Source organism: Phyllostomus discolor, chromosome 5 (genome assembly GCF_004126475.2).
Source record: "Phyllostomus discolor isolate MPI-MPIP mPhyDis1 chromosome 5, mPhyDis1.pri.v3, whole genome shotgun sequence".
NCBI lineage: Eukaryota > Metazoa > Chordata > Mammalia > Chiroptera > Phyllostomidae > Phyllostomus > Phyllostomus discolor.
Window position 1 is genome coordinate 157,556,370 of NC_040907.2, and position 72,089 is coordinate 157,628,458.

Consider the following 72,089-nt stretch of genomic DNA (forward strand, 5'->3'; position numbering starts at 1 on the left):
CTGACCCCATCAACAATTACTGAGAGATGAATGTGATGTTGGGCAAAGTGGACCTGAGGCATGCAAGGGAAGGACTTTGCCAAGTGCTTGTCATATCTCTTGGACCAAATCTAAATGCTGATATAGCAGTAGTGGACACTTCCATGCTGACAGCACCTCCAGCCTCAATGCATGCCAGGTGACCCTGCTTTTCTGCTTCCGGGCCTTCACCAAGGTCATGGGATTCCACTCAGCCCAAGTAAAAATGTAGCAGAGACACGAGAGAATCAATGTTCTTGGGAGATACCTTCCGCCAGTGGGGGATAGGAGACAAGGCACAATTCTGGAGGCTCTGGCCATGCTTCTCAGTGATCCTGGAAGCTCAAGCCCTATGGCCTACAGCAGCCGCTACAGTAACACACTTTTATAGCATTTGCTCCTCCTTTTCTGTCTCCTGTTCCTTTCTCCCTCATTCTGGCTTTCTGGGATGACTTCCCAAACACACGCTTGGAAACATATCTTGTCTCAGACTTCTTAGATGGGGAGCCAATCTGATAAATGCATCATCTGAGAATAGAGCCCACAAAATTCAAAATCAGCAGTGTATAATCTCAAGCATGTGGGTATATGTATACACACACACACACACACACACACACATTTTATTGAACTCTACAATAATGAAATTATTTCAAATTTGCCTCCATCTATTGGAACTGGGGAAATAGGAGTTGATGGGAAAATTGAACCATAGTCATTTTAGAGTTCTGCTACTGTTATTGCAAGTTCATGGAAGAGATACATAGTGCTAAGACATTGGAAAATGGAAGTTTCAACTTTTCTAGTCATTGGTCTTTACAGACTGACAATATCTTCATTGGCAATACTTCTTTTCATGGTACTATAATGTCTACTGGTTCTCTCTAATGTTTCCCTGCCAATGTTGGATTCATAGGATTATCTCTACTGCTACTCCATTTCCAAGGATGTAGGAATCTCTGGTAACTGCTTTGCTGTGGTCCTGTATATCCTATATCACTGGACACATTTTGCAAGGGCTGTATTATCTAAGAAAAGGAAAGAGCTCCTTTTTCTTCAATACACCAACATATTTTCTTTCATTACTTCTCTCTATCTGCCTGAAAGGCTGAGGAAACCCGTTTCTTCTCTAAGATGACAAGACTAATTTATGATGTTTCTCCCATTTTACTGAGGTTCTGAAGGCTCTGTGTTTCCGCAAGGGTTTGGTTTACGGAAACCAAAGCCAAGAGAGCTCTGTACACTTTCTAACTCCCTTCCCTCTTCTGAGGCAATAGATACACAATCGTAGGAATGTGGGAAATGAAAGGCAGAGAAATTCTAAGACAGGAAAAGTACATACAAACATAGATTATAGATTAAATCTTAAATAATCTATATGAAAGGCTCATTGGTTTTATTTGTTGTGTTCTCATTGGGGCCTAATCATAGAGAAAATGACAATGTAATTGTTATTTCCCCAAACTCTTTAAGACACTCTTCTAAATACAAATTATATTCTGGTTATGAAAGAGCTGTGGTGTGTGTGTGTATGTGTGTGTATGTGTGTAGCAACAACTCTGTGTCTTTGTTGGGAGGAAATGAGGCAGGCATGCCTTTCACTTATAATTTACTATAGCTAGGTCCATATAATCCTGGAGCAACCTGTTCATTTAGAAAGGCAATCAAGCAATTTTGTGTTCGACGTGATAATTGTTCTATAACACCCAGCCACCTTTATTGTTACTTTTCAAACTTCCTTTATAATGATGTAAAGATTCTGTCCCCTATTTCTAGCTTCTGTGTACCACCTATTTTCTTCCCTGCCCCAGTTTCTCTGCACATGACAAATTGATATTCATCACAGGATGAATCCTGCCAGATGCTTGGAAAATAATCCCACCTCATGTGCAGAACTCCAGGATTCTCCGTGCTTCTTTTTTCTGGGAATGTAGAATGATTTGCAATGATTTTCTCCATCTTCAGATTCATCTCTATATGTCTTTGAGGTGGTTGAACTCACCACTTACTCATCTGACTTAGGACATTGTGACAATATCTATCTATATCTATATCTTAGGACATTGTGTCCTATATATAGATAGATATCTATCTATATCTATCTATCTATATATATATCTATATGACATTTTCAATATGTTTTGGTGAGAAAATAAATGACACAAATCTTAAAACTTATCTGAAGGAAAGAAGTCCCCAAGAGGAAATTTCACTTCACTATACACCCATATTCCTTTACTGAAACCCAATTAAGAGTGCAGAAAAGAAAAAAATAATACACAATAAATGTTAACACAAATATTTCATTACTCACAGGACCCTAACAGCCAGAATTGCAAAAGACTATGAGAAAGATCCATGTAATTATGATTAACTACAAAATGTTTTAAAACATTACTGCACCCTGAGAAGTACTGATAAAATTACATGAAAACCAGTAGTGATTTGATATGCCAATTAACACCTATTTCAACCTTAGGCAGTAGGTGTTCACAGCATGCGATGTTTCTGGTTTTTGCATTTGGGGCTTTTTTTTTTCCTAAATGGAAGCAGTTTGTTGCACAGAAGAGAAAATGACAGTATTTGAATTGCAAATTTCTGATGCAGCTATTTGTTTCCCCTAATATTTTCTAGGGTAACTTAAAATTTGGGCTATTTAAGCATTTCCAGGTGAAATGCATTGCCCTTTGTCATAAGCACCTTGAAACAGTTAACAAGATCATTATCCCTGCCTGATAGTGGAAGTAACCACACGTGAACAAAACACTAGAAAATGATGGCTAGGTTTTACTACTGAGTGCTCTTTTATCACTGTCTTCCATGTCTCTGCTTAATATCTGTTTGTTTAGATATAGAGAGAATCTGACAATTTTCCCTGATGCTGTTCCTGCTAAGCTGGAATCTCTGAAGCAGAACAGGACCCAGCGTCCATAGTAAGTCTGGCATTTTCACGAACACATTTTGCAAAAGGCAATGCATTCTTTTTATTAAATGAACAAAGGTAGACAGGCTGTATCAATTTTATCCATATGATAAACCATTTACTATGTTACTCAATTTAAGTGTTTGGCCATCAGAATCAGCAAACTTTTCTTTTGTCTGAAATAGTGAAACAGAAATAAAGTGGAAATGAATTGAAACCCAATGAATGGTTAATGAAAGCAACCTGCATCCACTTACTCTGAAGTTATCCATCAGTGGTCTGACCCACTCTATGAAATATTGGACTTCCTTTAATTATTAAAAGAATTTCCCTCATACTCTGAGAAAAGCAGCTGCTTGAGTAAAGAATGAACTGCTTTTTAATTACATGGTAATTTAATAGAGCTCCCAGGTACACACTCAGTAAATACATTGTAGCTGTACATTCCTGCTGACAGAAATGGCCTGCTCTCTAATGGCATGGCATTCTGTATGTTGGATGGGTAGCACGGAGCATATTGAACAGAGTGTCAAAGAACATGTTCATTTATATACAGCCACTCGGGGAAATCTATTGACTTCTGTAATAATATAACATGCAACGCACAAATGTGTCAGTTTCCCTACACTGACTTTGCTGTTTCAAAGGAGAGTTTTCTCTTTGTGGATGGTAGGAGGGAAAGGGCACCGCTATGTTTTGCAAAATGGTCCGAATTCTAGAATACCTCCCCAGTAACTTGGATATTTTCATTTCTAATAATAAGGATGGTAATCACTGATAGCTTTCTTTTCAGCTGGACATTTCGAAAACCACTCACAGACACTGTCCCATTCTTGCAGCCTGACTGTCAGGGGTAAGGGACCAGGAGGAGCATGCCACCTGCACAGCCGCTATATGGCGAGTAGCCTGGGGTAGGACACAATAGGCCAGACCTTGACAGACACAGCCTTTTCACCATTACTGAATCAACCAGGTGGTGTAGGATTTTTTTAATGCTTATTTTTGGATCAGCATTTCAGTAACTCCATTCAAGTCACTGAAAACAGAATAATAAAACATCCGTCCAACCTGACATGGAATTTTATTTGTATGGGAGTCACAAAGAACCCTGGTGCTGCCAGCGTGCACTCAAGACACTTGAGAAGCATGTAAGTGTTTTTGGAAAAACACTTATTTATCAAGGTGTTTGAAAATAAAATATTAATAAAAAATAAAATAAAATCCTCTCCATTGTGACAGACAAAAGAACTTGCTCTTAGGGTTTCTAAGCAGCTTGGGAAAAATAGCAAAATGGAAAGGAGTCAAAAGAAAAAGTTTTTCAGTGACAGAAAATGAGATGTTTTTGGAGAAGTGGTGATTTATTGACAATTTTGTATACTTTTCAACATGACCTATGTTAATTTGATAGAGCCAAGACTGTCCAGTTCCTACCAGATGGGATAATCACATTCAGCATTTGAAAGTAATAGATGCTCCCGGCTGGCGTAGCTCAGTGGATTGAGCACAGGCTGGGAACCAAAGTGTCCCAGGTTCGATTCCCAGCCAGGGTACATGCCTGGGTTGCAGGCCATAACCCCCAGCAACTGCACATTGAAGTGTCTCTCTCTCTCTATCTCCCTCCCTTCCCTCTCTAAAAATAAATAAGTAAAATCTTTAAAAAATTAGTTAGAAAAAAGAAAGTAATAGATGCTAAAACACTATATCCATGCTAAAGAAATTACAGTCCCCAATATGATGCTAAGACCTCATGCAAAAGGAGCCACCTAGAAAATAGCTATTGTTTCCACCATGCTTCGCTGCAAGTATTGTATCCTCTGTGTGCAAATTAAGCAATATAGACATACTCATTATGAAAATTGTGTGGTAAACAATCAAGAGCCTGGATGTAAATAGCCATGAAAGTAATAACAGATATTAGGGTCATTTAAAAGGCATGCAATTAATTAATTAATTAAAAAATGTGGTTTCCACTGTCATGGTTCATTGGTCATTGGCTCCATTTTACTGCATCAAGTAAAGTGTTGGCTGGCTTTTCTATTTTATACCACATTACTGATAGACTTTCTACTGTTTCCGCTAAGAACACACAATTTGTAGGCACCGAGTTGATCAATAAGATAGTATGGCAAACTTATTAAAACTCAGCCTGCTGGTGGACCTAAATCTTCCATTCTTATCTACTTATTTGTTCCACCATATCTTCACTTTTAATTATCTCATTTTTAATTCAAACTTTCTTCTCTCAGATTAACACTTTTATTTATCTATGCAGGTCAGCCCTGGACAGTCTTTGTTCAAGTTTCTTAATCCCTTAGTATTTAAAATGCATATACAATCATAGAAAATGAGAAAATGTAGCCTCTTTCCACATGCACACATAGAGAGACTTTTGTTAGGTCTTAAAGACCTTCCGCCATGCACTTGTTTAACTGGAATTTGTTGGACTTTTCTATTACATAAATATCTATGGCATTTTAGATTCAGGAGGAAGGCATTTGGATGAAGTTTGAAATAATATTCCCCAGGCTTCCAGTACTGAAAATTGGATAAAGGAGTTGTGAATGCCCATGTCATTGGAATTTTATTCATCCTTTTTGGACACTAGTACATCAACTTAGATAAATTCTATCTAATGATTAGAAATAGATGGCAGTGAACAGAGATACCCTAACAGTTTTTCAAGAACTTAGGATCTACTGGGGCATTGACTAAGCCCTAAGTGTGGCAGAAGAGGCCACCTATCATGCCCCAGCTCCTTTCCTCAGCTATGACAACTGTAAAAGGCCAGTTACAATACATGCCAGTGGTCCTTATAATTATTGACTTTAGAAGTCCTATATAATGGTGAGATACCAACATAGGTCTCTCTGTCCAAAGGCAGAGATATGGAAATCTAGGGAACTAAGAAAGGGCGTAAGAATCCAAATACTTAAAGAGAATCTAAGACATGAGGAGTCAAGAAAAAGAATGTGAAGCATGCGAGAGATCAAATACAGTGCCCATCCATTTCTCGGAACTGTGTGAGGGTTGAAAGGTGCATAAGGTTACTTAATATGATTCATATAAAAAAGTAAAAGTGAGATTTAAAAAATAAAGTATGGGTGGTGGGAGAGGGAGATTTTGGAATACCAGCCTAGACTGCACAAGAACTGGGCTTTTACATAAATAAGGTTGACTTCAAGGTCTCATCTATAGATGTTTGCATTTTTTTTATGTCCTGGGGTCATCCTTCCCTTTATAATCCTATATTTCAGAGAGTTTATTGATCGGCCCCACTCAGCCTGGACTCACTTAAACTGGGATATATCCTGGCACTAGAGAACACTACAACTACCACCAAAAGTCTGTAGTTCACATCAAGAATGACACTAGTTCCTCCCCAGTCATCCACACAAGGATGAGATGCTTGGCCATTGGTGCTGTTACTTCTGCTGTGGTTTTCATTGCTCTTGTGTTTGCAGGCCCATGCAAACTTCTACCACCTTATGATAGAGACAGAGCTGGCTGGGGCTTGCAACCTGAGCAGCAAAGACTCCAGCATTGATATTTAATCAGTGGCACCAACTTGCTTTCTGGAATTCTCGATAGTCAGCTGTAAAAACAAGGTTCATAGTGGTTGAAATATGATGTTATCTTGCCTTGCAAAGAAGCAGCATCATTTCTGACAGCATTTTGTCACTGCAAGTCAAATTCAAAAGGCTGGTATTGTCTTATGTGTCCATTGCAGCCCTTTGGGTTTCTAGGAAGTCGGTTGGGTGATATTTGGGGATATTTACTATTTAGTACTTATTTATCTCTTATGCCAGATTATTCACATTTCTTTAAAGTTTTAGAGTTTGTAAAGTGATTCCAAGTATCTTCTTTATATTCACAAAATCTCTTTAAAAAGTTAGACTAGACACAACTTGTGTTTCAAAATCCAAGTTCTTGTCATTACAACAAACTGTATTAAAAATATCTGATTCTCCTGGCTGCTGTGGCTCAGTGGATTGAGAACTAGTCTCCAAAAACTGAAGGGTCGCTGGTTTGATTCCCAGTCAGGGCCCATGCCTGGGTTGGGGGCCACGGCCCCCATAGGGGGCATGTGAGAGGCAACCACACATTGATGTTTCTCTCCTGCTCTTTCTCCCTCCCTTCCCCTGTCTCTAAAATAAATAAAATCTTTAAAAAATTACAAATCTTATCCTGCAAAATATATACTCTCACTCTTCAGTTAGACTGTAAACATCATCAAAATAATAAATATACCTTTTTCTTACAATTCTCCCTCTATATCATTCCATCAAATAGATGTCTAAACAATTATTATGGCTCATTTCTAGCCTTTTATAAATTACATTTTTGCCAGTTTTATCCTTTTGAAAAATATATATGGATATATGGTTTGTCTAGACAATATCAAGCCAGATGCTACAAAAAAGTAGACATTCATTGAAGAAGATACAAGATGCAAGAAATATTATACATAGGACAATGATGACTCAGTCCCCTTCAAAGTAGGTACCTTGGGACCTCACATGGTTCTCCCAATTGTCATCAGCTGCCCCATGGTATCTTCCTGAATCTTATTGATGGTCTGAAATCTCTTCCCTTTCAAAGATGATTTTAGTTTTGGGAAGAGCTGGAAGTTGCAGGGCACCAAATCTTGGCTGTAGTGGGGCTGAGTCACCTGGGTGATTTGATGTTTCACCATAAGACTCTGCACAAGTTGATGCATGAGAGGGTATGTTGTTATGATGAAGCTGCCAATTACCAGTTGCTCATAGCTGTGGCCTTCTGAATCATCTGAATAGTTTATGCGGGAGGAATGGTCAAGCTCAACACAAAATTTGACGCAGATTGTTGCTCTACTCACAAAGTCATTTTGGATACAACACCACACAGTACACACGCTCACTCAATGGTGTCTCCCACACCCACTGACTAGAACAGTGAAGTCATCATTGTTCGTGCATACACATTCCAGTCCACATTCCCTGGCTGCTAGGTTACATTGATGTCACATTGTTGGACTTTTTCTGACAATACATATCTCAAGATGTTATTTTACCCAGAGAGCCATTTCACATAAGACCTAAATCTTACATTTGCTCATACCCCACCTTATTTTATTTGCCTTCCCATCAGCTTCACTCACAATTTTCAACTGTGTCCTCCTACTCCTGTAATATATTGGTTGGAAATCAGATCACTTACCCATTTCTGCCATCTAACAGTGCTATTTATATAACTTTCTCCGTCCTTCACTAGATTATGAGCATCTAGAGGCCAGGGCATTAATTTTTGTGTCCCAGAGTATAGCCAGTAGCTGACACATAGTAGATAATAAATGTTAGATCAAATTGACACCATTTTGTCATTTTAGGAAATAGTGTCACATACCAAAGAATCATATACTATATCATGATCACCTTGATGCCAGAGACCATTTTTTTTTTATGGTTTTAATAAGACAACAGCATTGTGCTTTGCCTATAGGCAGGTGTCAATAAATGTATTAATTATAAAACTACAAATGCAATATAATTTTTCATGATGTTTAAATTACTGTATGTCTAGGTGGGCATATCTGTTCATTTTTTTATAATATTGATATTATGAACTAAAATAAAGTGACAGGGTTAAGGAGTTCTCACCCAAGAAGAACAGCTTCAGGGAAGAAAAATGCCACCATTTTTTGAAATGCCCTTTCTTATATTCTGCCCAGCAGTACACTGAAAGAGCATCATTGATCAAATCACCCTTTATGGCTTTGCCTTAATAATAAATCACATGGCTCACTGCATCTGTTGTTAGTCAACAATGCACACCTCCACACTCACTGGGGAAACTTGTAATTGTTTGAGCAGTAGCCAGTTTAGCTAATACCAAGGGAGTCATAAACAGGAATTAGAGGTATCTATAAAAGGTTTTTAATTTATTACTCCACAGCTCATTTACATGGTATGCTATATGTCACTGAAAATGTACCTTCTACGATTCAGGGACTGGAGAGAAAACATTATGTGCATCATGATATGTGTTATAAAAATGTACTTTTAAAATCCTCACTAAGGTTGCTGTAGAAAGCAAGAAAGTAGTAACTACGGACTTTAAGGCCACAGTGCATAATTCAGAAGGATGTGCGTCTGTTCCGGAACGTGTGGGTTGGGTATGTGTGTTTTACACAGTTGGCAGGAACACTGGGGCTATGCTTTGCTGACTAACTGAAGAAATTCTATAGGCTCCATGTACACATGAAAAGCTGCCCTGCTCTCACTGAAAAAGAGTCCAACCTCTTTTCCTTACTTTCTCCAAACCCTAATGAGAAATTAATTAATTTTTCTATTTTTTAAAATGTCATCTATTTACTTTTTAGAGAGAGAGAGAAAAGGAGGAAGGAAAAGAGGAAGACAAACTGATCAATCAATCAGTTGCCTCTTGCACACTCCTGGTTTGCCCTGAGTGGGAGTCAAACCTGTGACCTTTTGCTTCAGGGATGATGCCCAGCCCACGAAGCCATACCAGTCAGAGAGAGGATTAGTTTTCAGTCTTATGAACATGTTTTCCTTAGAAAACCACCCATGTTCCAGTTCTTAGAGTGGGAAAATAGAACTTTTAAATAGGACAAAACAAAAAAAAATCTCTTTACAATATCCTTGCAAATCATTGGAACTTTTTTTTTAATGGTGGATCTATAGTTTTCTGGATGCTTTTCTATGCACAGCTGCAGAGGTTAAAAATGACTGTGTATTCTTAAGCCAAGACCCTCTTTTGTCCATTTTTAAGGAAGATATTAGAGGATTTTCAAATCCTCTAATTTTGAGGTTCCAAAAAAATGCCATATTCTTTCTATTAATACTTCATCTAACATGTAAGTCTTACAATGGTTTGATCTTAACTCTTTTGCTTATAATCTAGATTTTTACCTTCTGCACTACTAGCTAATTATTCCAGTGCTTCCTTTATTGTCTCATAAATCATTATTCTTTAAAATTAATATCCAAGTGCCTCCTGAATAAGGACTCAAGTCCACAGCATGTTTAAGTTTTTATTTTAATTTCACTGAAACATATCCTTGGTCATTTTTCTCTAAAACTTCATGCTTGTTACTGTATGCTTAATACTTGCATCAGAATTTTGCATATTTCTTAACATTGCTAATGATAGCCTGATTTACAATTTTTTCCCTTTTCAATCTACAATAGTTACATGGCTATTTTTTTAGTTAAAGATATTTTAGAATATGTGGCAATTATATGCAAGAATGTGATTAAAAAGTAATGTGTAAGCTATTAAAAGTTACAATTGTATGGCATACTTCAACTAGCTTATTCTTTAAGCATGTTAATTTACCTCAATAAATTAATTTTTCAAGCTTATAAGATTTCAGGCATGACTCAAGAGATTTTGCCAAGTTTGGAGAGAAGCTTATATTATTCTAACAGAAGGTGGACTGGAAAAATACCATATTTATGACTTAATTTTTTCCTAGAAGATAATAGGAAACAGCTTTTTAAGAATGTTTATCAATATATCCTTTCAAGTGCAGGTCTAAAAAGTAGGGTTCACATTTTGAAAGTCTGTTTATTATTCCCCAATTAAAGTAAATATACATCATTATGCATTTTAATAAGAATTCTTACATTTTGATTAAAACTGACGACTATAAAATATTAAAAATATTATTTTTGGTGTTTATTTTTAATGAACTGAAAGCCCTAAATGAAACTCCTTAAACCACAGGCTTAGAAAACTTTGCACTGAATACTTTTCCTTGTTTTCTAGTGAAGATTCCCTTAGTAAGCATTCTTCTACAGTTGAAGGGAGAAAAGAGCATCAAAAGGCCTGTGGGCCAAATCTGGCCATCCACCTGTTTTTGTTGATTGTTTATTGGAACACAGCCATGCCCGTTATCCACACGTAGTCTGCAGACACTTTTGCCCCAGAATGGCAGTATTGCACAGTTACAACAGAAACCATATGGCCCACACAGCCTAAAATATTTACTATCTTGCTTTTTCCAAAAGAAGTTGTCAAACCCTGGTTTAACTAATTTCATTCAAAGTAGGTACATCTGCCTCCAATAGTACCATTGTCTTTCAAATATCTATAAATGTCTCTAACATCTTCAGAGTACTTCCAGAGAGTGGAGTGCTTTCTCCTCCTCTTACCATGTTTGCTCCTTCTGAGTATAGAGGGAAAGGAAGAGCAAGGGATCTCTGATCGAGTTAGAGGGGGTAGAGGAGGAAGAGGAGAGGAAGAACATATTTTCCTCAACATCCTTAAAATCAGACATTTTTCTTTTCTTTCTCGGCAGTGTAGCTCTTTAAATATATATACTTCCAGAAGGGCCCTTCTCATGCTTACTGTAGAAAACATGGTTTTCCTTTATAATTATTTTAATGACTTTTATGTGAATTGTTTTACTGACACTTTCAATTGACCCCTGTCCTCAAAAGTTTGAAGAACCAAGTCTCTTCCTGAGTCATGTGATATTTCTCAAAAACACTTCCATTGCTTTCTACTCTAGACTTGTTAACCTCTAAAAGACAGACATTGTCTTACCAGATTTCATTCTTGACTCAGAAATGTAAGTCCAGATATGCCAAAGATTTTCTTCCCAGAAATTCAATTGTATGAAATTGCTTCATTTCAAACCTTTCTATTTTCTCAAGTTTAAAATTTATATGTAGGGTAAAAATTTTGGTTTAAAGACTATGTCACTTTCATTCAGGAATTTTGTTGACTCAAAATATCTTACTTTATTTACAAAGATTCTCTAAATCATTGTTTCATTTTGTTACATAGAAGAAATCAAGTTCTTAGTTTGAAAAAATATACACAAAACTAAAAGGGTTGTGATAAAAATGTTTCTCCTGATTCCATGTGCACACTGAATCAGTCATGTTACCTTTGACCTCACCCTTCTGTGACGGTTGCCAGTGGGAATGGGGCTATGGAAGTCAGTTATCATCTGTTCATAATAAAATATACAGCCATAAAAGTCCTACAGGAGAATGCAAGCAGGAAAATCTCAGATGTTCCATGCAGCAATAACTTCATCAATATGTCCCCTACAGAAAGGGACATATAAAGAAATAGTAACAAATGAGACTTCATCAAAATTAAAAGATTCTGCAAAGCTATAGAAAACATCCGCAAAGCGAAAAGAGAACCAACCATATGGAAAAATATATTTGCCAAATATACCTCAGACAAGGGTTTGATCTCCATAATGTATAAAGAATTCACATGACTCCACTCCAGGAAGACAAACAATCCAGTTAAAAAATGGGTAAAGGGTCTGAACAGACACTTCTCCAAGGACGATATACAGAGGGCCCAGAGACATATGAAAGGATGCTCAACATCACTAGCCGTCAGAGAGATGCAAATCAAAACCACAGTAAGATACCACTTCACACCAGTCAGAATGGCCATCAAAAACAAATGAACAAATAACAAGTGTTGGTAAGGCTGTGGAGAAGAGGGAACCCTAGTGTCCTGTTGGTGGGAATGCAGACTGGTGCAGCCACTGTGGAAACAATATGGAATTTCCTCAAAAGACTAAAATGGAACTGCCTTTTGACTGAGTGATTCCTCTGCTGGGATTATACCCTAAGAATCCTGAAACACCAATTCAAAAGAACCTATGCACCCCAATATTCATAGCAGCATAATTTACAACAGCCAAGTCCTGGAAACAAACTAAGTGACCATCAGTAAATGAGTGGATCAAAAAACAGTACTACACTTACACAATGGAATACTATGCAACAGAAAGAAAGAAGGAGCTCCTACCCTTCTTGAGCATATGGATGGATCTGGAGAGCATTATGCTAAGTGAAATAAGCCAGGTGGTGAAAGATAAATACCATATGTTCTTACCTATAAGTGGCACCTAAAAAACAAAAACAAGCAAACAAAATAGAACCAGAGATACAGAAATAAAGAACAAACTGACAGTAATAAGAGGGGAGGGGGAAGGGAGGTAATGGGGTAAAGAAGGGTAAGAGTATAAAGCAGAACATATATAAAAGACCCATGGACAAAGGCAACAGTGAGGGGGAAGATTGAATGTGGGAGGTGGGGTTGGGTAGGGCTGAGGAGAGAAATGGGGGGATGGGGACAACTGTAATTGAACAACAATGAAAAGAAATGGTAGTGGTCTTAAAATGGAAAGAATTCAGATAGGGATGTTGTAAGTCAAAATATTTTAAGTCTGGAAACTTGCTTTTATTTTTTTAACCATTACATTTTAGACAACTTATTGGAATATCATCTTTTATGTAAGGTCCCATCATTAAACATGTAATGTAAAAATGTAGTACCAATTAATAATCCAGATGCCTTCTTAGTTAGATGTTAAAAAAGTAAGACTGTATCTAAGGAGATTTAAAAAAATGGGCCCAATATGAAAAAAAACACACATTACATTCAGTCTTTTTCTAATATTATCCTATAGAAAACTTATAGTCTGGTCAAAATTAACTCTCAGTGTTTTCTATCTAAGATAGAGAAAGAAATTAAGAATAAATATCTGTGTTTTAAAGTGAAAATTAATGTGGAATATGATTTATGTACTGAGGTAGGAAAGGGTAAATGGACATTTCTGTGGGAAGTCGGGAGGCATACAAATTTGAGATATTTAACTGTATATCTTTGCACTTTAGTTTCCACTTTGATATCTAAATCCAAAGCTCAAGATACAGTGTGTGGCTATTGATTCCACCTAAGAGTCATCAGAAAACGAGTTGTTAAGCTTTGGAACTGAATGAGGTACTACTTAAGAGATATACACAGTGTACATATTTAAGAAGTCTCAATTTTCCAGTATCCAAACGGCAGGTAGAGAAGGAAGAGAGGCCTAGTTGAGTGAGTTCTCCCACAATTCAGGAGAGATTTGTGATGAGAGAGGGGGAAATAAAAACATGTCAAAACCAAAGAGAACTGTGTTAAATGCCGATGGGTAAAGAAAGAAAATACAGATAAATGGCTATTAGATTTGACCAATGAAAAAAGGATGTTCATTGGATGTGGGAAGAGAATGGAAAAAACTAAGGAGTGGATGGAAAATAAAGATAGTACAGAAAGAGAAGAGACTTGTTAGATGATATCTACTCTTTAAGAATCATTTTCACAGTATATCTATCAATAAGATGAGTTCACATCCCTCCTCCCTATTAAAAAATCAGGAAGCAAGTTAAAACACATTCCAAAATGTTGAAGCTATTTATTTATTTATTTATTTATTTATTTTGAAAATGTTTTAGAATGTTTATTTTCCTTCTCCAAATAGTTGCTTTGAATCCTGGTTTCCTTCCCTTCACTGTTGGTTCTCTATATATTTTCCTTTATTTCACTTTTCATAGCCTTTACTTTTCCCTCTATTTTGTGACCATACTCAACCATTTCTGTGAGTATCCTGATTACCAGTGTTTTGAATGCTGCATCTGATAGGTTGGCTATCTCTTCATCACTTTATTGTATTTTGTCTGGAGCTTTGATCTGTTCTTTCATTTGGGCCATATTTCTTTGTCTTGGTGCCTATTATATAGCAAGGGGCAGACTCAGGTATTTGCCAGAGTGAGGCAACCCAAGTTGCTGTACATGGGGGAGGGGTCTGAGAGGGAACAATGCCATTTGCTCAGCTGGGGGCCGTCTTTCAGTCACTTCCCCCACTACCCACAAGTGAATTGGGCCCTTCTGGTGCTGATTCCCAGGTGGGTGGTTTTGTGTATGTTCTAGGACACTGTGGTCTCTTAATAGAATTCTGCTGTGAAGCTGGGAGTTTCTTCCACCACCTCAACTCCCACAGGTTTTTTTCAGTCAGAGGTTTTGAGGCTTTATTTCCTCCATGCTGGAACCTTGGGTTGCATAGTCTGTCTTGCTCCCCAGTTGTTCCTCTCAGTTTATCCGCACACAAATGTGGGGCCACTTGGACCTCCAGCTGTCTCCCTACTACACATCCTCTCTGCCTCAGCTGCCTGTCTCTGCCCCTTCTACCAGTTTGAATCTTTCTTCTTTAACTCCTTGGCTGTCAGACTTCCATACAATTTGATTTTCTGGTAGTTCTGGTTATTTTTTGTTTTTAAACTTGTTGTCCTATTTTTGGTTGTGCAAAGAGGCAAAGTGTATCTACCTATGCCTCCATCTTGGCTGGAAGTCTGTTGTAGCTATTTAAATGAATGTTTTTAAGTTATTCGGATGGTGTCTGTAGCCACCAACACTATCTTGGCTAGTGGCTAAAGAGAGAACAGTATGTTGGACTAATATAGTATGTAGAGTATAATGTAATAATATATGAAATTTTTTGCCTTGGAATGATTGAAGTATCTCATTGATAATTCACCTAAAGAAGTCTTGCCATTTCCATTCATGGAGAGCTACTTATTACTGTATGGTCAATGGAGAATACATGGTAATATCCTAGCATGTTGCACTCAACAGAAAAATTGTGGAGGGCAAAATGAATTTACTAGAGGAATATTTAAAAAATATTTGTCCAAAAGAACAACATAGGATACATAAGTTAAGGTGATAAATTTACAAATTACCTTTTCACTTTTTGCTTGCACTATTTTGTTGAAGCAACAGAGTAGAGCTTGACTTCAGAAAGTCTCTAAAACTAGACTTTCAATCGTGTGGAAGCAAGACAATTTACCTGTATAAAGCAAAGTCCTTTTTCTTGGTACACAATGCTACACAGACCAGGGTCACAGACCTTCAGAGTGAGGGTCACAGAAAGGGAGTTCAAAAAGAAGACACAAACTGATGGATTCAGGTACTGCAGAAAAGTAATGGATGGTAAAAGGAATTATGGACAATGACTGAAGTGCAGTAATGTATTTTACTCTCCTGGATTCTGCCAAGGGAGATTCACATGTAAAACCAATAAATGATGTGCAGAACGCAGCAATTTGGGTTAAACTTTTAATTAGATTATCACTAAATCTAAATATTAGGGAGGAGAGTCAGTTCATTTACTTTAAAAAGTTCCTGGACCACCAAAAAATATATGGAAGAAGAACTGAATTATGAATTGGTGTAGAGGGGAGGGTCATCTCTCGTGCAACAGGTACAATATAAGAATTTTAAACTTCAGGAATATTCATGAGGAATATTAGGGCAGAGGTGCTATATCTTTGCTGATTGGAATACACATTTTTAAACATTTTTATGCCTTTATTGATTATGAATAAGATAGCTTATGATGAAATTTATAGTGATGACATTCAACTGCTATCCTTTTGAAAAAAGATTAATTCAAGATTGATTTAAAATAATGTGTTCTTGCAGGAAATTGTATCTGTGGCTTGAAAGACACTAAACTTTTACTATATTGCTACATTTTTTTCTCCAGATAAGCCTTTGATAGAACTTTCATTAGGGAAACCAACAGATTTATTCCTGACATAATCAAAATAATAGTGGTAGGTGTCACAGTAACAAATAACAATTACTGCTTATTTACTTTGTTCCACTGTGCATATGCATAAACATCTTTAATCTTTATAAATATCCTATAAAATGAGTACTTCCTTATCCTTAGCTTACAGATGAGGACATTGAGGTTTAAACAAACTGAGCAATTTATTCAAGGTCAAACAACTAGTGTAGAATAGAACCTGGAATTTGGATACTTTACTTCAGAGCCTATAGTTTTAAATTCACTTGTATACTGCAAAGTCATAATTGGACATTCAGGTTCTGAACAAAGACTATATGGAATTGAATTCCAAATTGGCCCTTCAGTACTTGTTTTCTTGGACAAAGTAATATATTTTCTTGTTATATAAGTCATTTGATTGGTAGAAGATAATAAAGGGGCTACTATTTCTACTAACTTCATAGAACTGTGGTGACAATTCAATGTAACAATATATGTAAAATATTTAGAAGTATTCCTGGTACTTAGTAAATGCCTCATATATAATATGTTTTAACGACAAGATGAACATAATAATATGCTGTATAATTTGAGAACTTTTCGTAATCTTTGAAAAGTGGAAGTCAGTTGGCAGAAAGAAAAAATGAAGACATTTTAAAATTGGGGAATTGATGAATGATATGAATTATGAAGTTCAAATTAGAACATTTTGGCATCTTCACACTATCTTGATAAATTAATAATTTTGAAAGAACAAATGAGTTTTCTAAATTCAGTGTTGTCACCCTGGCATGGGCTTTCCTAGCTTGTGAGCGATTTCAGCCAAAACCTTCCAAAAAGGATTACACCTGTCCAAAGTAAACCACAGAGTAACAATGGTTCATTCTCTGAATACATTTCAAAGTGGACAGAACATTAGAATTCTATGAGGGATAACAAAACCTACTCTCAGAATGCAGCTTTAATCCAAATTAGCCAGTTTGTCTGATCATGAAACCAAATAAAAGTCCAACCCATTCCTTCTCTGAATTCACCATCTTTGACCTTATAACCACGAATGATTTCATTTTCAACCATCATTGAAAAGGTGTAGAAAAAAAATTCAGGTTGCCTTCTCTTCTTAAATTCTTATCGGAGTTTGAAGGCAACTTCTACCTGTCAAACTGATTTTGACTCATATCCAGAACAAGTTCACACAGTGAGCCGTTCACCAGTAACAAGGGATGACAAATTCTTCACAGGAGCCTTATAAGCTCACTTGGGAGAGTAGAGGAGAATTGGGGTGTGTACTGATTCAATAGGCTGGATTTCATGGTCAAGGCTTTTTTTAGGTGACTATCCTTAAAAGTTCACACTAGACAAACAACTGAACTCTCTATAGATGTGTCTAGTAAAAAGAAATTGCCTATGTGTTTATCTAGTGATTATATATTATCTAATATGTGAATCAATCTCAGTAAGGGGGTTTTAAAGTTAAAAATAGATTATCTGTCAAACAAGGTATGAAATAACAAAATATAATAGCCCACATTATGAAATACTCACTTGAAGTAATGCTTAGAGGGAAACTATTACAATTTTAAAAGGAGCTCTAAGGGTAAACAAGTTGAATCTCCGCACATTATAGAACCCTCTTGGAGATTTATAATGCACATTAGCAAATGAAATGCTCTCAATAGATCTGCAATTAAATTAATCTATGTAATTTTTTTCTAAACACAGTCATCTCAAAATTTAGGTGCCCTGAAATCTTACCATGGGTTGTCTTTCCAGGTGAAAAGAATAGCACATGTAGTTAGAAGCTAGAGGAGTAAGCATAGAGCATAACATGGAAACTACCAATTTTCAATTATGTTGTGCATGCGGAATATTTATTCATGAATATCAAGTAACTGGGCTTAGTAAAGCAGGTTGTCAGAGGAGCGGATATAAACTTATACAGGTTTTGAATGCTAAGCAGTTATTTATTGCTAACTTAACAATACAACATTAACAGTAAAACTATTATTCTACTTAGAAAAATAAAATGTGTTCAAATAATTTTTTATTTAATCTCTATTGTATTTTTTGAATCACCATTTAGTTCCCTTATACTCCACTCCTCCCAGCAATCAACACATTGTTTAAATAAGTTCTGAGAAATAAAATATAGCAAGAAAAAAATCACTTATAATTGAACTGAAGTAATTAATAAAATATAAACAGAGACTAGAGAATTATGAAATATGTACTTTTTATTCAGACTTACATAATTCATACACATATAATTTACAAATATTTCAAGTACCTATTAAGTAACACACACTTTTCCAGATATTGGGACCACAGCAGTGAGTAAGACAGCTTTCCAAACCCTCGCGGACCTTATATTCTAACGAGAGAGAAAGAATAAACAAATATTTTAATAAATAAATATATAACATGAGGTAGCAACATGAGAACTAATCAGTCCACATTCTTGTGGAAATCAAATGCGAAAGACCAACAGGAGGCAAAACAAGAGTATGATATAGTCTTAGATAATAATAACTATTAACTAAGATAGACTTAGGAAATAGAGGGAGATGAACCATTTTAATCAGTGACCAAGGAAGATCTTCTTGAAGAGACTACTTTAGATTAGAGATGCCCATGAGGTAAGAAAGGAAACCATTCACTTCCCTGTTGATGGAAATTGAGGTTAATTCTAATTTTTCTTTTTTAATTTTATTTTATTCTTCAGTTATAGTTGTCCCATTAATTTTTCTCATGTAAAATTAATAAAGTGATTAACTGTTTTTCTCTCCTTTTGTATACATAAAAGAGTTCCTTTAGGTTATACAATTAAAAAAATTACAGAGCTATTCTTCTTAAAGTTTGCTAGATACAATCTTGCATGTTTCCTTCCAAAATGAGTGTACAAATATACATCCACCCAGGAACAAATAAACTTAGAAACTCAAGAATCTTCCTCTATAATTGGAGTATCTGTGGGCCCAAGAGGATCAAGAAAATCCTAGTTGTGTTTTTTTCTCTGTCCTCCCACTGGCCAATAAGCTGGCTCTTCAGTTATTCTCTTCTGACCTGCCCCTAGAGTTGACACAGTCAAGGGAAGTTCATGGCAGCCAGAGGATCTAAGTCTCAACCCTTCTGGCCAAAGGACAGAAAAGGAGAATACCAGGAAACTACAAAGTACCAGGAAAATTTTGGAGAGGGAGGAGCTCAGAAATGCAGGACCATAGAGTTGTTTATGAATTAATGGGCTCTCTATCACACAAAGAGAGAAAGATTGACAAAATAGGTTTTAAAAAATGACTCAACTACATGCTATCTATAAGAAACTCAGCTGAAATGTAATGATATAGTTAGGTTAAAATTAAATGGATGGAAAAATATTTATTAGACAACACTAATCAAAAGAAAGCTGGAGTGGTTTAGTAGACGTCAGAGCAAAGAAAACTGCCAGGAATATTTAATTGGGGAATTTCATAATGACGAAAGGGTAAATCTACCAAGAAGCTGTAACAACTCTAAGTGTATGTGAACATGAAAAAAGATCTTAACATGAAACAAAAGCTGAAAGAACTGAAAAGTAAAAAAAGAAATCCTCGATTATAGCTGTGGGCTTTCTTATCAATTGTAATTAGAGCTAATAGACAGAAAATCAGCAGAGATATAAAAAAACTGAAAACTGAACAATATCATCAACCTTCTGATATTTACAGAAAACTCTACTCCTAAATAGCACGTATATAGTTTTCAAATGCAGATACAACATTAACCAAGATAACCATATCCTGGTTCATGGGGAAAAAAAAAAAACTTAGCAATTTGAAATCATTGAAATTATAAAAACATGTTCTCTGATAATAATAGAATTAAAATATAAATTAACAATGGGAAGATAACATAAATCTTTAAACATTTGGAAATTAAACAAGACACTTTGGAATGATATATGGGTCAGGAAGAAAATTTCAAAGGAAATTAGAAAATAGTTTCAACAGAACAAAAATTCAAATACAACATGTCAAATCTTGTGGGATGCTGCTAATGCAGTGTTTAGTGGAAGATGAATAGGACTAACTGCTTATTTTTGAAAAGGAACAATTCTCAAATAAAAATTATATGGCCATTTTGGAAAAGGAGTTTCTCAGCTCCCCATGAAGTTAAATAGGCACTATGCTATCTGGCAGTTCGGGTCCTAGGTATTCACCTAAGTTAAATAAAACATTTTCACACAATTACTGCTTGAAAGTATATAGAAGAGCTATATTTATAATAGTAAAATACTGGAAACAATCCAAATGTCAATCAATGATGAGTGTATAATTTAGTTATGTCATATATCAACACAATGAACTAACATTTACCAGTAAAAGCAATAAACTATTGATATATAAAAAAATGTGCATGAATTTCAAAAGCATTATACTAAGTGAATGAAGCCAAGCAAAATAAAATGCTGAGAGTAGATATCTTTGTGTTTCTCCCAGTCTTGGGGGACAGTGTTCAATATTTATTTATCTACAAAGAATCAGCTTATCTGGTTCCTTTGCACTGAAACCCTTTATCACATCAAGTTTCCTACCACTCTAAGTGTGGTGAGAATATTTATAATGTCTGTTTGTTTAGTTCTAATAAATGCTTTTCTCTTAAACCATTGTGAAAAATCATTTTTCTTAATAACATATTTTTTACAGGTGTGTTTGATTTTATTGATGATAAATAAAAGAACTAAATATATTGCACCTTCTCCCCTTGGCCTCACCAGGCCCACCTCAGGCCCCCACTGGGGTCCACCCTGGGGTCTTCCCTGGGCCTTCCCCATGGACACCTTCCCTGTTTACTTGGCCAAACAACCTGGTGGCTCTGGCTGCAGCTGGAAGCAGGCCACCCAGACACACTGCCAGGCTGTGGGCTGAGAAAGTTGGGACAGGGGTGACAGGCCCCCAGCCTGCCCCACTTCTTTACCCTTGTAAGTGAGGCTACTTCTGTGGCTATTTTAAATGTGGGAGCGAGAGAGAGGGGGAAATGTACAGAGAATAAGTAGCTTAATAACATATTTTTAATATTAAGAGAAATTCTCTTAACTAGGGTCAATCCCACTTGTTCATGTTATATGTATATAACAAGATTCAATTTGCTGATATTTTAATATTTTTGTGTGATGCTTATGAGAGATAATTTTCTTACTACGCATGATTTAGATTATATTATGATAAGTTATGATAGCCTTATAAAATTAAAAAAGTTTACTTTTTCTCTTTATTTTGGTAGCAACTTTAACTGCCTTAAATGTTTTGTTCACCAAAAGACATTCAGCTTGACGTTTTTAGTGAGATGTTTCTGAAGTATGAGTTCATTATTTTTTTTAAAGATTTTATTTATTTATTTTTAGAGAGGGAAGGGAGGGAGAAAGAGAGGGATAGAGAAACATCAATGTGTGGTTGCTGGGGGCTGTGGCCTGCAACCCACGCATGTGCCCTGACTGGGAACCGAACCTGTGACACTTTGGTTCACAGCCCGCGCTCAATCCACTGAGCTATGCCAGCCAGGGTGAGTTCATTATTTTTATCAGATAGGTCAATTTGTTTTTTATTTTTTCTGTAACTTTCATTAAGTTCCTTCTTACAAAACAAAATGTCAGTTTCAAAGTTGTTAAATTTATTGACATGAAGTTGTACATATCCTTACAGTTTATTTTAATCCTCATCTGATATATTTTTATCAATTTTAGAGAGATAGGAAGGGGGAGAGGGAGGGGAAGAGAGGGAGAGATGGAGGCATCCACCAACTGAGATAACTGGCTGAAACTTTACAGTTATGTGCATGAATGTTTTTTGGTTTTTGCAAGATTTCCTTTTCTCATTTTTAATGACTGAGTGATACACACACACAAGACCCTTAAACAACATGGGTTTCAGTTGCACAGGTCCACATATATGGGGATTTTTAAAAAAAATAATGCTGTAAGTGTATTTTCTTCCTGTGATTTTCTTTTTTTTAAAAAAATTTTTTATTGTTGTTCAAATATAGTTGCCTCCATTCCCCGCTACTTCCCCCCATGAATGTAGGGTATGGAGTGACATTCCTAATTTTTTACACTGTCCAACATCCAGTAGAAAGCTCTTGGAAAGAATCAAATCAGCAGGCAGGAAAGTTAGCTCTGTTCTAGTTTTTCTTATGTTCATTCTGCAGGATAGTCTATAAGCAGCCAAGAAAGCCTCCACTCCTTCGCCTATGCCCAACAAAACATTTTGCCATTCATGTCATAGAAACAGAAAGCTGTATACTTCTTCTCTGATCTAGGAGGAGCTAGTAACCTTTTGGAAAGTGGACATTTTAGAGTTTTTTTTTGTTGTTGTTGTTTACATCCCTTGTTCTCTAATGGAAAACAAAAACAAAAGACAAACAAAAACACCTAGTGTCCAGACCTTGGTTTCAAACACCATGCTCTTATAGAAGGAACAAGTGCTTTTGGGAGAAGTGACTAATTCTTGTGCCGGAGTAGGAAATGTGCAAGGTGAGCTGGAGCATCTCTAACAACAAAAAGCAAAGAAGCACTAACAGGAAAACAAAACCCGCTTGGATGGGGCTATGGCAAAGGGACATATAGCATAACTGAAAGATCTCCCAAAGGACGAAACTAGACTAACGTGAACAAAAAAATCAATAAAACAGTATTAGATGACTACCCAAAGTATAAGATAAACATTCTTGAGTTCATAGTACAATAATATAAATAATTGATTTAATAAATAATTGGGGGAAGTGACAAATTCATGTAGATCCTCCACCCTCAAGGGGCAGGGGGGAGGGTGGCAGCTCTCCAACTCTCAGTCATAGGCTGTGTATAGTGATGTTCTTCTAAAGAGATCAGTGTAAAAAAGGGGGACAAAAGGAGAGACTGTACAGTGGAGAAATCTAAAATTACTACTCTTTTCAGGTGATCACCATTAACAGTGCTATTGATAGTATATACCCTTGATAGTTACGAAATGGCACTTAAAACCTCTGTGGTTTTCCTCACAAAAATACCCATAACCACAATCTAATCATGAGGAAAAAAAAAAAAACAGAAAAATTCTAACAGTGGGTCCTTCTACAAAATACCTGAACTGCACTGTTCAAAATCACTAAAGTCATCAAAAACAAGGAAAATCTGAGAAGCTGTCACAGTCAAGAGGAAACTGAGATATGGCAACTAAAAGGAATGAAGGATCCATGATGGAATACTGGAACAGAAAAAAAAGGCCATTGGATAAAAACTAAAGAAATATAAATAATCTAGGAATGCTAAATACTAATAATATATCGATCAGTCCATTAATTGTAACAAATGCACCACACTAATATCAATTAAACATAGGGGAAGCTGGGTGCAAAAATATATGAAAACCTTATTTACTAATTTCTCATATTTTCTATAAATCTGAAACTGTTCTAAAAGTAAAGTCCATTAGAAAACTAAAAGATAGTAAAAATAAATGATGTTGTAGTTTACTTTTTCTTTTCTTTTTTTTAAAGTCAGAGGCATTAAGGAATCTCTGAATCATTCGGGAGTGTGTTTATGTTCATTTGTTGTGTTGATTTACTGTTTGTTTTTTAATATTTCATCAGTTTTCTTCTATTATTTAGTAATAATCCATACTTTCTTTTCATAATTTTTTATCATACATTAAATTCTCCTATAGTTAAATCAATCAAACAGGACTTGTAGTGATTGTTAAGGGGCCTCTCTAGCTACCCACTCTGGGACTTTCGTTGGCCCTTTTAACTTTTCATTTCAAGATATCTCATAAGAAAACATATTTTTTTCTCCCCACTCAACATATCTCTTAATCCAAGAGACCCAATTCTACTATCCCCAAATCCAAACCTCTTTAATATTCTTTGTTATAGAAATGCATTGTTTCCAAAGCCCACTGGCTCACAGAAGATTTCATTTTTATTTTAAGCCACATCTCAGGCTAGGTGTTCAACAGAACAGCTATTCATAAATCACTGATGTAAATAAAGTTAACTAAAACTCAAACTTTATATGCGTGTTCTACACTCAGCTAATAATTATTTTAATCTTTACATATTTATGAATGACTTCTAACAGTTTGAAAAATACACAAGAAAAAAAAAACACAAAAGCATGATTTCAAGGAATGGCTACACTTTCAAGTGAGAATAACCTGAACATAAATCTGAAGATACTCTTTGCCACATATTGATATAATGGTTGTTGGAAATGGTTCACTCTTTGGATAGTAGACACACTGAGAAGCTCTTAAGACTATATATTGATTCCATAATGCTTCCATTTCCTTTAAATCTACTTACTTATGTTGATTTAGCTTTTTACAGTAAAAACTTAATCACAGCTGTTCATTGGTTCACCAGTTTGTGGTCTCTTACATATTATAAATTCTTTTAAAGATTTATTTATTTATTTATTTATTCTTAGAAAGGGAAGGGAGGGAGATAGAGAGAGAGAGAAACATCAATGTGCGGTTGCTGGGGGTTATGGCCTGCAACCCAGGCATGTACTCTGGCTGGGAATCGAACCTGCGACACTTTGGTTCACAGCCTGCACTCAATCCACTGAGCTACACCAGCCAGGGCATATTATACATTTTTTAATTACTATTAAGATTAAATATGGTGACCATAGACCCTGGGAGGAAGGTAGAAGAAAACCTGACATATTAGCTTCCATAAACAATTTCTTTTCTTTCTTGAAAGAGAGGGAGAGAAACATCAATGCATGAGAGAAACAGAGACTGGTTGCCTTCTGCACACTCCCGACTGGGGACCTGGCCTGCAACCCAGGCATGTGCCCTGACTGGGAATCCAACCGACAAACCTGTTCAGTCTGGTGCTCTGTCCACTGAGCCACACCAGCCAGGGATATACACATATTTTTTAATTTTGAGATTTTTTGTTCTGTAGTTGTCACTTTGTTCTTCTGAGGATGCTAATTAACATTGATCTATGAAGATACTTGTCTTGTGTTATATCTAAGCAGTATATTTTGCATAACATTAGGAGACTAGAGAATACCTTTCCCAACCTTCACATCTCTACATCAGCATTTACACGTTTCATTCTTCCTATCTGTAATTTTAGGTGTGTATCAAACCATGTAGAATGAAGATAGTGAGTTCATCCTTTTCTCTCTAGCAGTGTGGTGACAAATACAAGAGTGAGCATCACAACATTATAATAGAAGACAGAAGGGTCTTTGAAATACCACATTCTCAACAAAATTAATTTACTCGTGTTTGCTAGTTATCCAGATCCTGCCGCCTTCCTGTGGAGGTAGCAAGCCATGCTTGATGAAGCAATTATAAGATATCATTGCACTTTAACACATGAATAAGGTCATTTTTGCGTTCTCTGTAATCAAGTCACAGGGGAAGATTGCACCTTCCAGTACTTAATGTTATAAATCAGCACAGAATTCTGAATTCTGAGGATATAAAGATAAGCCTAGCATTCCTTCACACAAAGTTCCCAAGAAATGTGTGTATGTCAAATGGGATAAAACTAAAAATTTTAAAGCTAGGCTTAGATTTCAAATACCAAAGAAAAAATGCTTTTTAAAACTGGACTAGGCCATCTAGTGAATTTGATTTTTTTTGTAAGGTAGCTCGGTTTAAGAGTTTAAGTTAAGTAGAACAGGCTTGAGAGTCTGTTTTGGTCTGAGACTATTCAAACCTATGATTTACACCTTATGTTATAATATAGAGGCAAGTCAAACTTGCACCTACTCAGACTAGCACAAAGGCAATAATCAGAGAAACAGAGACTGAGACTGAGAGAGTATTTGGTAAGGGTATGTCAAATTGACACAAAAGCCTACTCAAAGAGCTCCCAATGGCTAGAGCTGAAGCAATTTGAGTGAGTAAAACCAATAACGTAGGATCGGATTATTACCTGAAGCAGTAAAAAAAATCCATGAGTCTGTAATGGTACAATTAAGAATTATCCATACAAAAAATATATATTGTGTCTGCATTGAGTACAAATCCAGAATTTTTCCAAGTGCCTACAGTTCAGATTAGCACTATATTTTTATATTTTCCTGGTTGTTATAATCTATTCCAATGGCTCAAGAATGTGGACTGGGCTCCAACTAGACTTGAAATAAGATTCTTATGGTTTCCCTTAGATCCTATTTTCTGGAGAAACAAAGAAAATACTGCCCTGGGCCATAAAACAACAAACCTTGCTGCTGTTACTATGGCTATGCCGATTCTCTTCCTGTTCTTTCCAGGGGACTCCTTGCTCAAGAGGACCCTTCTGATTTTGGTTACTGTGTTATGTATATCATGACTTAGAACTTAGCAGATATGAGAAAGCAATTGGATGACACTCGTTTCACTCATGTCAGTGTTAGTTAATCCATTGTTTTCCTCTGCTTCAGTTCTCCATTGTGGTATAGAAACTTGGACCTGTCTGGGATGTTCCTGAGCTCTATGAGCAGACACAGAGATCATTAGTAGAAAGATCATCCAGATAATGAAGTATTAGTTTCTATTTTTGGCAGTATTCTCTCAAGACTAAAAGCAGCAACTTGGTTTTCTGTTTAAAATTGTATTCAAAGTAAATGCCATGTTTGTTTCCACTCAATTCTAATGGATGCTATAGCAAACTCAGTGATAAAATGATAATACCATGGGAGGAGAATGTTTTCCTTCCAATAGAAGTCATCGCAAATTTTGATGAACACAGGGACAAATAATTTTATGTAGTCCTGGGGAAAAGATCAAGGTCAGTGGGACAGGCTTCATAAAATGGAGATGGTGGGGCTGGCACCAGGGCTCAGGTGAAGAAAAAGAAGTCAATTTACCTTAAATTTGCTGATTATGTCATTGAGGTGACATTGCCCTTACCATTTGTTGATTCTTGGTTATATGTTATTGGATTGATTAGGTCCTGAAAGTCTAAGTATGCCTTTGGGAAAAACTGCCAACCTTTCTAATGAGCTATCTAGTACTAGGATCCAAGGTAAAATGCAGGTGACTGAAGAAAGTCACAGCTTTTAACAGCACAGTAATACATTTGTTTGATGAGGGAAGGCAGCCTCAAGACAAAGGACAAACTACTAACAATTTTTAAACTGGAAAAACGGACAGAAATGTAATCAATCAAATCTTTTTTTTTAAAGATTTTATTTATTTATTTTTAGAGAGGGAAGGGAGGGGGAGAGAGAGAAAAAAACATCAATGTGCGGTTGCTGGGGGTCATGGCCTGCAACCCAGGCATGTACCCTGACTGGGAATCGAACCTGCGACACTTTGGTTCGCAGCCCATGATCAATCCACTGAGCTATGCCAGCCAGGGCCTCAAATCTTTAAACAGCGCAGAAAACATTAAAATTGAGTCAAAATTCTAGTTTAGGAAAAGCAACAGGCTGCCCCTAGAGACCTCTATGGCTGATTTACTCTCAAAACTAGGATTAAGGAATCTGCAAATCACTGGACACTCTGCCCACTCCCTCCTTTCCTTCCTGCCTCTGTGGAGCCAGGAAAGAAGTGAGAACAGTTCTGTTCTGCTTCTATTTGTGAACCATGGTCCTCTGAGAGCAAACCTGTCCTGAGTTCCCTGAGTAGTAGGGTCTATAGTTATGGGCTGTGTTACCAGTGAAGGTTCTAATTGCAACCAACGAAAGAATGAAAGAGTTGAGAGGGACATAAAGAGAGCTGACAGCTGGACTGGGAAAGGAATACTTCTCATGGCATGTTTGGAAGTTCTATGGTATCTTCAGAGTACAGAAATAAGCAATACTGAATATGTGCAAATACTAGATTGCTTGAACATATGCATACATTGGAAAGGAAATCTGCCTCCATAATCAACACAGCTCCAAAACAGGTCCATGGTCTGATAAAAACCAAATTCTTAAGATTTTACCCCCTTAAAACAAAGAAAAAAATGTAGTCCCTTCATAGATAGTGAATATCTCATATCTATAAACACAATTTTTTTCCTGAACTAATGTTATGACCCTTTAAGGTGTATAATTAGTACCATTTCCCTGATGGCTAATTTCTTACAAGAAAGCGCACTTCCCCACCACTGCTGAGTGCCATATTTTCTCATGTCCTAAGAGTGAAGAGGCTCCTACATCTCCAAAATTGTAAGGCAGCTCTTGGAGGAGGTGTCAGATTGTATGCATGCACATATTTCTTCTAATGCAGTTCTTATCATTGACAATGCAGTCATTTTGAGTTTTGAGCCCCTAGCCTTTGTTGCACAACAACTTTATGCCTGTTCCTACTTTGTCTTTTGATTGGATTTTACACACACACACACACACACACACAATCCATTAACATTTAAGGTTATTACTGATAGGTATTTACTCATATCCCCCCTTTGCACCTGTGTTCCTCTCTCTCTCACTCTTTTTCTTCCTCTTTGTTTAGCAGTCCCTTTAGCATATCTTGCAGTGCTGGATTGGAGGAGGTGTATTCTTTCAGCCTTCTTTTTTTCTGGAAAACTCCTATTTCACCTTCCATTTTAATTGAGAACTTCACTGGGTAGCATATTCTTAGTTGCAGGCTTTTGCTTTTCATTACTTAGAATATTATTTACCATTCTCTCCTGGCCTGTAGTGTTTCTGTTGAGATATCAACTGTTAGTCTTACTGGAGTTCCCTTGTATGTTACTTCTGGTTTCTCCCTTGCTACCTTTAAGATTCTCTGTCTTTAAAACTTGGCATTGTAATTATGATGTATCTTAGAGTAGGCCTCTTTGGGTTCATCTTGATTGGGACCCTCTGTGCTTCCTGAACTTGCATGGTTTTTTTCACTCTCCAAGTTTGGAAAGTTTTCTAGCACTATTTTTTCAAACAGGAATTTTATTCCTTCCTCCTTTTCTTCTCCTTCTGGTATTCCTATGATTCAAATGTTGTTGTGCTTCTTGTTTTCTTGGAGTTCCCTTAAGTTATCTTCATATATTTTTTAGCCCTCTTTCATGCAGATGCTCTACCTGGGTGTTTCTTCCCACCTTGTCTTCCAGCTCACTAATTCGTTCCTCTGCTTTGTCAACCTGCTTGCAATTCCTTCCAGTGTGTTTTTTTTTTATTTCAGAAATTGTGTTTTTCATTTTGTCCTGGTTCTTGTTTACAGTTTCTATTTTCTTTTTCATACTGTTGTAGTTCTCACTCAGTTCCTTGTAGTTCTCTGTGAGTTATTTGAGCATCCTTACAACCATTCTTTTAAATTCTATATCTGGTAGTTTGCTTGCCTCCATTTCCTTTAGCTCTTTTAGTGGGTAGTCTTCTATTCATTTTAATTGCAAGTTCTTTCTCTATCTCCCCATTTTAAGTGAGTCTTTTTGTTTCTGTGGTTCCCAATGCTTAGCTTTGCTAGCTGTCTTTGTAGGGTAAACTTCTATGGTAGGAGTTCTGTGGGACTCAGTGGTGTGGTCTCTTTGATATCCTTGTTGGGATGCTCTAGGGTTGCCCTTTCTTCTGTTTGTGTGGGTTCTCTTGTTGTACTTGTGTTTCACCTGTTGGTTGCTTTTTTGGTGAATTCTCTCCTCCAGCAGGTTTACTGGTATTCACAACTCCCACCTTATTTTGTATGTGATCAGGGGCTGGATAATAACTGTGATATTTCACCCAACTAGCCACTTTTCATAAAAAATGAAAAAGAGGCATGACTCTTATTGGAAGGGAAAAAGATTGTGAGCTGACTCCAGAAAGCAGAGTGCTTATGGGAGGTTGGGTGGTGAGATATAGTGAGAGTAAGGGATAGAAACTTGGTGTAGTGTGTGAGAGAATAAAGTTAGCCATGATAATAATAAAGCTCAGGAAGATAATGAAATGGACTAAGACCAGGGAAGGGTGCTGTGTGGACATTGGAAAAACAATATGACAAGAAACATATGATCAGGATAAAAAGAATAAAAAGTGAAAGACCAGCCCTGGCTGGCGTAGCTCAGTGGATTGAGTATGGGCTGCGAACCAAAGTGTCGCAAGTTCGATTCCCAGCCAGGGTACATGCCTGGGTTGCAGGCTATAACCCCCAGCAACCGCACATTGATGTTTCTCTCTCTATCTCCCTCCCTTTCCTCTCTAAAAATAAATAAATAAAATATTTTTTTAAAAAGTGAAAGACCAAAAGTAGTGCATTATTAGAATACAAGTGGAATGAAGGAAGAGAAATTAAAATGCAATATGAAAGGGAGAACAAAGAAAACAAGTCAAACAATGAAATCAAACAAAGAAAAGTAAATGGAAGGAAGAAAAATAAAATAAAAATAATAAAAATAAAAAGTAAAAACTAAACTGCAAATTCTGGAGGGTGGCAAAGTGAATTTTGTCTCAGTTGTTGGCATTAGCCTTCTGATCTCTCTCTGGATGTGATTTTGGTCCTTTCATAGCTCCAGGTCTCATTTTCTTACACTTGGAAGAAAAAAAAAGAAGCCTCCTGCTGACTTTAAATCCACCAAGTGGGTCCTGCTGGTCTTCCTGGATGCTGCAGGCAGAGTGGGGCTGGGCTCCTTTTTTTTTTTTTTGTCCCCTTTCCTGTGGTTCTGTGTTAGGGGCTCAGTCTGGGCTACAATGTTCACAGGCATCCAGCCTCCACCCCAAGCCCTCAGAACGATGCAAGGCCCTCACTGTCCATATGCACCTGTATGAACTTCAATCCACCTTGCTATGCCACCATTTGATTAGGTTGTGAGGTGCACAGAATGGGAGCAACTTGCACCCCTCCTCCCTCTTTGCTGGCCTGGGCGCTGCACATGCAAAGTCCATTAAGGGCAGTTTAGTTCCCCTATTAAATTAAGTCTTTCTGGGGACTGCTCCCCAACTGAGTCCCTGCCGCCCCGCCCTGATCAGTCCATGAGGCACCCCAATTTGGAGCAAATTGTGCCCCTACTCTTCCCTCTTCACTGGCTGCTGTGCATGAGAATTCCTTGCATGGCGGCTGATAGCATTTTTTTTAATGAATTCCCCTTGATTCCGGCTGGAGCTGTTTATAACAAGTACCCAGCTTTTCACACAGCCCAGCTCTCTGACCAGGCAGCAACCACAGTCCCAGGTGGGGAACACTGCCTCGGGGGTTTCCCACTATGTCTTCCTCCCACCCTCCCTGCACAACATTTTCAAGCATCCAGGTCTCTCCTGCTGCGAGACTGGCTTCCCCAATCTGGGAGAGGAGGGAGCTGAGAAGTTACAATCACTGATCTGAATCTCCTCCAAAGCTCCTGTGGCAGCCTGAGTCCCTGGCACCTGGTCTAGGCACCACAGCAGCTATGGTCCCAGTGAAGGTCCCAGGGACCTTCCCCTCAGCCTACACAATCTTCTCACTGTCTGTTTTTAAATGTCCTGTGTAGTCTTTGGCTTCCAAACTTTGTATAAGCTGGGATTCCATTGGCTATTCACTCTGTTCTTCAGAAGATCAGTTAGGTGTGCCAGTTGTGTGCATGAGCAAGTGGGTTCAGCCCTCACCTACCTCACCACCACTTTCTACTCTCAGATTAGTACAGTTCATGTGATGAGCAGCCACACAATAATATATGCTGAATAGATCATTAATATGGGGTTACAATGGTAAAGAGCATATTCTTAGTGCCTAATTTCATGGAATTTACAGTCAAGTAAAGAGCTACTTTTAAATACATGATTATATTAAGTAGTCATAAGTGTGATGAACAATTGTTTCATAGTGACAGTAATGAATTTGTGCAGAAATTTGTAACATGATCACTACCATTCAACAAAATAATAACACAAGTCATTAAAATACTAATCAGTGTTCCTGGAGAAAACTGGAAGGAATGGACTAAGAGAACAATTTTCAGATGTAACTTGTTTGGAACATGATTAAACCAAGTGTTGAAATGCACCTAGTAAAATTAAGTCAATTTTATAAATGGTGCCAGGATTTTTATTGGATTTGTTTAGAGGCTTCTCTAAAAATAATATAAGACTTTGCCAATTTACTATAAAGCTAGTTCTATGACTATACCCATAGAAAACAAATCTAACAAGTCTACGGCCTCAGCATATTCACTATGAAAAAGAGTAGGAACAAAATTTTGAGTAACTTCAAAGTAGATGTTGATTTCTCCCATATTCTTCTCATGGATAATTTATTAAATGCTTACAAGAATCAATTCACATATCAAAGATATTTGTATCCTCAGGTTCTTGTATTTAAAAGGAGAAACACACCCACATGTATGTGGAAAATGTCATTTCAATTTATAATTACCTGTCAGCTTTCTGGAGAAATGAATATTCAAGGACATAGAAAGAATCAACCATAAATAAAAACATCATTGATTGCCCTGGAAGGCATTGAATAAGCTATCCATTTATAAACCTTCATCTGACTCTAAGATGACCTAAAGTTGTTTCTTTTTTTTTCATAGATGATAAAAAAAAATAGAATTTCACCAACAGAATCTCAATGATAAGACATGACATTTAGAGTTTCCAGAGCAATCATTGTCAAACTTCTTCTGTGAAGGCTTCACCTAAGTAGTTTAAGCTGTGCAGACCCACCATTCTCTGCTCAAGATATTCAACTCCACCTTTGCAGCGCGGATGCAGTGTATACAAACAAGCAAGTATGTGTGGCTGATAGTACTTTACTTAAAGCAGGCAGCACAGTGGATTTGTCTGTGGAGCTTGAGTTTTCAGATTCTATTCTAAAAGAGGTACTCAGATTAAAAAAGCTCAGGGGCTGCTCCATATCTGAAGGATCACAAGCAGGTGCACTCCAAATCTTGAACGCCATAGTGTCACAGACAATACCTAGCCTGGTGAATAAGGCCAGTTTATGTGAAGCTATCAAATACTCAAATGTAAACTTCACCTGAATTTGCATGCAGTTGATACATTTGGGAAACATGCAAAAAATTTTAAATGACATAAATTAACCCATAAGAAAGGTGTTTAAGAAAGATGGATGCATGAATCACATATTTAAATCTCTCCTAGAGGAATTGCCTGAAATTCATGAAAACTGATTAAACTAGAAGTCACTGTATTTGGATTTTATTACTGGCTTTGCTTCTAAGAGCTTGTATAACCTCTAATTTGCCTAACTCTAAAAAAAAGTGTGAAGTCAATAAACTTTGAAATTATTCCGAATTTAAAAAATGTGCTAGCATTATGAATGAAATGAATTCTTCAATGATGTCACCAATAGTAGGGATCACTGCAGAGAGAGCCAAAGACAGCTAAGGACAAAAGCTCCAGCAGGCAGCTCTGCATCAGCGTTGAAGATTGAGTTGCCAGGGACTTTTTAATGACAATCACAGCAAGATGACGTAATGCCTTATAGCATGCATTTCATGCATTGCAGGCAAAGTCTGTTCTGCACCCCCCAAAACACACAATTGTGCCACCAATGACCTAAAACATTTAAGTGCTTACAAAGGAGAAGCAACTGTGGGTTCCTTCAGAGCATATGGAGTACATACAGCCTTCTACAATGTATTCGTACGCTTACATTTTATTTTAAAAAGTCAATTTGTACTTTATCCTGTTTAATTATTAAAAAGATGTTGCATTTAACTGTAAATCTATAATAGCCTCAATACAAGTAGTTTTTAAGAAATAATATCTCACTTTCAGAAACTCAGTTCTCAGAACTCAACAGAGAGAATGTATTGATTGAAGGCCGCCTGAAGGATATATTGCCAGTGAATAGACATAATTTTTAAAAAAATCTACTTTTCCATTAAGTCAGGCCAACAGAGAAACAACATTCCCAGGTCCACCCTTTCTGCTCGGCATAGAATTTATTTTACTGAATTATACTTGACTGTGATGCTGTAAACATAAATTGATGTTCCTCACATACAGGATGGCTCTGTGCTCTGGTTTGCTTGGGACAATCCTGGTCCCAGCATGATGACTAGTATAATGCCTTCCTAGGCACCATTTTGAAGATGACTTAAATAAAAAAAAGGCTTGAACACTTGATGTTTTTTTATTCCCCAAAAATCACAGGGGGAAAAAAATACTTGAATTCACTTTCCTATTTTCCCTAAACCAAGTAGGAAAAAGAGAAAGACCTTCCACCAACAGAATTTCACAATTCTAGAACAGGTTTGGCAAATGTTAACCTTGAAGGAAAATGACTATTGACCTTCCTGCTTCTTGGTCAACAAAGAAGCTGAGGTCTTGACTTGCGCAGTCACAAGAGGAAGAGCAGTGTTCAGCAGATGAGTGGCAGTTGTTTAGACCAGATAGGTGCCTATCCTGCTACCTCAGGTTGCTCTGGGGAAATAATCAGAGGGACCCTCACTTTTTAGGGACCTGCTCTCTTTGCAAGCAGCCAATCCTTTTGGGCCTAGGATCTCTTGGCAAATAAAAATCACCAATCCCCTAAAAACACATCACTTCTCTTTAAAGGACTTCTACTCTTTCTTTCTCTATAGGTCAGTGATTGTGAGAGTAGCCCGTGGAGTGTGACTGCCTGGGTTTACCATCATACCACTTAAAATCTGCAACTTGGTAAGTTATTTCACCTTCCTTAGTCTCATTTCTCCACTTGTATAATGGACCTAAAATAATACCTAACTCAAATTTTTGTTCTGAGGATTAAATTTGGAAGTGGAAGCTCATAGCAGTGACTGGTATACTTTAAGTGTTTAACAAACACCAGATTAAAGCACAGTAATAATCAAACTGTATCCTACCTTTTCCCTTCTCTGTCCTACCATATTACCACTCCCTCAGTCTCTCCTTTATGTGATCCTCTTACACAAACATATTCTGAAAACATGTCTGATTTTATGATCCTGCATTTCCATGAAGGGTGTGGACACAGAGGATCCCCATGGCACCAGAACCCATGTGCAGATGCTGTAGCTCCAGGGGTGTCCAACCCATGGCCCACAAGCTGCATGCAACTCAGGATGGCTATGAATGCAGCCCGACACAAAATCATAAATTTATGTAAAACTCTTTTCTTGCTCATCAGTTTTCATTAGTGTTCATGTATTTTAATATTTGCCCCAAGGCAACTCTTCTTCCAGTGCAGTTAAGAGGTGCCAAAAGGCTGACACCCCTGCATGTGTCTATCTGTGATTGTATTTCTGAGTCTCAGGACCAGTAGATTCTTGCAACTACAGGATTCCTGTGTGTCTGTTGGTGGTGATGGTGCAAGAGTTTAAACCTCAGAATTTAAGGAGAAGACAGAAGTTTAAAGCTGGAATTGATATTCTAGATGAAGACACTTATTTAGTGCATAAAGACAAGGAAGCCAGACAAGTGATATGCCTAGCTCAAGTGTGAATTCACTGAAATCCTTCAGTTCTGCCTCTCTTTGTGTCCTTGCTTCTCTTCCCACCCCCATCTCCCCAGAAACATTTAATCATGTCAACCAGAAGGCAGCAGAGAGTCACTGACTATGGAGACACACTTGGGGGGAAAGGGATAATTCTGCATTATTAACTGATTCAATGAAACCAATTTCATTGTACCGTTTCCTTTCTCTCTGCCACCCCTTGGAGGAAAATCTGAGGAAGAAAAGCTAACTAACCAGTCACTTGAATGCTAACATTCCAATAACCTATCTTTAACAGATTATTTTAGTATTTTAAGAAAAAAATTTGAGTGTTATAAAATGAGGAGTTAGTTTTCCTTTATTATTTGATATTTTGATTAGCTATACTAAACTATTATTCAATCTATATTAATTTGAACCCATCCAGGGCATACAGAGAGACGTTGCAGGCTTTCCATGGTATAGGAAAGAGATGATCTCACAAGGAAAGGGGTTTTCATGCACTGGGATCTGCAGGAGTATTGACTGTTCATTTAACACATGTGTATTGAGTATGGTATGTGCCAGGTACCACATCAGCTACCAGGAATATGAAAAGAAGACTTGAATCTTTTTTTAAAAGATTTTATTTATTTATTTTTAGAGAAGGGAAGGAAGGGAGACAGAGAGGGAGAAAAACATCAATGTGCTGTTGCCTCTCATGCATCCCTGGTTGGGGACCAGGCCTGCACCCCAAGCATATGCCCTGACTGAGAATCAAACCAGTGACCCTTTAGTTTGCAGGCCAGCGCTCAATCCACTGAGCTATACCTGCCAGGGCTAAGACTTGAATCTTGTTCTTAAGGATTTCATAGTCTAGTAGAAGACCCTAACATGTTAATTACTAGAATAAGCGATGGAAAATACAACATCACAGACATGCCCTGTGTACTATACTAATCTTAGAAAAAGTCTCTAAATCACACCGGAGCTAAAACTAAATTAATTAATTAATTAAATAATCCCAAGGGCTGACTCTTGATGAACAAATTGCTTGGGAAGGAGAAGCTCTTTGAATTAAAAAATATATGTAACAGGGATCTAGAAGCTTTGATTTTTTTAGTTAAAAGATAGCTGGCAAAATCTGATCCTGGGTCACCTCACTTTCAATTTAATAGCTTATTAAAATGATACAAATAATTGCACACTGGGGATACTCATTAAAATCCTATAAGATTCTATGGAAAGGTTTTATTAATCTAAGGCCAAATGTGGCCTTGTGGCCAAGTATGTAGAGATCACTGGAAGGAGGCTCATTGTTTCTTACATCAGCTTCCTGCTCCTATCCCAGTAGCAAGATCTCTAAAGGCAGGAACATTGGATATGTGTGTGGTTCTCAGTGGATCTTAATGATTGTCATTTTCCTATGTCCTGCTCAGGTCATGATCTTTGTTATTAGCAAATTAACCAACCTCTGTCTATGGGTACACCTATCCACTTCATGGGTTTGCAAAAACAAACTCTGACTACTTAACACTTAAATAATGGGATATTTATTATTTTTACTATAGAGGGCACTTCTTTCATTATAAAGATCAATAAATCACAGCAAAAATAGTTAGAGCTGTGATGGGTTTCACAAATAGCCATGGTCTAACAGAGCAACCCCTATCCTTGCCTTTGCCTCACATTCAAAGAAGATTTAAAGTTAATCTCCAAAGTTCCATTAGGAAAATGAATTCAGGGGCTAGGGCTCTGATTGGGAATTGATATATAGAGTTTTAGCTTTTGACTTAAATTCCTTGGTTCAGGTCAGATTAACAGTTGCATATAGTCATTCAACAACTATTTACTGACAGTCACTCTACCCCAGGCACTATGTGCTACAAGACACCAGTAAATAAGACAACTGGGACTGTGTACACACTGCGATTGTTTCTGTGGGACTAGAAAACTGTCCATCAAAATGACATCAGAACACTTACTCATGAGTCCAATTGTTTGTCAGTTCCATTGTTCCTTAAAAAAAAATAGTGAATTCACCTCCTATTTAGTCTTCAGAAAATAAGAAAATTCTGAAATTGGTCATTTCCATTGCAACAATGATTGGTGTAGCAAATGGACAAGGAAGGGGGGAAATTGTTGAAATAGGTCCAGACTTATTAAGCTTTTTAAGTTCTTGGCAAAAATTCAACTCCAGATTCCACCAATTATACACTATAACCCAGCATGGACAAAACTTTCACGAGCAAGGAATTCCTGCCAAAGATAATCTCACATCAAAGATTATCAAGTAGATGAAGTTATCTTACCTAACGGAGGGTCTATGAGCACAACACAGAAAATGAGTATCAGAGAATTTATAAAGTGGAGCAATCTGAAAAAAATCTCTAAAATAAGTGTATCATTGGACAATGCTTTACAATGGTAAATACATTAATCAAGCCTAAATATATTACAATTATAAGTAAATATGCACCTAACAACAGAGCTCCAAAATTCATGAAGCAAAATATGACAGAATTAAAAGGAGAAATGGATGATTTAACAATATAGTTAGATAATGGAAACAACCTAAGTGCCCATCAGTAAATGAATGGATCAAAAAATTGTGGTACATTTACACAATGGAATACTATGCAGCAGAAAGAAAGAAGGAGCTCCTACCCTTTGTGACAGCATGGATGGAACTGGAGAGCATTATGCTAAGTGAGATAAGCTAAATACCATATGATCTCATCTATAACAAAAAACTAATGGACAACATAAACTAATGAACAAAAGAGAGCTACAGGCAAGGAAATAAGGAGCAGACTGCAAGGAACCAGAGGGGAGCAAAGAGAGGGATAATGGTGGAAAGAAGGGGAAAGGACTAGACAAAATGTATGTGAATGATCCACAGGCCTAGACAATGGTGTGGAGACTGACTGTGGGAGTGGGGGGTGGGATGGGCAGAGGAGGGCAAAGGGGGAAAAGTTGAGGTAACTGTAACAAAATAACAATAAAAAATGATAAAAAATAAAGTCTATTTTTTCTGGCAAAAACCAATATAGTTAGATATGTCAACATATCAGTTTCCATAATGGATACAACTAGATAGAAGAATAAAGACAGAGGACTTACATCCTCTAGAGAATAAACCCACCGACCCTGACAGATACTCACACAACACTCCACCCAACAGAAAAAGTACAAATCCTTTTTCAAGATAAACTATATGCCGGAATGCACAACAGGTCTCAAAAAAGTTAAACACATGAAGTTGTATAAAGTACATTCTCTATCCAAAACAGTATCAAATTAAAAATATGTAACAGAAAAAAATGTGAAATTCACAAATGTATGGAAATGAAATGACACGTCACTAAATAACCAGAGTCAAAAAAGAAAACACAAGACAGATTAGGAAATTATTCGATATTGATGAAAATAAAAATATAACATATTAAAACATATGAGATGTAACTAAAATAGGGCTCATAAGGAAATTTAGAGCTGGAAACATATATTTTTAAAAAGAATGATAAACTGATAATCTACTACCTTAAGAATTTAAAAGAAGAGAAAACTAAACTTGAAGCAAGCATAAGAAATACTTTAAATGAATAGAAGTGAATGAAATAATAAAGATAATTAATACAAACAAACTGTTTTCTGACAATGTCATGTATTTGTTGAATCTTTAAAGAGCATAAGAAAAAAAGAAAAAAATTCAAATTTCTAAATCAGGAATAAATGAGAGAACACGGTTACCAATCTCACAAAATAAAAGGAGTTCAAAGGAAAGAGTATAACAAGTGTATATCAATAAATTAAGTAAATTGGATAAAATGGGCAAATTCCTAAAAAGATACAAATTACTTAAGAACATATAGAAAAAAGTGGATTTTTAACTAATAAAGATATTAAATTAGAGATTTAAAAACTATTATGAATAAAAACCTAAGAATAGATGGTCTCATTTTACCAAACATTTTTTAAAAAAGAGCATAGTCACCAGCTCCCTCTATGAGGCTGGTGTCATCTCGACACAAAAACCAGACAACGACATTGCAGAAAAAACAAAAAGAACAAAAAAACAGGTCACCCAGTACTTCTAGTAAATGTAAACATCACAATACTCATGAAAATATTAACAAACTGAATCCAGCAATACATAAAGTAGGATTTACACCATAATTAAGTGAGATTTATCCCCAGGTTGTAAGGTTGACTTAATATGCAAAAATTCATTTAATGCACAACTCTATTAATATAGAATAAAGAACAATATGATCATCTCAACATATGCTGAAAAGGTATTTGAAAAGAATCCAACACTATTGTATGATTAAAATACATTTGGCAAGATAGAAATAGAAGGAAATATTTTCAGACACATAAAGAATATCTATGAAGACCTATAGCTAACATTATATTTAATGATAAAAGAATGAATGCTTTTCCCTGAGATCAGGAATAAATGAGAAAATAATTGAAAATGTAACAAATGGAAACAAAGACATATGCATTACTTCAAAACAGTAATGCATACTCCAGAAATGTGAGAAAACTCTGTTTACTTTAGAAACATGAGAAAACTCTTTACAAACTATTGACTTTTATAGTGAAATAACTATTTAACTTTAAAACTATTAAGAGATCATAAACAGTGAGAACATAAAAGTACATATAAGCTACTTACTATTAGCTTTATGAATTGATAGAGTTTCTTCTAGTCTAAAACAAGTGTAGAACCCAAATTAAACTATGAAACCTCAGCAGTAAGCATTAAGCAAGCTAAAAAATGGGAAAAAATTGACTGATTATTTCCTAAATAATCTATGCATTAAACAAAAATTAACTAAAACTAATAACTTTGTTTACACTTTTATTTTATGGTTTACTAAAAAGAAAAAAGAAACACAAAACTGAACTTTTGAAGATTTTTTTAAAGAGTAACTGAGGGGATATGTCTTACCAGATAGTTACAATACCATAAGGCTTCTGCCCTCCTAGAAAGGTGTGTCACTAGAGTTTAAGTTGATTCACCCTCTCTTCAGCGATCAGAGCTAATCAATTCCCAATACAGGTTAAGACTGAAAGATGACCTTGCATTCACAGTCATCTTCCTTGGTTGTTGCAAAGTACTAGCCCTGACTATCCAAAAAAAAAAAAGTCTGTAAGAAAATACCTATGTTTGGGGATTAAAAAGTGCAGGGAGGGTAAAGAGTACTTCTTGGCTTGCATCAGGCTTGTTGCCAAATCCAGCATGGTCAAGGCTGGTTTGCACCTGAGGTGGTTGTGTAATTACTGTGTCATGTTAGGGCTTCTATGACTTTGAGTCCAGTGGTTAAGCAAGATACTGAGGCTTTTTCTTTTCCATAAAAGATCACTCTGACTCTCACCAACATCAAAGGTAGCAGGCACAACATGGAGCTAAAACCTGCCACTTTGTTGTAGGCCTAGGTCTTGGGATAGCTTCCCCAGTAAGGTCCCCTTTGGGCTCAAGTCTTCTAAGGGTAAGATTCCTCTATACCTTATGTTTGGGAAGTTCTCTTCCTCTTTCCAGGGAGTCCCAAATGCACTATAAATTCAAAGTATGGCTCAGTGGGCTTACTTTGATATCCATCAGAACCACGGCACCACAGCCAGATGTCTACCATTTCATTCCCATGAGGTAACAGAGACTGTAATGTTTTGTTTAGAAAAGTCTTGCATCGTGGGTAAATAAACTCACTGAACTTTCATGTAAAGAAATCTAGCCTTCATCTAAAGCTAATATAATATTGAATATGAACTGTAATTAAAAAATTAAAAAGAAGGAAGGAAAAGGAAGGAAGGAAGGAAGGAAGGAAGGAAGGAAGGAAGAGAAAGGAGATGAAAGGGAAGGAAAAAAGAGAAAAAGGAAAAGGAAAGAAAGGAAAGGAAAGGAAAGGAAAGGAAAGGAAAGGAAAGGAAAGGAAAGGAAAGGAAAGGAAAGGAAAGGAAAGGAAAAAGAAAAGGAAGGGAAGGGAAGGAAAAAGGAAAGGAAAAAGGAAAGGAAAAAGGAACGGAAGGGAAGGGGAAAGGGAAGGGAAGGGAAGGGAAACCTAGCCCTTGTGACTGGGAGCCTTAGTTACTACTAAGTATGCTAGCATTCTAGTATCTATGGCTGGGACATAACCAAAACTTGGTTTGTCCTCTGTACTTCGGACAGAACATACCAAGGCTGTTTTCAACTCAGCCACAATTCACTTACTAATATAGAGTAGAATCAACCTGGGCATTCCCACTCAACTATGTGCTCATGGTACCCAGAACACATAGCAGGAGGGGATTATAACTTGGGATGGATGGGTTTCTGTACTTCAGGCTCATTATTATCAAGTTAGAAGAATTAAGAATCTGTACTCTCCTACCACCTACTTTTTATAAGAGAGTGTCTTCTGACTTTTCCATGAAAAGGTGGGAGGCAGTGTTTATATGCCACACCTTTAATCTGTTCACTCTATTTAATCTCACATTTCTGTAATATCAACTAAGCTTTATTACCTTTCTCTCCTTGCCATGTTAGATCCTTTGCTCCTCCCTCAATCTCACTCCTAATGGCCACGCACTTCTCATGTTATCAAATCTACTTTCAAATTGATCAAAGCCATTAAATCTGTCAGTTCAAAAATTCTGAGAATTTCAGTGAAATTTATCTTGTTTTCAGGTCTCCCATATCAAATGTTTCCCCAGTGGTCTAGAAAATTCCTCCTCACTTCCAAAATTTCAAAAAAATAAAAGTATTTGCAATGGCTGGGAAATAAAATATTCCCCATTCTCAAGAGCTTTTGAATCCTTACCTAGGTATTTAGCTCAACTCTGAACTTGATCTTCAATAACCTCTGGGGAGATGGGGTTTCTGTTTGACCACACGCAGTGACAAGGATCTGATTACACCATCCACTCTTGGATTGTTTTTCACTGGTAGGAAATTTTTCTTTCTATTGTACTGAAATCAACTGTTTTATCACTTCTCCACGTGTTTCTAAACCTCCCCTCTGAAGCAATAGAAAATAACCTAGTACATCCTTTGTGTGAGCTCTTCATCCAGTCCCGCATATTATATGAAGGTATGTCCAGAAAATATCCATGTATTATTAAAAATAGGAACATTTATTGAAGAAGATACAAGGCCCAAGAAACATTGTACATAGGACAAGGACACCTCAGTCCCCTTCAAAGTAAGCACTTTGGGACCTCACATAGTTTTCCCAGTGTCTCATCCAATGTTCAAAAACTCTGCAAAATCCTTTGTTGGAATAACCAAAATCCTTTGTTGGAATAACCAAAAAGTCATATTTTCCTGAATCTTATAGACTGTCTGAAATCTCTTCGCTTTCAAAGGTGACTTTTATTTATGGGAAAGGCTAGAAGTTGCAGGGCACCAAATCTGGGCTGCAAGGGGGACTGAGTCACCTGAATGATTTGGTGTTTTGCCAAAAATCTCTGCACAAGACATGATGCAGGAGTGGGCACATTGTGGTGATGAAACTGCCAGTCACCAGCTGCCCATAGCTGAGGCCCATGGTGATGTTGCACCTCTCAATTGATGGAGAATATTGAAGTAGAACTCCTTATTAATTGTTTGGTTTGGAGGTATGTACTCATGATGGACAACACCTTCCCAATCAAAAAACACAGTTAACATGGTTTTGATCTTGCTGTGACTTTGTTGCACCTTCTTCAGGAGTGAAGAACTTTGGAAGGACTGGGCCTTCATTTCCAGATCATAGACATAGACCCATGATTCATCTCCAGTGATAACCTTCTTGAGAAAATCTGGTTCATTGGTAGCATTTTGAATCAAGTCATGTAGCAACTGCAACATGATGTTCCTTCTGCTCTGGTAGCAGAAGCCATAGAATGAATTTTGCCACAACACATTCATTTAATGCCAAGATCGTGCATCAAAATCTCAGACACTGTAGTTTTTGGAATCCCCAGATCAGCTTCCAGTTTTCCCACTGTCAGTCACCTAAATATCTTAGCTGAATGTGGATTGTACATGTCTGTACCTGTTAAACATTCTTACGTGTACTGCTTGTTGCAGGCCTTCTATAATGTGGATCACTTTCAACAGATTCTCAGCCATCTTTGAAGTGTTTTTGCCACACTTTTATTTGTGCCGCACTCATTGCATCATCCCTGAAAGCCTTCTGAATCATCTGAATAGTTTCTGCAGAGGAATGCTCAAGCTTAACACAAAATTTGATGCGGACTTGTTGCTCTACTTGTTCATTTTGAATGTGATGGCCACACTGTACACATGCTCACTCAATGGCATCTACAGCCCCCATGGACTAGTACAGTGAAGTCATCATTGTTCACGCATGTTCATTCCAGTCCACTCTCCTTGGCTGCCAGCTTACATCGATGTTGTGCAAAATGTTCTTGTTACATTAACAATGGCTGGACTTTTCCTGGACAGACTTCATCATATGTCTTCTATTTTATAGTACTTTGAAACTCTCCCTGCAATATTTTTCTCTTACTATTGATTTCGATTTTGTCATGCTGTTAAGTCATATTTGGGCTATTAGGTGATACCATGGACTAATGAAACCAGGTGGTACTTTGAGAAGTTTCATATTTGTATCGCCAAGTAAGGACATTGCCAACAGCCAGTTCGAGCTATTTCACACTTCCTCACTTTCCCTGCTGTGTGTATTTAATTGACCGCCAGAACCCGAAATATTTTTTGACTTCCTACTCATAGAGCCAATACATGTGATTTTCTGCAAAAGCAGGCAGAGTCAGAGAAGCAGCTTGGTGTCAAATATTTTCAGAGTAAAGACCAATTTTTCAGCCCTTTTACAAAACCGTAAGTTATTGCTGTGGTTTACTAATCCTCACTTTGTTTGTGTTTATGTTTCAGTATGAGTTACTGTGAGTCTGGATTTCTGCAAGGTGGTGATATGTTCTCAAGTGCTAGTTATTTTCCAGGAATATCACTTCTTGTCATGTATCCAATTAGTCACTTTAAAACACACATCTATCTCCATAAAGCAAGGCTAGAATTCATGCTGACCTATTTGTTTTTCCTGGATTCATTCATTTTTTCCTCCCATTTATGCCTTAGCAAATGAACCCTAGGTTCTTTTATTAAGGAAAAAAGAAAAATGTTTATCTTGGCCAACTTCAGTCTTTTGTTCAATGTCATTTATTCCAAAAATTCTATCTATGCTCTGACCAACAGAGCTCACATCCGAAAGGGCCATCATATTATTTAGTGAGATATTTTCTACTCCACTGGGGATCTCCTTGGTATAAGCACATCACATATTAAAAAGGCTTATTTCATTCATTAATTTATTTAATGCTGGCACTCAGATTTTGAAATGGTATTCTCAAGCAAATCATAGCTGATGGTCAAAAATGCAAAGTTGCTCCCCAAATTACTCATATTTTAGGGCTTTAATATAACATGAGACCAGGGCACATATTGTGTTTACAGTAGACTATATTATATCCTGTGGAATCCGTTTGTTTCTATCCTCTTGTGAGAAGCAAAATTGAATAGGTTCACGGCTGGCAGAACGGGTCATGTGTGCTATAGTTCTATCATTAAATGAAAACTGCTGTAGCCTATGCTAACAATATCCAATCACTCTAACCTCTGTGGAGCAACTGAGAGATAACAGCTGTTTCAGTGAACCTTAAGCCTTGCCCAGAGGAACACATGCATTGATGATATAGTTAGATATAGATGTAGGTGATATAGATTAGATAGATAGAGAGAGATTAGATATAGATATAGATTGGATAGATAAAGATGATATAGATATAGATATAGATATAGATATAGATATAGATATAGATAGATGTAGATAGAAATTTCTCTTGGCTTCTCTACCAATGCCCTTCTGTCGGGTTGTCATGACTCACAAAGATGTCCACAACTCTTGCTAACACCAAGATGAAGTAGAAGAAGCCTTGGGACTATTTTGAATATGAAGCCCCTGCTCTGGGTTAAAGACAAAGACATAGAACCTCAGGAAATGCTCCTGCCAAGAAAAATCAGTGCTAATAACAGTCACTGACATTTGCACAGCACCTGATAGTTCTTCAGAGGGGATTCAAAGATATCATCTCATTTTTGTTTTCAACATAATAGCGTGGGGTAAAACAGTAGACATTTTTTGTTACCCCTTCAGCATTTACCTGGCTATTTACCCTCCCCAACAGCTCCGATTTCTATTGAGGAAATTATGTGGGCTCCAAGAAGACTCATCCTTTCCTTAGTTCCAGGGTGAAACCCATGACTCAATCAGAGCCAACCAGCATATTTACTTTCCTTGGTCACATAGTGATTGGTATTGGTATGAACATAAAATCTACGCTGATTCAATCATGGTGAATTTCAGGTTTTCTAAGCATCCTAGGGTAAAGGTAGTGCCTCTTGCATATCACAAGTGAAGGACAATGTATTAGACTCTGCAGGCCACTGAAAGTCATCTGGATATTGTGAAGAAAAACTGACCATAGGATGAAGTGGATATAGCAGAAGCCCAAGCAGAATGATGGAGAGAAATCAGATTGTTGGGATACGGTAAAGTTGTAGGGATAAAGAGTCACAGGAAACGAATCCTTCCTCTGGAAGTTTTACTTGTGTGAATCAATAAAACCCCTTCATTGCTTCAATCAGTATAAGTTTGGTTTTTGGTTCATTACAATTGCAGAGTGACCTGATAAAGAGGGCTACCTTTGATGACCTCCCCTGTGAATAGAACTTGGATACCAATGGTGTGTTTAAGATGATGTTTTAAATAAGGTAATGTGAAAAAGACGACCTGGAGAGAGAGAGGAGAAAGAAAGTCGGAAAAGAATAGAAGTCAGTAAATGTAATGTTATTGAGTTAGCTAATGGTTGTGGGCGACTGTGGTTGAAACCCTGGGGACTCTGACAGACCATAGAATGTGCCTGAGAACGGTCCCTCTGAAGGACAGGAGGCTGCACATGTATCTACCAGTTCCCACAGCCATTAATTAGCAGTGAGTGTCATCATTCTGTACTTCCAGGTTGCACTTGAGGTCAGGTTGACTGGCTCCCAGGTGCAGGGAAGCCTTGCGGCAGAAAAGAGAGGGCTATGCATTGCCCTTCAGGTAATGTATCAAGGGCACCGACCTGTCCACAGCAGCAGTGCTGAAGTCAGTAGAGAGTGGAAGGAATGGAGGTAAAGGGTGGAGGCAGGAAAATGAAGAAAGGAGGAGAGAAAGAAAGAAAGGGAAGATAACCCACATGTTATAGTAGGCAGATCAGAAATTGTTACCATAATAGTCTCAATCTGTTTAAGAGAGGTTAAAATATATCCCGTAAATTAAAAAAAAAAAAAAAACAACTTATAAGTACTGGTTATGACAGAATAGTACTACAAACTGATCTTACTGAACTTTTACTACAAACAGGTCTCTGCTAGGTTCTTTTCATTCATTATCTCACTTAATCTTTAAAAAGATCTCTTGAGATAGTTATTATAGTACCCAATTTATTAAAAATGAAACTTTGGTAGAGACAACTGTGGAATCTACTCTAAGCCACACGCTGAACATGCCAGAGGTAGATCCCAAGTTGAGGTCTTTCTGACTTCAGGACCACATGCCGCACTGCCTCATACCTCAGAAAGAAAGAGAGGGAAGGAATGGACACCAATGTGAAGGAACACTTTTATTATTGAAAGAAATGTTTAGGTAAATCCTCTGAATTTCTTGGTAAGTTTAAAATATTATTTAATTTTAAATAAGCATGTCCTAACTTCTCAAAGACTTTATTTTATTCTTTGGTGAGATGACAGAGTTGGACCATATTATTTTTATGGGTTCTAATAACTCTTAGATTATACAATTGTCTAACACGATGCTAAAAATGTTTGTGTATAAGTGAGTTTTAAAATACTGTCCATAACAGAATATTGTCCATAACAGAATACTGTCCATAACAGAATACTTTTAAGTATTAACACTTTAATGAATGCTTTTCAAAATAAAACTTCAATGTACATTAGAGTTTTCTTGGATCTGAGGGTAAACTAGTATTACATGTAGAACCATCAGATACAATTACAGATTCATAGCATTCGGTCTTTCAAGGATATATATTGAATACCTGCTTTGGGTCAAACACTATGTAGCCACTAAAATACCAATAATAAAAAAACAAAAGGGAACAAAATATGTTCAAGTGTTGATGGCAACAAATTGCAACCACTGAACAAAATTTTTTTCTTTCTTTCTGGGAGCAGGATACATGTACTGAAGGTTGCGATAAGGGAAGAAAAATGAATAATCCAATTCTAATATGCATCTCAGTTTTTGATAAATATTGAAGCTGATTATAGACACATCTAAGGCATCAAAAACATTACATAAGCCTGTGTATGCATGCACATGCATGCACACACATCTGTAATGTGACAACTTCCTCATATTGTTCTCTCTAGGCGGGGAGTGTATTTTGGGGGAAAGAATGATGATTTGGGAATCAGCTGGATTTGGGAGTGATCCTTACCTCGCCACTTTATAACTGCATAACCAGTCACTTTACTTCTCTGAGCTTGAATGCTCCCGTCTTCTGAGTTATTTGTTGTAACTGCAAATTGGCCATCGGGGGGTGGTGTGTACATACAGTGTCAGACCTAGGTACCCAAATAGAGGAATAATAATTACAGCACTGATAATAGCAACAACCATTATTCATTGAGCAGACATTTTAGAAAGCACTTAAAGTAGCGATTTTGAGGAACTGTGTCTTTGAAAAACAAAATTTCTTCAGTCTATATCAATTGAATTAGAGTTTTTAAACTTTTTAAATGTCATGAACGATTGTACATAATTAATGACCACTTACAGGATTAAAACAAAACAAAACAAAACGCTGATGAGTGGTTGCCCCTAGGATCCAAAGTTAATTTTAAATACTGGTATTCAAACTAAATTCATTTAACCGTAGGAATTGTTTCTATCTTAGCAGCCTTCTCCTGAGCTTTAATCGAATACATGTTTAAAGGTAAAGGACTTAGAAAGTGTATTCTTCTGAGCTATCAAATATAGCTGTTATCATTTTAAACACCTGAGATCAAAGACTAAAGCCTAAATTTTGGAAAATCATAGATCTTGAAACAAAGTCATCCATATGTCTATATTATTTGATCTGAGACTGTGTTAAATAAATTCTAATTATCAGAATTCAAATAGTTGTATTAAAAACCTGGTCAAGAAATGAATTTGAACTACCCGATTTTTCCCTTCACTGTTGGTAAAGATCTTCAAATGCGGCCATCTGATTTATCTGTTACTTTTCATGTATTATGTGTGACATTTTTGTTACATTGTCTTTCCTTGTTAATATTTGTATTAGAATCTGAATTTTTCATGGGCTTACATCTTTTCTGCCAAATAGGATAATAAGATTCTTGGTTAAAGAAAGAGGGGGCATGTCTGCACGCTGTTCCAAAGGAGGTTCGTGCCTGCTGTTTATGCACGGCAGGGGCCTGGCGGGTACCACAGCCAGTGCTGGGCTGATTATTTCACTCATCTCTGCACTCATCTCCATCTCTTTATGCTGATTTGTTTCTGCTCTGTTAACCCCTGTTCGCCAATTTGACCCCTCCATCATAGTCTCTGTTTTATCAAATTTCCTTCTCATTTTCAATCAAATCAAGTCCTTCTGTTTACTTTCCGCTTACATTCCTGCCTGCAAATGTCTATCAGGTGTGCTTATACCGCGATTATTTATGCTGGGGCTGTAATGCATTTCACAATACCATATGCATCAGAGATGCTTCTCAGAGCAAAACTCTTCCCCAGTTTATTACATCTCCTGCATTTGCCAGCCCATAACTCCTCCAAGTTGTCATCTCCATAATAATGCCAGGGAGGACATTGATTGTATGAAAATTTTACAGGACTTCTCTCTGTCTAGTTCATTTATTTTTTTAGTTAATCGTGGTTTTTTTCCTCTGCTAGTCCCTTGTAATCATCATCTGCTCCAGACACTTTTGTATTTGAGAATTTCTAGAGGCTCCTCCTCCTTTAATTTAAATTCAACTCAATTCAGACATGAACGTCTCTTCATGGACATTTTAGTCAATCGCTCCATGTGCCAGAAAATGTTTTAAAGCATAAGCAGGCCACATCGCCCATGGTAATAGAATGTGGAATTTGTTGCTGATTTTTCTCTACCTAAGTAAAGGGCAAAGATCAAAGGTGCATTACGACTAACAATTTCCATGACCTTATTTGTAGGTTATACTAAGCTGCAAATAGTGACAACCAGCTACAGTGTAACTTGCGGCAAATCACTGGTCCTCACTGGACCTGTTGCCTTTTACACAGAAGAGATTGAGGTGGGGCTGGAGGATCTCTAACATCTTTATTTGTAGGCACCACCCAAACAGGGTCCACCGTGTCTGCTGCACAGTCTAGACAATCTATAGTGTCCTCTACTGAAAATCTGCCTATTTAAAAGGTATTCCGTAGTAAGAGAAGAAACGATAAAATTCTGACTGGGACAACCAGAACACAGAGCTGGGGGACTGTTTTTGGTGGGCGCTCTCTCTGATTTGTGAGAGTTCAATTTCAAAGACAGTATCGCCATCCAAGAGTTAGGGCAGAACTCTTTCCAACCCAGGTACAAAACAGGCAGTGTAATCTGATAGGGAGGATTTGCTCCTAAGAGCCACATCTTTGTACCATACCCTGGTCCATGAATAGACATCTCCCAGGGCAAGTACTAAACTAAAAAAGAGACTGAACATCTGTTTTCATGCTGTTGACAGATGCCACACATCATTGGTTGGAAAGCAAATCAAGACTGTCTTTCCTTAGTAAACTGTTCACAAAGCCAAGAATTGGACTGTGAACTCTAAATATTGGAATATCTACATGGGGTTCCTTTCCATCGGGACAGTTTGGGATATATGGTCACTGGAGTCATAGTGCACGAGTCTCTTCTCTTTTAATAAACGCCATCCTCTGGGACGTGCCTGTGGACCTCCTAAAAAGCAACCCTAAATATATGAACTTTGGGACTAATCAGATTTGGTGGGGCCATCTGCTTTTGTGTTCATGCCTGGGAGCCAAATCAGACCTAAATGGCCTGGTCCAGAGTCAGGCTTCACACAGTTACAGTATAAACCATGACACCCTGATGGTGATCTATGCGACACATTTAACCATGCCATTTTTCTAAATTGCATTAGTGACTTCGTTTGGCTTTTAGGGAAGGCTTGAACAATGGAGGCTGGTCCCGAGGATTTCTATTGTGATGCATCTTCATTAAAAAGACTTGAATTTAGACATATCTAGAGAGTGCCACCTCGTGGACAAAAGGCAGTAGAGGTAGGTGGAGAAAAGCTGCACAGGACATGTAAGTCCTTACTATTTGCACTGAATTGCCGTCGTTAAATTAACCTTGACAATTCAAATATTTCTTTGATCATATACATCGATCACGGTCTAAGAGAAAGTGGTTCATATTGACCTAAAGGTTACAGGGAAACCATTTTTTCCTGTTTAAATATCATTACGCAAGGGAAAATATCGTGCATTACATAAAAGAGGAAACATGTATATAAAAAATGTCACTTTGGTGGTGTTCATAAAACACATGAAGGCAAAAAAAGTTGGTACACTTTAAGATGTTAATAATGAATTTATCTTCAACCTTCACATTTTGATTATGAAGCCCCACCCTCAATCCCACATAATTATTAATTCTCAGGGACAGGGATTTCAGAACTCAGCATAGACATTACAATTTTTTTTTATTGAAGAAAAACGTGTTTATGAACAGACTAAAAATACTGCAGGGGGCTTTTGTTGCTGACAACCTCTCATTCAACACATCATGTTAACATAAGCACCTTTAGCGCTAAAAAGGGGTGTGTCTCAATTCCGCAGATACCTGGTTTAATTCGGGTTTTTATAATCTATAAAAAACACACCGCCTTCGATTTCAGAATGACAAATTTGAAGGGAAATTATATAAAACCAAATCTTTCCAAATAAATATGTTCTTGTTTATTTCTATAGCTGTGTCTATCTGTCTTATCTGAATATCTTCAGTTCACCTCTTCAGAAGAAAGAGGTTTTTAGATACCAGTCCACTTTGGTAATTATTATATAGAAATTAATTTCTTCCTAGTTTACCAACCATTTTGCAGATTTGGAGAAAAAGGATGGTTGATAAGTCAGCTGCACACTATTACAAGTCCAGATAAAAATATCTGTAGATGTATTGAGTTAATCTGCCTTATTAAGAAAAAAACTGTAGTGTTATTTTATTTTCTGGACAAGCTGACAGCTACACCCTACCAGGTGCACTGGTACTGACCACTCTGACTCCGTGTGTCTGCCCATCCTGGCCCAGTGCCAGGGACACCGTCACAAGGGGAAGAGTCAGAGAAGGGGACTTTGTTAGAAAACCCTCTTCAGTGCCCCTGCTGTTTCCCCTGTGTTTCTTCTCATCTCTTCCATAAAGTCGCCCTTGATTTTTTCCAGCACTCTCCTTCCCCTTAAATCTCCTATAAATCTCCAACACACAATTAAACCCTTAATTATATAAGGTCGTGTTTCACCCTCTAATTATTTTACAAGTGTTCATCTGGATTCCTCACAGTGTGGATTATATATTTTCTTTTTGTGTGAGTACTGCACAGCATCCATCACAGGACTGAGTGCGGACAACGCTCCACTAACATTTTATATATATAAACAGAATGAACTTGGAATGTGCCAGGGCCTGGCCTTGTCCTGTTTAATGGAGGGAGTGGGGGTGGTGGTGGAAGGTGAATGACTCAGAAGACACAGAAGAAATGCCTTTCAAGTTTGCAGATACCTCAGGTTAGGAGTGAGAGCTCACAGTCAGATGGGGAGACAGAAACACGTTCAATTAAGTTAGCATGCAGAGTCAAATATTAGAGAAATGAAGAAATATTGCGAGGAACTTTAATATGGAGAAACTAACTGCCTGGGAGGAGTCAGCAGACACCGAGAGGGGACATCGGAGCTGGACGAGTAGGACACCCTGCAGACAGGTGGCATATTTAAAGCAACAGAAGCAAATTATCCAGAATTATTTGAAGGATTGTATAGTTGGATAGCAGAAATGTGTATGGATAGGAGGGCCTTGAAATATGCTACTGCGGAAGGTGTAAATTAAATACAGGTTGTTAAGAACCTTATCTGTCTTGCAAAATGGCTGGAATTCAATGCATGGATTCTATTTCAGCCTTCCTCTCCTTTCTATTTCTAATGCCGCTATGCTCAAGTCTCTCCTTCCATCTTGAATGAAATATTGCAATAGCTACCTAATTGGTCTCCTCGTCCCCATGTTTTTCTATATAAATCAAACCTCCGCTAGTTGAGTAATATCAAGTCACTTGTGGTTTCTTGGTTCCTATCAAATTGAGAATAACCTTTCTGGCAGTAAGTGCTCTCTGCAATAGGACCGTGACCTAAATATCCTGTGTCATCTCCACTCTTCTTTATGAGACAGTCAAATCCAATTTCCCCTGACTCCCAGAGATATTTCCATTTTTGGAAATTATTCATTGTTTCCAATTACTCATGTTTTTCATTTTGCTTGAAGTGCCCTCCTATCCACTTACCAAATTCAGTCTCTTTCAAGTCCCACCTTGAGTGATAAATCCCATATCACTTATCCCCAGAAACCCACTTAACCATATGACTTGTGCCTCTTTTGAATGCCCCACGTAATCATGTTTATAAGTATGACAAATTGGCATACATCTTCTGTCCTATATGTAGTTATATGAGTCTTGTCATCACATGCTCTATCTCACCTTGTTCTCTCCTTAAAGGAGAGTGTGTGGATTATAGTCACCTTCACAGGCCCTAACGCAGTTGCCATAGTACCTGGCTGGTACCAGTTTTTAGCAGTGTACAGGTTTTTTGCCTGCTTGCTTGTCTTTGCTCTTGGTAAGGGCATGATGTGCACTGTGCTGACACTAAGGACAGCGTGCAGGATCCTCCACAGACCACATAATCTAGAGAAAGAGAGGGAGGTTTTCATGTAGGCAGATGATAAAAGAAGGTGAAAACATTGGGGAAGCTGCTGGAATTGCTAGGTCTGAGTTCATGGTGGAAGTAGCAAGATTCAATCACCCAAAATGGGCAAAAGAAATGTGATCTGATGTAGACTGTGAGCCTTATGTCAGAGGTCTGGTTAGAGGGTGGAAGTGATTTCCTAGGGAATCAAATGTAGAGGAGTATTTTGATAAAAGGGGATAAGGGCCATTCTAGACTCGCAGAAATGTTTAGTTCACGTTATACTTCTTACCAGGATCTACAGGCTGGATTACAAATCCAAGGGAGCCTCATTACCACCAGAGCTACAGTTGATTTCCTTTGTGGTTATAAGAAAACACATACTTCTTGCAGAAAATGTGGAAGATAAAGAACCATATCAATAAGGAATTTTTCGATTTTTCCTAAAGAGAGAAACATCAGTGTGTGGTTGCCTCTCACACACCCCCCATCTGGAGACTTGGCCTACAACCCAGGTATATGCCCCAACTGGGACCCGAACTGGCGACCCCTGGTTTGTAGGCCAGTGCTCAATCCACTGAGCCTCACCAGCCAGGCTCAATACAGAATTTTTTAAAAGTCTGTATGATTTTATTATTTGAGAGCATATTGTATATGTTGTTTGATTCCTGGTTGTTTGTACCTATCAATACAATGATGAGGTTTCCCCATGCCATTAACAGTCTTTACATAATGTCTGCATAGTACTATATCTATAGACCATGACTTATTCAACCAGCTGAGTGGGACCATGTTTAAAAACTTCCATGTTTGCAATGATGGGTAAACAATCAGCTATAGTCTCAAAACTGGGTTAAGTGGAAGATAGCTGTTAGGAAAAAACTATCATGATCCTGTTACTTAGTTTCATCCCAAATTCAGTTCAAGCTATTTTAACAACAATGGAGAATATTTCTGTATAATTTTTCTCCTCCTGTATTCTGGAAAAAATCAGCAAAGGAAACATAAAATGAGAAGCTAGATTGATGTGTGGTGTGTTTCTGTAGTGAAGTGTTAATTCAATTACCTTCAAAGGCAATTAGCTTGGAGCAGAGAGACCACCTCATTTCTGCATTAAGCACCAGCTCCTTTTCCAAGATGGACCACAGTTAGGAAGACAAAGGAATGATTGCCAAGGAAGTCACTGGAAATGTGGAACATTTGTTCATATGGACATTGACACAGCCTGGGAATCTGTGGGAACCGGAAGAAGCCGAGGTGGTCAGTGCAGCGGCAGAAACTAGGGGACTTAGGACCTGACTATTTACCGAACAGTATGAGAACAGTTCTGTCTATTAAAAAACCAGAAGTGTGGTCATTCCCATACACAAGGGCTGAGAATCAGACCTGGATGGAACGTGATCTTTGAAGTTACAGTTGCAAAGGGACCCTAGTAAAACAAGCCAGGCAGGAAAACCAGAAAAATCTGCTTCTAGAGTGGTTTCCAGGGCCTGCAGGGAGATAGAAGATTTTCCTCCATTGCTTGCCATGCCAGCAGGAACCACCAGATAGTGGGCAACCTGGTAGGTCTCCCCAGCCCTTTAAACATCGTGATTTTCTACATCTAAAATTTGATAGTGAAATAATTCATAATGGAATGCCACCTCTGAACTGAAACCAAAGAGGAAAAAAATCTAGACAAAAGAAACAAAAAGCCAGGGATGCAGACAATGACTAGAAGCACAGCTGCCCTGCCTGCTGATGAGTCTGCGCCCCTACTTGCCTGTGGAAAAAGTCTCTGTAGTCAAAGAGGTTGGGGCTTGGGAAGCCTGTTGCCTCCAGCCAGGAAGGACCCAAAGCCTCCCTTGACACTCCTGGCCCCTGGGCTGAACTTGCAGTAAGGAAGAGGCTGCTAAGGGTGTGCTGAAGCTCAGGCTGCCCCTCCCAGAGGCCACCTTCCCCCCAAGGCTTTGTCTTGTAAAGAAACAACACTTTGCTTCCTGTTTGAATTCTGCATCCGTGGCAAGACACATACCCTTTTGTACTGCACTGATGCCTGCTTAAATAGACTATGTCTCCATGTGTCTGTCTTTTGGGTACATACATTTCAAATAATACAAGGTGCATCTAATGTCCACATGGAAGGCTTGGTGCAGGCTGAAGCTCCCCAAGCCTCATTAGGATGCTTGCTTGATAAAATGTGTGCACAGTTCTTGCTTGGAACAGAGAAGGCAGACTCCTTGTTTTTCCCTCACTTTTCCTCTCTCATTCCTCTCTCGGAAATAGCAAGTAGCTTGTTCTTCCACGAGGCTCTGCATGAGTTGCCACTGCTCTATGTGATTTGTTCCACAAAACTGTTAACTGGAATCAGAAAGCAAAGCAGATGAATTGGACCTGAGGGGATAGCATACAATGCACTGTGCTCCCAGACAACTCCATTAATTTAATTACCTAAGAAATATAAATAGTTTGGCAGAGTAGGAATCTCATTCCTCAGCCCACACCGCAATAATGGCTGAGTGGGATGTTCCAAATCCTGCTACTTAATTGCCCTAATTTTTTTTTTTTCTGGGAACAGACCCATTGACTTTTATGAGTGCATATGGTGTATGTCCTTGAAAGTAGTGGAGGGGCTGGTCTTTGGACACTCAGGGAATTGGAAAAGCAAGCGGGAAGGGATGTTTGTTACCGACCTCCTATGGGCCATTACTCCGTTCCAGGAATCGTTAGCATGTAGCTACCACCTGTCAGGCAGTGTTCTAGGCACCAGAAATGTAAAGTGTAAAGACAACTGAAGTCCTTACTTTCATGAAGCTGGTGTTCCAGATGGGTTAGAAGGAACACGAGAAAGCAGGAGGAGAAGGAGGAGGAGGAGTAATAATAGTAAATACGTGGGTGCACTCTTTCTAAACACTGAAAAGGAGAAAAGTGAAGCTATGGAGACTGACCATTCCAGAAAGATAAAAGAATGTCAAAATGCCCTAAGCAGGAGCCAGCTTGGCACGTTGAAGGCTGGCAGATAAGACAGGCTGCGCAGACGGAATTAGCACCCTGTTGGAGAGCTGAGCTCTGCCACTGACTAGCTGTGTAAACTTAGAAGAATCACTTTACGCTTCTCACTGTCAGTTTCTACATCGTTACATGTGGTTAATAATGCTTCCCTTGTGAGGTTTTGTAAACTCACAGAATGTATATTCACCCCTTAATACTAGACAAAAAATCAAAATAAGTGATAGTAGTTGTCTGTCATTGTTACTAATCTCTCGTATCTTGCCCTGTTTTCTACAGTATCCTTCACTCCAAATGCTATTAGTCTCTACATGTACTGTTCTTCTGAAATGCTGCCCCTCACCCTGAACACCATACGTAGAACATGCCTCACAACCACGTTGCCATCTTTGCTACCAGCCTGCTCTGAAGATTTGCGGTACTTGGTATCTCTTAAGTTGCTCATATTTGACCATGTCAGTAAATTTATATATATAAATATATATATTTATAAATATATATATTTATTTATATATATATATAGAGAGAGAGAGAAATATTATATAGATATATAGATATGTATTTATATTTATACAGGTCTCAACTTATATTTTTTCTCAGTGTTAGACATATCAGGGTAGATCTCAGAAGTTTTATAGGTTTCATGACCCTAAGATTTGGGGGGATTTTACGTTTTGTTTTGCTAGAGACTATGTCAAGAAAATAACTCCCATTCCAGGTAAAGAGTAGGATTCTAATGTGGAACACTAGTTACAAAGATGAGGGAGGGGATGAAATACCAAACAGTAGGGAACTCAGAAATTAGGGGAGGCAGCATGTGGCCATTGCCCTTTTTCTAGGGTCCAAGAGATTGACCACCTTGATGGGACAGAAATAGCAGGAGATGGGCAAAAAGGAAGGAGATATCCAGCAGGGGCAGGATGCAGTTTTTGCTAGAAGCAGTGCCAAAATCACGGAGACAGAATGAAACAATAATTCAGCTTCTCCTTTCCTCTCTCCTGCCAAGCTCTTGTTGGTGATGACCATCGGTCAGACCCAGCTGGAGGCCAGGTGTGAAGGGAGTCTCTGAAGTGCAGTCGGCAGACATCCACCCCCTGTGACATGGAGCGGTGCAGGGGGATGGGCGGGAAACCCACCTGAGCACAGACCAGCCAAATGAACAGTGTGAAAACAGACGGAAGGCTGCCGCGCCACACACTGCACACCACAGCCCGAGTGTGCAGCTGTGACATTCATGCAGTCCATAGAGGCACCTTGGGAATGAAACTGATACCTAAGAAATAATTAATCCTCAAACTAAAGTCAGGTACCCATACCTGCCTGAGGAGAGGGACAATCAGTGAGGACGACACATTGCTAGTAAGTCAGCTTTTTCTTCTAACCTAATCTAAACCCTAGTCAGGAGTGTCAAACTCATTTTCACCAGGGGCCACATCATCCTTGTGGTTGCCTTCAAAAAGCCAAATGTAATTTTAGGACTGTGTAAATGTAACTGCTCCTTAACTAGGGGCAAGGAGCTTGGCACTGCCACTGGATAGAAACAAGGTGCTGGGTCAGATAAGACAAGGTGGAGGGCTGGATTGAGCCCGTGGGCCTCGTGTTTGCCACCTGTGTTTTAAGAGGTTATTCCTGGCTCGATTGGAACCCAGCTAATTAATCAGTGCATATAGGTATAAGCAGAATGAGATGCCAATCGGAGGGTTAAATCTTTTTTTTTTTAAATTAAACTGAGGAAGTTGCAAAAGGGGGGATGTTTCATACATTTTTCACTAGCTAAAATGATAAAATATTGATTCAGAACTCACAATTAATCCTTATAAGCAGGCTAGGCTTTTAATAATTCAGTCCCATCTCTCCGTGGTCTTGTTTGTTCCCTCCCCATGGCTGAGCAGAAACTGCGTTCTGAAAAGGCAGGGACCATTTCTGCCCAAGAACATCAGCTCCAATCCTTGTAATTACGCACCATGGTAAATATTAACTTGCTCGAAGTGCTCTGCCTCATCCCCCAAACACTTTCTAAAGCAGAGACCCAGGCCATTCTTTCCCCGCTATGCCCACTTGAAATCTGTTTTCCTTTGTATATTCGTTGGATGCTTTCTTGTTTTGACTTTTAATTATCTCTGAAGCTCTTTGGGCTATAAAACCCAGTGTAGCTTTGAGAATATAAATATAAAATGACGTGAAGACAGGCTCTCAAAGAGCGGTAGAGAAGGTTAAGTGGGGACCTCAAACCCTGCCTAGTCTTCAACCTGCTTTGAGAATGAATGCCTCCCTCGTTGGCCTCAGTTTCCTTATTTGGAAAATGGAGAACCCCCTCAAGGCTTCCTGTGACTTAAATAAATAACTTGCTTGATCCTATTACTCTGTGAGTCCAGGTACTTATGGTTCAAACAATTTCTGGAGCGTGAACACAAAGTAATAGAAGCAGCACCTTAGTCAACAGGAAGAACTTTTTATTTCCGATTTCTTATACCAGATGGTAGGTCCTTCAGTTCCTAAGGACTCAAGGGTTTCTGTAATCTGGACTTTGGTCTGCCTCCAAAGTAAACTCTCATTTAAGCTATGGGCTTGGTATGTTCTGATGACATATCATGATCATTTCACACATGTACATGTTAAAGCTTTCTTTTTCTATTCTCCATGCATTAGGTGGCTGACTCATCTTGGATTCATAGGGTAAGAACACAAATCATCACATAATCTTTGATGTTTACAATCCCTATCCAAATGTGTCAATTGCATAGATACAGCCTTGGAGGGGAGGGGAGGTATAAGTTGCCAACGAGAACTTCAGCTGCACGAGTTAAAAAATATTTTGGATCAAGCAGATATGATCCTCGGGCTCTGCCCCCCAACCTTCACTAAACTTCTGCAGTTTCTCCTCTTCCTCTCCCCAATAGTATTATTGGGTTGGCCAAAAAGTTCATTTAGCTTTTCCCATATGATGACTCTGGCAGTGCTTAGTTGTCTTTAACTGCATTCAAAACAGTTCGGTTAGATTGTATTGTGACAACTGTCATATTAGCATGTATTTAAACAATTATCAAAACTGATGAATCTTTGTGCAGCTATTTTAATACTGAAGATGTAATATGCACCGTTTTCAGTGTATTATGCTTTGTTATTTCAAGAAAGGTAAAAATGCAACTGAAACTCAAAAAAAAAAGGATTTGTGCAGTGTATGGAGAAAATGCTGTGACTGATCGAACCTGTCAAAACTGGTTTGCTAAGTTTCTTGGTACTATTGACATTTTGGCCAAGTAACTCTTTGCTGTGGGGCTGTCTTATGCATTGAAAGATGTTTAGCATCACCCTTGGCCTCTACCCACTTGAAGCCAATAGTAGGAGATAGCTGACATACTCACAATATCCCAATCAATAAAGTTATTGGTGAAAAAGAAAAACATGTGTCTTTTATTTTATGGGAAAAACTAAACAGACTTTTTGGCCAACCCAATAATGCAATTAGTAATTGTTGTTATTGCTACTCTTTTCATTATTTGTATCCATCTGCTGCTGGACTCAGACATAAGGGAGTGCTTATGTCAGTATTTCTGCCCTCTACTGAAATTAGAGCCTGTTTTGCCTCCTGTGATGAATGGCCATTGATCTTTTCATAAAACCTCTCAAATTCTTATCAGCCCTCATCCAGTACTGTCCTTCTCAGCAGCTGATACATTGACCTTGCAAATGGTAAGAGATGGATAATTAGCCACGCTCTTAAGTCATCCAGATCATCATACTAGTCACTTTAATGTGGGGTGATAAAATTTGTGAATTTTATGAGGCTTACCATGCAGATCCTAACTATAAAATATGCTGTGGAAAGACAGTGGAGAGTCGGAGGAAGTGCTACCTGAAATTCAAAATATGACCCTAACAAACCTAGCTCAACCCCACCAACCACGCTTCAAAAAATAAGAATAAGTATCTGCAACAACAAAAGCATTTATAGAAAGATTTCTCCTATTGCCGTGCTCTCTTCTCTCCCTTACTTATGGCTTAAGACTCCCAAAGTGGTCCTACACATTTGCCATTGAGGAATATCACTGTATATTGGAAAAAAACAGAATGCATATCTAAAGAACTAATTGTTGAAGCCATTTTCTCCTATTAATAATGTAGATTCTATCATGAATTCAAATTAGTTTTTATGAGTGTGGGCGTAGCAGAGGCCGAGACATTCAGCCCTTCCTTGAGTTTCCCTGGTATTTTCACCCTTCCCCACCCCCAAGTGGCTTTCTTCATGGGTCTGCTCTCTGTCAACAATCAGCCGATTAATTTGTTCTTATTGATTCTCTGTCATGATAATCATCCCTATAACCTAACATATTCATTCAGGACACATAAGCAGTTACCGTAAGCAAAACACTTGGCAAAAGACTTCCTACAGAAGAGTTAGAAAGAAAGTAACTAATGGGCTAATCCAAATTCTGTCCTTTCAGCAGGAAAAAGGTAGTTTTTCTTACCTTTTCTTCTAAGAACCAACTGTGTAGGTGTCTGTGGCTGTAAGAGAGTATTAAATGCCAGTGACTTACAAACACACCATGGCTTGAAGCTGGGAATAAAAGATTTCCATGATTCCAGGTTCTTTATCAGGTTGGACAAAACACACCAATGGTTTCAAGTTGAGTTGCTCTCTCAACTACCAAGACTCTCTGAAGCTGAGTTCTTCTTTGTGTGGGCGAATACAAAGGAGCTCAGGACAATTTCTAAAACCCAGCTATAAGATACCTGCAGGACCAACCTAATCAGCTCAATCACCCACCTTCCAGCAAAGATTTTCTCCCCAGAAGAAACCCCTCTTACTTCTGGATGGCCTTTTAACTCCGGGGTGGGGTCTTGCCTAAGACAATGATTCACAGCTAAGTGCACTTTAGGAACATCCGAACTTTCCCCAGATTAATTCAATCAGGATCTAGATGCTTGTTGTTCAGACTTAGGTCTACGCACCAGGAGCCTCAGCATCACCTGGGAGTTTATCAGAAAAGCAGAATCTCAAGCCCCACCCCAGACCTATTAAATCAGAATCTGCATTTTAACAAGATTCCCAGTGATTTGTATGCTCATAAAAAATACAGATTCCTGGGACCCCGTCATTAGAGATTCTTATTTAATTGTTTTTGTTTTTTTTTTGTGGCCTGGGCAGTGGTTCTGAAACTTGGTCCCTGCACCAGCACTATCATAATCACCTGGGGAGGTGTTGGAAATACAAATTATTGATCCCCAGACCTACTGAATCAGAAATTTGAAAGTGGGGCCCGGTAATCTGTGTTTTAACAAGTAATACTGTGATTCCAGGGCACGCTGAAGATGGAAAACCCTTGCTCAGAGGGCTATGTGATGGTTATCAGTATACTCACAGTCTATTTTTCACAGATTAGAGGTCAAATATGGATTTATAACAAAGGCCTACACAATTAGAACAATCAAAGGATATGTATCAAACCAAACATGTCACTTAATTGAAGCTCAAGCTTCTCTTGCCTAAAAAAAAACAGGCTATGTGGATCTTATTCAAGATCCATGCCAATCTGCAGCCAACATCAGTGAGGCCAGATCGCAAAATGAAACTGTATCTGGTGACAGGGCTACATGAATTCCTGGGTCTAACCATTTCTGGCACGTGTCCTATCTCCTGACTGTCATGCATATAAGCTAATGAGTTCCCTTCAAAGTTAAGCTGGTTTGAGCCAGCTTCCTCTTCTTTGCAGCATAGAAAATGCCTAGTATGAAGGCATTTCACACATTCAGCGACAAAAATGAGAAGAGGACAATACAGACCTCTGATGGAAGGTTGTGCAACCTTCTCTTTATACCAGGAGCGATCAGAGAAATTCACCAACCTGGCATGACAATCCATCCTGGCTTAGAAGATGATTGTTAGAAATGCTCTTTTTACATTGAGCTGAACTCTTAAAAAGTTTTATTTTACATTAACCCCAAACACCTGATTTTCCCTACCAGGTAACAAACATTTAAGCACTTGAATGTACATCTGATGTTCCCCATAAATCATCCACATTTATTTTCCATCATAAAATAATTTTGAGTGCCCCCACCATCCTAATTATTTGACCCTGTGTATCAATTTCTTGACTTTTGATCATTGTAAAGTACTACCGCTTAGTCCATAGAAAGTGCAGCACAATGCATAACAAGGTTATGTGGTAGAATTAGAAATGTATGTGAAAAAATGACTTCAGTATTATATTTAAGTGTATACTAAGGATCGCAGAGAAAATATGTAAGTTACCTGGCAAATGGGTGTGATATTACCAGTATGACCTGACCTGTGTAGAGAACACACCAAAGGGTAGATTGAACTAAGCGTAATGAGATTCTACTCTTCGTGTTGCTGACAACCCATAATTCATGAGGTAGTGGCCCCTAATTGGGTAGGAGAGAGCTCACCAAAATCCCATGCAAACAATTTTTCCCCACCAAATTTCATACACCTTCCTCAGCCCTCACAATGACTATTCTTTGATTGAAAACCAGAGAGGTTTCCATCTGTTTTATAACCTAGATCTGACACTGTCATCCTTCTGATTCAATCACTTTGCTAAATTATTCTTTCTGTGGTTATTTGCAACTTCTTAGCATGTTAATTTAAACTTCCCTTCTTGGCATATTCTTAGCTATTCTAATTTCCTCAGGCTGAGTTTGTGCATTTATAATATATGGATAGCAATACCCTTTCCTCCAATGGATAGTGCAATGATTAAATGAGATATATTATATGTAACTGATTAGTTTCAATGCCTGGCATATATTCAGTGCTCAATAAGTTTTGGCTTTAACAACAATGTCATGTAGAGCTTTCAAGAGCTGATTTTAGCTCTCGTATTCTGAATTCAAGCCATCCTCAATGATGCATAATTTTCACAACATGAATATTTTCTCTTTAATGCTGCAGTGTACACTCAAACACAATACCGAAACTATAGCATGTCCCAATTATGCACTGTGATGTACTTTTTGTGGACTAAATGGCAGTACTTTAAAGTGATCAAAATTCTATTTCACCTCATCAAATAAGATCCATGATTCCAGCATTAATTTTTATCCAAACTTCCATATATTAATTACATATTTTCTGCCACATTCTTCAAACCCTAAGTAAATACAACTGTGAAAGAATATTTAATATTCTTTTGTGATATTTAGAAGCTTATATACTAAGAAAGACAATATCCAATCTAAGAATTTTGGCAAAATAACACACTAGCAAGTTAGAACATATATAATAGAATAATGTAGTATAATATTTTGACATGTGCTAAATGAAAATTATCAAGAGTAGGAAATTCTTGGAAAGTAACTCAGAGAAAACAGATTTTGATATAGAACTTAAAGTAACCACTCAGTATGGACTAATGAATAGAAAAGAAGGGACGTGTATGTGGGAATGGTCAAAGGCAGGGATGAACAGTTCTATGGGAGGAAGTTCTATGTTATGAAATATAAATTTATATAAGTATTTCAAACCTTATTTTCCTAAGGTAAGTAAATGCTTCCATTTGGATTCTCTACCTATGTTTTCCTGAAATTATTAGGCAATAATACATACCACAAATTCATAGGTGAACCTTTAGCATATGTTGACCATTTTACAGATGTTTGGCCTAAAATAATATGTGGTTGGTCGACACCAGGAGTTTACATTCAGAGAAAAATACTGCCATTGTGGGAAAATATTTTATCCAAAACTTTGGAGGTAAAGAAAGGAGAGAATTAAAATTATGATTAAAAAAGACATTTACATGCTTTGCTGGTTTGATTAATCTTCTTTGTATTGTATGAATACCCACAATATGCAGTGTGCCATCTGGAAAACTAAACACAGGGACGCTGCAGGGCTAATGTTTTATAAATCTCTTGATTGCAACATTCTCTGGTCTCCAAAGTCTCATAAAAGAGACATAGAACCCACAGACTGTCTTCTCTTTTCTAGCTTTCAGATGCATAGTGACTCATTTCTGTTTTGAAACTGGGATGGTATCTGCAATTCCCTAAAACATCCAGAATGAATTAGTTTAAGCAGTTATATGATGTGGTGTAAACATAAGAGCAAACCTTTTCATATCAAACATTTTTCTCATTCAAAATTATACTGGGTAGCTAATTTGTACAAATCCTGATGAATTGCCACTGGAAATTTCTAATGCATTGAAGGTACCAAAGCAAGCACTCCATTATCAAATATACTTGTCAGGATTGGATACGAGATACGGAATTCAACTTCTAATCACTGTTGTTAAGAAAACCATTCAGAAAGAGGTGAAGTGTGAACTAGGACTGGGTAGAACATACATCAGGATGACTGAAGTTGGGGAAGACTTGCCAGGCAGTAAAAATGTCAGGAGTACAATGATCTCTGGTTAACTAAGGAACATTTTTATGGATTCCTAGCAAAATAAATTCAGGGAAACTAGGTAGGCACTCAGATATCAACCAGTCAAAACTGCTAGTTATACTCTGGATTTGCATGTAGAGGGTAAGTTTTGTTAGAGCACTTTGCTTATTTATCATGTACATTATATTTATGTTAGAATAACAGAAACTTGTAGGATTTTTTCTTAACTCAGTAAATACCAATTATGCTAGAAAATTAGATTAAATATATAAATACCTAAAAAATAAATTTAAAAATGTATTAGTACTTACAGTACAATGGTGAAATATTCACTCAACAATAGAAAACCAAGAGCAGGCATTAAATATTAAAAATTCTGATGATAACGTGTGACAATTAATGATCTTATTTAACTTTCACTCTTGCTACCTAACCATTTTACATTGTGATGAATAAGATTCAATACACCCATGTACTCCTAATGCAGAAGCAATTCCTGGGACTAGACTGCAGGCAAAGCAAAAGTCACGATTCAGAAAAAATTTCTTTTTTCTAAATTAAACTTGCATATAGCTATTATCAAAACCATCAGTGAAGTTCTTTAACAATTATATACATTTATTATACATATATAATTATTATACATATTATAATTTACATTACATTACTTTAAACAATTGTATCATTTAATGAATATATAATTAGTATACATATATAATATTATACATATTATAATTTACATTATATTACATTACTTTAAACAATTATATCATTTAATGAATATACTTATACATATATAATTATTATACATATTGTAATTTATGTTACAATATGCAATTTATTACACATACATAATTATTATACATGTATAATAAATATATAAATACACACACACAATGATCAGAAGGATCTACATTGGTCATTGATCTCAATGCACAGAAAAACGTGTGATAATCGGACAGTCTCACAGGAAGGTGGTCCTGTACGAGTGACAACCCTCCTTTTGCAAGTTTCAGGTACTCAGATTGTTCTCAAAATTTGACTCTGGATGTGAACAAACAGAAGTTGATATGTTTTGTGTAGGTTTCTGGATTTTTTTTCTTTTTTCTTATTTTAAAGTATTTGCTTTTTTAATGACTCGTTAAACTTTTATGTCTGTATAACTCTGTAATATATCCTTTTTCCTCTTAATTCCCAACACATCAATGTAATTAACATTGTCAGTGCTGATCCTCCCATAATGATTTTCTATATACATATAAATGTGTGTGTTTTTTCTCCTTATTTCTTCTGTCTTTTAACATAATAGGGTTATACTATATATTCTCCTTGCTAACAATATTATGGCCCTCCTACCATATGAATATTAGACATAAACCTGTTTTTATTAGTTGCATACAGTTTCATAAAATGAATGCTTATAACCTGTTTAAACATTTCCCCTGCGATGAACCTTTTTTCTAGGAAGTATTTGCTGACACGGTGTAGTAATAAACATCCTTGTATATTTACCCTTAGATACAGTTTTATTCTTAGTTCTATTTCATTATAATAGATAAGTATGGGATCGTAGAATCAAAGCAAAGGCATATTTTGATTTTAAGATACAGATAAAAGCCATTTTACTATTCAACAAGGTAGAAATTTACCCTCACGCCAGTCATCTATAATGGTGCCTCTTTCCTGTACTTTTTTCATCACTGAATGAAAGCAACCTTTTCCATTTTGTCAGTGGGAATAAGAAAGCACATTATCGTTTTAATTTGTGATTGCCCAGCTACTAGTCAATTTGGACATCTTTGTGCACACTTGGCATTTACATTTAATTTATTTTGAATTTTCTGTCCAGGTTTATTGTTCACTTTTCTATTAGATTATTCTTTTTAAGAAATCTGTAGAAATCCTTGTACAATAAAGAAATTAACACTTTGTCTATTTTATGTAATATCAATGTTTTCTTTTCTAGTTTAAAAATAATCTTTACTACTTTTGAATAACTTAGCTACATGAACATGCTAACTATAATGTTGTCTAATCTCTCAGGGTTTATTTGCTTATTTGTTTTGCTTTTTATTTTATGGTTTTTCAATTTTTGAAAATTGAAAATTTTCAAAATCATGCAAATAATTTTTCAAATGTTTCATAGATTTATACCTAATATTTAAAGCTATCACAAAATGGTTGTTTGTATGTGTATTGCCTATAACATATGATAAATAATAATTTTATATTATTTAAAATAAATAACTACATTAATTAGGATCCTGGCATGAAAAAGATGGCACATTCAAATAGGGTAAATTAGAAGGTCAAATAAAGCAACTATTTGTAAAGATGAGGCAGGGTTGAAGAAAAACAAGAAATAGTGAAGCACCTTTTCCTTTCTCCTACTTGGAGGGGAAGGAATGGCAGAAAAGGTGAGAGATTATCAGAACTCTGCAAGAGAGAGCCACCTGGAAGAAATCACAACCTTTAGAAGAGAATGGTTGAAACCAACTCATAGCCCAGCAGAAAGATATATGCAGAATAAATACACCAACCTTACTGTCCTTTTATTCTACATTTCTTTCTTTGGTGCTTTCATATGGCTGAACTCTACAAGAAACCATAGAACAAGGGGAGCTAATGCTGACATTTAAAACACCGGTCTTATCAAATGGTGAAGGGTGGAGAGAGGATCCAGTATGGCAGCCATTGCTTACATTCTGCTCTTAAGTATTGAAATGTGCTAGTGTAAATTGATATGTGTTGTCTGTGTAAAACATATGCTGGCTGTCAAAGAATTAGTAAGAAAGACAAATAACAAACATAACTAAGATATAGCTAATTAATAATTGTTTATATTCATTAAATATTGAAATAATATATTGTGTTAAATTTCCATTGAGTTAAATGAAATACACTAATATTAATTTCACATGTCTCTTTACACTTAAATGTTGCTACTAGTGTGAAATTATATGTATGACTAGCGGCAGTGATATAGAAGGATAAATGGAAATGATCCAATTATTTTGATTAAATAGCTTCTTTCCCACTAAATTCAAGTGTCATCCTTTGCATATATATTAAATTCTTCTATAAAATAATTTTCTTCCCTAAATGCTCTATTGTGTTCTGCTTATTTCTTTTCCTACTATAACATACCATTAAGATTAAGGAAACTTTCTAGAGCGTTCTAATGTGACAAAGCTACAAAAGCTTTGTCACTGTAGACTTTCTTTCTGTTCTTTTTCTTAATAATTTCCGTGTATTATTTCATGTGAAATTTAAAATTGGCCTATTAGTTCCTCTTTTAAAAATTTCAATTGGTTATATGAATCAAAGTATATTTTCATAAAGTTTGTATCAAAATATATATGTATATTTGGAAGGAAATGTCAGTTTTATGTCATTAATTCATACCATCTAGTGAAATGCTCCATGACTCCACTTACTAAGATCTTGCTTAATGTTCTCCTATAAGATTTTATAGATTTATTTATGATAGGTATTATGTATTTCTTGTTAAATTCACTTTTAGGTATTTTTTATACTTTTTGGTCATCATTATAAATTACTATTTTTATTTCCATTCTTGACATTTGAATAAAGAAAACTCTTGGGGAGCCCTGTCTGGTGTAGCTCAGTGGATTGAGTGTGGGCTGCGAACCAAAGTGTCGCAGGTTCGATTCCCAGTCAAGGTATCAAATATGCCTGGGTTGCAAGCCGTTACCCCCAGCAACTGCACATTGATGTTTCTCTCTCTCTCTCTCTTTCTCTCTCTCTCCCTCTATCCCCTCTCTAAAAATAAATAAATAAAATCTCAAAAAAAAACTTAAAAAAAGAAAACTCTTGGGGTTTATAGATTTATTTTGTAATCAAACATCAAATGACTTACCAATGCCTATCTATTAGGTTCACTTCAGTGTTTTAAAAGCACAGGTGTGTTATTTGCATTCTAAGTAGATTCTGCTTTACTCACATGATGACCTATTTTGGTTATATTAAGTAGATAAAACATCTACTACATGATGATAAGTAGTGGTGATAGCAGTCATCCCTGTTCTTATTCAGATTTTAATGAGAATGGCTTTACTATTTCACTTATTAAGATAATGTTTGCTACTGGTCTAGGTGAAATACATAGGATCAGGTATAGGTAGTTTCTTTATTTCTATTTCAGTCACACTGAATTTTACTTACAATGAATTTTTGTTCTTTAACTTACTGACATATTCCGTACTTAATATGTTATAGATGCTATTTTTACATTAATCTAAACATATTATTCATATAGATTACCTAAGGTTGAAAAATTTGGCATGCCTACAATAATCCCAGCTATCTCATGGAAAACTACTCCTTTTTAAAAAAAAATACATTTTATTGATTATGCTATTACAGTTGCCCCATTTTTTTCTCCCCTTTATTCCCCTCACTCTGCACCCCCCTCCCACAGCATCCCCCCCTTCAGTTCGTATGCTTGGGTCATATTATATAAGTTCTTTGGCTTCTGTATTTCCCATACTAGTCTTAACCTCCCCTGACTATTTTGTACCTACAATTTAGGCTTTTTATTCCCTGTTCTTCCCCACACCCCATTCTCCCACCTCACTCTCCCCACTGATAATATTCCATGTGATCTCCATTTCTGTGATAATGTTCCTGTTCTAGTTGTTTGCTTAGTTTGTTTTTGTTTTCAGGTTCAGTTGTTGATAGTTGTAAGTATGTTGTCATTTTATTGTTCTTATTTTTCATTTTCTTCTTTTTCTTAGATAAGTTCCTTTAACATTTCATATAATGAGGGCTTGGTGATGATACAGTCCTTTAACTTGACCTTATCTGGAAAGCACTTTATCTGCCCTTCCATTCTAAATGATAGTTTTTGATGGATAGAGTAATAGAGTAAATGATGGGTAGAGTAATCTTGGATGTAGGTCCTTGCCTTTCATGACTTGGAATACTTCTTTTCAGCCCCTTTTTGCCTGTAAGATTTCTTTGGAATGAGCAGCTGATAGTGTTATGGGAACTCCTTTGTAGGTAACCATCTCCTTTTCTCTTGCTGCATTTAAAATTCTCTCCTTATCTTTAATCTTGGGTAATGGAATTACGGTGTGCCTTGGTGTGTGTTTGCTTGGGTCCAACTTCTTTGGGACTCTCTGAGCTTCCTGGACTTCTTGGGGTTCTCTTTCCTTTGCCAGATTGGGGAAGTTCTCCTTCATTATGTTTCTAAATAAGTTTTCAATTTCTTGCTCTTCCTCTTCTCCTTCTGGTACCCCTAAGATTCGGATGTTGGAATGTTTAAAGATGTCCTGGAGGTTCCCAAGCCTCTCCTCATTTTTTTCTGAATTCTTGTTTCTTCATTCTGTTCTGGTTGAATGTTTACTTTGTTCTTCTGTTCCAAATCGTTGATTTGAGTCCCAGTTTCCTTCCCTTCATTGTTGGTTCCCTGTACATTTTCCTTTATTTCACTTAGCATAGCCTTCACTTTTCCTCTATTTTGTAACCATACTCAACCATTTCTGTGAGCATCCTGATAACCAGTGTTTTGAACTCTGAAGCTAATAGTTTCTCTATATCTTTATTGCTTAGTTCTATTTTTGGAGCTTTGATCTGTTCTTTCATTCAGGCTATATATATATATATATATATATATTTTATCTTGGTGGCTTGTTATGTTCTAAGGAGTAGAGCCTTAGGTATTCACCACGCAGGGCAACCCACATTGCTGATCATGGCTCTTGGCCAGCTTTCACTCACTTCCCATGCTTCCCACAAGCAAACTGAGCCCTTCTGGTGTTGATTCCTGGGTGGGTGGGTTTGTATACTTCCTAGGACCCCATGTGTATCTCCAACAAACTCTCTTGTGAGGCTGGGAGTTTCTCCTGCTGCCACAACCCCCACAGAATTTTTCAGTCCTAGGTTTTGAGGCTTTATTTCCCCGTGCTGGAGCCCCGAGCTGTGTGTGCAGTGTGTCTCGCTCCTCAGTTGTTCCTCTCAATTTATCTGCACATGAATCTGGGATGACCCACTCCGCCAGCTGCTGCCTTGCCCACTCAGGTCCTCCTGTGGCTGCTATGCTGTGAGTCTTCTCTGCTGGGTGCCTGTCTCCACTCCTTCCTACCACTCTGGATGAATGTTTCTTCTTTAACTCCTTGGTGGTTGAACTTCCCTACAGTTAGATTTTCTGGCAGTTCTGGTTTTTTTTTGTTTTTAAATTTATTTTTGTCCTTGTTTTGGTTGTGCAAGGAGTCAAAATATATCTACCTATGCCTACATCGTTGCCAGAAGTCCACTTAATTGGCATCCTAACCCTTTATTATATAATTTAATGAGTCTTTTATTTAGAATTTTCAATCTGTATTTATAAACACATTTTGTCTATAGTTTTGTGCTGTGTTTTTTAAATTTGAGTAAGGCAATTTTTCTTAACCTGTAAAATTACCTGGAGAAATTTTGAGATTTTTCTTATGTGTGGGATTATTAGACTAATAGATCAGTTTTAAGCTCAATTCTTAAGTAATCTCAAGAAATCTATCATTTCTAACTCCATCTCTATTTGGCACCTTTTTAAATTTGTAATTCCTTAAAAAGCTTTTCCAATTTCCCTATGATTATCTGTCTGTTATCATTTTATCTCTGTGCCTCTGTCAAAGACATGTTTATCTTTCATTACAAAAGCATCCATTTTCCTACAGTTAAAAAATATTGTCAAAGAGTTATTCACAAAAATATCTTGTAACTTTCTATTTTCTAATTTTATATAAATCAGGTTAAAACTCCATGCTTAATGTAGTATGTATTTACTTTCCTTCTCTGTTTCCTTAATAAAACCAACCAGTGTTTCCAAGAAGAGTTATTCATTGGATATAAAGTTTTTACTTTTCATTCTATTCATGTCTTTATTAAAAATATCCCTTTCATTTTTGTTTATTTTCTTTTATTTTAGTAGTTTCTTAAAAGTAATAATACACTCACAAGTTTATTTTCTTACTATTAATTTTAAACAATTGATAGCTACAATTTCCCCTCCGTCTAGCTTTAGCTTAAACTCATGTTCTCTATGGTTTGTAATTTTCATTAATTACTAGATAATTTTTAATCCTGGGTTTAAAATTAATTTGATTGGGAAATAACTTGTTTCTTGATTTTTAAGAAGTAAAAGTCTGTTCCCTTTTATTGATATTTTGAATTTGTGTATTTTTGTTTTATAGTCTGT